This window comes from Coregonus clupeaformis, chromosome 13 (assembly GCF_020615455.1).
Source record: "Coregonus clupeaformis isolate EN_2021a chromosome 13, ASM2061545v1, whole genome shotgun sequence".
Taxonomy (NCBI): domain Eukaryota; kingdom Metazoa; phylum Chordata; class Actinopteri; order Salmoniformes; family Salmonidae; genus Coregonus; species Coregonus clupeaformis.
In genome coordinates this window covers 51,106,575-51,166,809 of record NC_059204.1, presented here as the reverse complement: position 1 = coordinate 51,166,809, position 60,235 = coordinate 51,106,575, and the positions used below count along the sequence as shown (strand labels likewise).

General features: G+C 45.2%; 1 protein-coding gene across 1 annotated transcript; it reads left to right on the top strand.

Moving 5' to 3' along the window:
• The first annotated feature begins 2,376 nt into the window (after window positions 1-2,376).
• adamts15a (ADAM metallopeptidase with thrombospondin type 1 motif, 15a) lies at window positions 2,377-47,222 on the top strand. The gene is made up of 8 exons (XM_041894524.2): window positions 2,377-3,548; window positions 12,861-12,993; window positions 13,437-13,604; window positions 40,129-40,415; window positions 40,793-40,970; window positions 41,277-41,452; window positions 43,681-43,856; window positions 44,070-47,222. The coding sequence occupies exons 1-8, from the start codon at window positions 2,601-2,603 to the stop codon at window positions 44,869-44,871; spliced, it is 2,868 nt and encodes a 955-aa protein (XP_041750458.1). The 5' UTR covers window positions 2,377-2,600; the 3' UTR covers window positions 44,872-47,222.
• Window positions 47,223-60,235: the final 13,013 nt, after the last annotated feature.

Here is a 60,235-nt window from a genome sequence, read left to right as displayed (position 1 = left end):
TTGGCTCAACTCACTCCATAGCTCTCTATTTCAGCGGCAAACTGCAGCCTACGTCTGAAAATATAATAACATCTCTTCCAGAACTGCATGCGCACTCTTAAGGCTCGAGTCTCATCTTCACGTTCAATCTGACAAGACTGGACCAAAGACAGTACAGTATTTAGAACCTCTGTGACTGGACTGTTTACCACCAAATATTTTATTCGAGCTCATAGGAAGCACTTACATAGATTACATAATAAAGCCGGAAATGTTACAGAGAGGAAAGACTTGAGCACATTTTTCTTTCTCTGGAGTTATGTTGTAGGCTGTGCTTGTGCTGCTTATTCATTCTCAGTGACTGACTGAGCTCGACACGTGCACATTATTTAGGATCAGTAGGCAGTTTATGGCTATAAATAAATAGACAGTTATTCATAATTAATCATTCATAGCCTGGTAGTAAAAATGTTAAAATGGTATATGCCTATTCGTTAAACAACAATAATAGTGTAATAATGGTGTTTTCGTTAGACACATTCAATTAAGTTAAAACACCCCTACATCTAACACACTTTGGTTGAAATGTGGAGTTAAATAAAAATGCCACAATTACAATGAAAAAAATGCAATCGCATCACATTGACTTTGGGCCATTTAATATGCTTCGATGTCTATTACATATTTCTCTGTTCCCACTTTGGCCAATTTACAATAGGCTACTTTATCTCGAAGTCTCTATGAAGGCGCCAGCTAAATTATCATAATGACCAATGATAAAACAAAAGTATTATTAAATTATACGTCTTTTAACCACGATGTGGCAGTGTTGTTTCACAATTCAAATGTAGGCAATTCTAGTGATGGAGCTGAAGCCCATGCATGTTACAAAAAAAAACATTTAAATGGAAAGAAATCAAACAAATGATGCACACAATTAAAACGTAATAGTTAATGGATAATAGCAGCTAATTGTATTCAATTGATTCGATTAGTCTTGTATTGTTAGACCATACCTATTTCAAATAGGGGACACATAGACATGCAGTCTTGTATTGTTAGGCCATACCTATTTCAAATAGGGGACACATAGACATGCAGTATGGAAGTTGTGTACATGATTCTGCCTATTAGCCACAAGATGTCGCACGTGTATCAGCCTCCAGAATATTGTATCTAAAACGAGGACTGGCTGGACACCGTCAGGCATCAATCTCAATTAAATTGAATGAGTTTTGCACAATCTTGATAGAGCACAAACGTTAAGTGAAAGTACCCACCACATCACATTGTTTCACTTTGTTAAGGTTATGTTGTATTATTATTTTCACTGTTCCATGGTAACAGTAGGCTATGGTGTTACATTGTAGGCTATAAACTCGTGTTGAACTTGAATGGACTTTTCCCCACTGATCTGATGATCAAATCAAATCAAATCAAATCAAATTGTATTGGTCACATGCGCCGATGATGAGTATGATGATTGTGATAGCATGATTACTTTATAATCAGATATAGCACCTACACACTGTCTCACAGCCTCAGTTATACTACAGTGCATAGGCATGCAGCCCACTAGTTTCAGTTAATTATAAACCCTAAGAAGAATGTGTCAATTAAGCACAAGATTACAATTACGCACACCATCCACGGACACTGATGTTTGTCTCTGAGCTCGTATGCCGATAAGATTATCATATTTGTATTATCAGTGGGTGTTGGAGCATAGCCTAGATAGATCTTACTAATTCACGAAGCCATGTTATAAAATTACATGTTGTAGAATATAGGCACTGGGCAGTAAACATATCCAAAATATATCACTCATTTGGTGCTGTGCTACTTTGCTTTGGATGTTGCGTTGGATACAGATGTGCTGTGGAGGCAGGCTGCTTGCCATGCGCTGCGTAGCACAGCACAGCACAGCCCCAGCTCGAGGGGAAAGTGGGTGGAAACCCGGTTTTTCTTGTGCGGCGCCGAATTGGTGATGGTAATACAGTACAGAGTTTCAAGTGGTCGCAGAGTAAACCTTGAACTGAGACGCATAACCAATGAGCTTTCCCGAGCGCCTCCCCCAAAACTCTGTTGTCACTAGTTACCACAGCCACAAAGTCAAAATTGGCTATATTGTAAAAATTAATTAAAATACAAATTAGCTTTATGGTCTTAATTCAAGGTTATGCTTAGGCATGAGGTTAGCAGTGTGGTTAAGGTTAGGGCTAAGTTTAGGGTTAGGTTTAAAATCAGATTTTAAGATAAATGTAGAGATAGGCGGGGTTAAACCATAATTATGACTTTGTGGCTGTGGTAACTAGTTACGACCCAAAAACGGATTGCAATTTCTCAATGTTTAGGCTACACATGACGCAAAAGCATAAAGTCCACAGAAGGCAGCAATCGGCTCAGCAGACAGGTAGAAGATGGGAACGGGTCAGATATTGAAGGATTTTGCACTGAGCGGACTTGTAGCGGCAATGTTTTAGAATAACCTTCCATGCGCGCCTTGGATTATTCTCTGTTGTATCGATCACTGATTACCACTGCGTACGGCTCGTGCAGGCTACTTCAGTTGTTAATTTCAATTCCTGATCATTGCATTAGGTTAGTCAATAAAATCAATCATGGTCATGTTCATAAGGACAATATTGCTCTATTGTTTTGTGATTCTACACTCCAGATCCGTTAATTGCATGGAGAGTGAACGTGAACTTTGCTACCCTATTAGACTTGATGACCAACAATATGAGAAGAATGTTTTTGACAACGGCAAGGATATTCTTACGAGGAGAATTGTTCTTAAAATAAGCGCCTTCCAGCAGGAGCTAGTGCTTGATTTACATCCAGATTCTAATTTCCTTGCCCCCACCATCTCTGCCTCCAGTCCAGCTGCAAGCGGGGACCTGAGCAGGTGTTTTTACTCTGGTTATGTCAACTCAGACCGGCTTTCATACGCAGCGCTGAGTCTGTGCAAGGGCTTGCAAGGCGCATTCGGTTTCAGAGGCTGGGAATATTTCATCAACCCTGTCCACAATGACACCACTTCAGGAAATACCAGGAGCGCCGAGAGCGTACATGTTATCCGGCGCCGTAGCAACGATAACCTCAATGGTAACTCGACCTCCAGGTGCGCGGTGGACACGGGTCTGAGTCCCGAGGTCGCCGCGTCTTTGGAGAAATACAAGCACTTATACAAAGGGCACAATGTGACTGAAACAATGTTGAAAGGTATCAAAGGTAGATCCAAGAGATTCGCCTCCATCCCCAGATACGTGGAGACGCTGGTCGTTGCCGATGAGTCCATGGCTAGTTTCCATGGAGATGACCTTAAACATTACCTCTTGACCCTCATGTCTGTGGCAGCTAGGCTCTACAAACACCCCAGTATTCTCAACTCCATCAACATTGTAGTTGTGAAGTTCATTGTGCTAACTGATGACGACAAAGGACCCAAGGTCTCCGGCAATGCAGCAATGACGCTGCGTAACTTCTGCACTTGGCAAAAAAAGATGAATAAGAATAACGACAAGCATCCAGAGTATTGGGATACAGCCATCCTGTTCACCAAGCAGGTAAAGTTTAGCTTTATTTATTCCGTCAACATGGGGGTGCTCTCTCTCTGACACCTTGCGATTAGCATGGGATGGAAGTTAGCTTATTGCAAAGGTATTGGGGCAGTAACCGAAAAGTTGCTAGTTTGAATCACCAATCCTCTTAACCTTAATTGCTCCAGGGTTTCCGTCAATAATGGTTGATTCCTGCCCATGACCCCACCTCACACTTGTACAGGTTACCCACTCGTACATGCAGTGAAACAGGATACATTTAAGCACCCCCTATTTGACCTTTAATGGTTTGCAAATATGCATGCATCTGTGCAATTAGAATGACTGTGTAATTTGCATGCAGAATGAGGATTATTTTGATGCATTGAACCATTGCAATAGTTTGAAAATGGGAATAGAATTGAATGCACCACATAAGCAGTCTAATCCAGTCTATAATGCTGAACAGCATCTTCAATTAGTCATCAGTGAGCTATAGGCAATTTGTTTGTCTATGGTGGCATAGGTGCCATATAATAAAATGTGTATCACAAGGAGGTATGGGAGCCTTGGCATAGATTAATGTAAACCCAGTGGCACACAAGACATAGCCGTAGACGTAAGCATAGCTAAGCCAACCCAACCCCAGGTTTCATAAAGTAGACACTGACTTGCTTTATGCTTGTTCACAAATCACAATGCTTATTTATAAAAGGATGGGTTCAGTGTGTTGTCCATGCCCTTAAACGTTAATTGATTTGCACTCAAACACACTTTCACCTCTGGTGAACTCTGAGACAATCCTCAGCTGTTGGGAGGGAGAAGTTGACAGAGAGGAAGAGGGAGAGAGGGGGAGAGGGAGAGAGAGGGGGAAAGCGAGAGAGAGAGAGAGAGAGAGGGAGAAGGAGTGGGAGATGGAGATTAAGAGGGAGAGAGAGGGAGGGAGAGAGAGAGGGAGATGGAGGGCCGCGCCCACAGCACAGTGTGGACAGACCAGACCACCCATTACTCACACAGCCAAACAACAAGACTCTACATGCCACGTGGCCAACCGGCTGGCCAGCCCTAACACTGAAGTAAGGACAGGGATGGACATGGTCCAAGTTTACCATTGCAACCAAAAATAATAACTCAGTCAGAGCAGAGTGGCAGTTATTTGAAATGGAAGTAAGTAATATTTTTGTTTCTGTTTTTCTGACATATTTTCTTTTTGATTTATTTCTACATTTCAGGCAAGGTCAGAGTTGAAGTCCCTCCTTACATTCCAACCATTATTAGAGAAGGTGTAGCTCTTTGACCCAAGAAGAGACATGTGAACACTCACTTCTCAGCCAAGTTTCAGACAGCCATGATATGACAGACAGGCAGGCAGACAGACAGACACTGAGACTTTATACAGTCCTTTGTTTTCCTTAGTAAAGCAGGTTGTCCATGGTTCACTGTCTTGAAGGCAGGCATGCATTTAGTGGGGAGAGAGATTCAGACACCTCCAATAGTAGCAGGGAATACAGTTACCATACAGTTACCTGCTGTAGTCTCAGAGCTTTCATGTAATAAATAGAATGGCAAAGCCAAACCTAATGTCAGTGCAGTGCTGTACTCAACCACCCTTACTTGGCAGATGTCATTTAAATAATGTCATATTCCGGATCATGTCATATAGCACATTATGTCATGGCCAATTTCTTCAAGACCAAGTCACTGTACTTTCTAGCGAACATACTGAACATAATAATCCAATAGGAAATTGACCAACAAACTAATTCAACTAGCTTAGTTATTTTACCTGTGCTCTGTGACAAGGGAGTGCCAGTCAGTCTATCAGTACCCCGAGGGATGCAACAATCGGAAGTGTCTTGTTTTATGTGGACCTTCCCCACCCTGCCTTGTCTCCAGCTGTAAATGCTCCGACCTGTCTCTCCCCACCTCCCCCATTCCCCTCTGAGGATGCCTGATCTGCTCCCCATTAAATATGCCCCTGGGGAAGAACACCATGAACATGTCAGAAATTCCCCTATCCTTCTCTCCCTCCCTCCAAGTCTCTGGGCTTGGCCGACTTGCTTGCCCCCGGTCTGAAACCACAGCAGCACTAAAGGAGGGAGAGCCTCGCAGCTGCAGCCAGCCGCAAGGGACAGGAGTCAGCACACCTCTCCTCTGCCTAGTGCACATTTCTCATCTGGGTTGTTGGCTCAGTTTTAGCTTTTTGATTTAGATCTGTTTGTGTGTATTTCAATTCATTCCTGTGTTTCTACCATGTGACCTCTACAGCAATTACTTTTTGACCTATTAACCTGTCACTCGTCAGTGTTGTTCACCTACACATATTGTGAAAATCATTATGAAAGTTGATTGAGAATTGATTGTCGGCTATTCAAAATACACTGGAGATTTTAAACAATTACACAATAACTACACAATTACACATCTTGTTTCTTTTTAATTTACCATAGTGGTTTCCAGTTGGCTAAACCTTACCTTTAATATAGCCCAACTTTATCGAGTCCCACAGATTTACACCTAATAAAAGAGGCTTAGTAGCACTGTCAGTGTGGAGTGGCACAGTTGGCCATCATAAGTCACACACTTCCCTCTCAAAACCCCAAAAGTGACAAAGAAGCCTTGTAAGTCATTTTAAGTGGCACCATATGAGCCTGTCATCCTAAAACCACTAAATATAAACAGTCTCACGTCAGGCTATAACCAAGTAATTACACATTAATAACATAACAGAGACTGACTGTTGTGTGTGTCAGCACGTTGGCTGTGGTAAAGAGTGGCAAAGAATGGCAATTTGGATCAGCATCACTATTAGAAAATGGAATGTGTCAGAATCATATCTCCAGGCGACGCTTTGGTTGGCTTAGTTGGCAGCTGTATAGGCTGAGTGTAGGCTAGAAAAGTAATGTCAATCACAATAGGCCTATTAGAAGTGGAGTAGATTGATCAAACTTAATTCAACAAGTTGGATGAATATGTTATCTCTAGAATTACACTCTGCAGTCATTGCCTTCACAGTAATGTTGGTAACCATACCGACCATTGGCAAAAGGATTTGTTATGACCAGTGAGAAACTATTCAGTTCTGTGAGGTAAAACCTTCCAAAGCATGGGCTTGGGCTCATAATTTAAAAAGATACTGTCATGGGAAGTGGGAGAAAGAAAGACTTGAAACAATCCGTTTCAGTTTAAATGTAGCTCCCTCAGGCATTCAGATTATTCCTCATGACAAATGAGTCTTAATGTTCCTGAACATTGGAGGGGACGTGAAAGACTAACAGATCTCACCTTCAGCTGTGAAGCTGTCATTATGAGACCCAATACTCCCAATGGGCCCCTTACAACTACCACACAGCAGACCCTTGTGTGAGCTAATTTCTTGACTTTCTTTTATTGGCAGTAATCTTAACTTCCTCCTCTCCTCTCACCCCACTCCCACTCTCTCCAGCTCTCCTTTCCATTTCCACTCATGTCTGTCTATAATAACAACACGTCTGATTCAACATGTTAAAGCTGAGTTGTGGTGGACACTGGTATGTAGTCTGTGACTCAGAGAGAGAGCGAGTGAGAGAGAGAGAGAGAAAGAGAGAGTGAGGGGATAGTGAGAGAGGGGAGAGAGAGAGAGGGAGAGAGAGGAGGGGGGAGAGAAGGGGGAGAGTGGGAGAACTAGAGAGAAAAGAGAGTGGGAGAAGGTAGAGCGAAAGAGAGAGTGGGAGAAGGTAGACAAATTGAGAGGGAGTTGGAGAGATAGAGAGAGGAAGAGAGAGAAATGGAAAGAGAAGGAGGGGTAATGCACACATGGAACAGTTTGGACGTTATAAAAGCTTAATGAAAGTCTGCTGTTTGTACCACCGGGTGCCAATTGGGTCAGTGTTGCTTGAGGAGAGGAGCCGTCTTTGGCACAGTGACGATGAATAGGTTTTGCCAGACCTGGGGTGGTGGTGATGCTGATGATGCAGTCAGCCGACCTTGGTCCATAGCAGGAGACAGTCATAGGACACTTTCCATGCTTGTGGCATAGGCATTTTCATTCTAAATACCCAGCGGGCATGACATTACAATGACGTAATTTAAATCAGTTTCTAACGCCATTTCAACCATTTTCCCCCTGCTGAGTAGGCACATTAGATATAGATGCCTGTGAAAGGGTCTTGAAATGGTTTGCAATCAACAGCACAATGGCTCGAGGAAGGCACAGATTGCGCCTGATGTGATGTTTACTTATGCTGAGTTTAATGTACTATACTTATGCGTATTATATAGGCCACTCAGCTCTCACAGGGAGCCTCAGTTCTCCCCATGGCTCCTTCCTTACTGCTCTGCAGCTTGCAGAGATCGCACAGTAACGTCCACAGAATGTGCAGTGTATGTGAAAACCCCTTTTCCAAAAGATTAGTAATGGATTCTGACCATAAACCTGCCAGATTCATATTTCCCCAGAGAGGGCTGGAGGGGAGAGTAACTCTACACTAAGTTTGCTATTAACTTCCATGATAGACAGATACACACCAGGGTAACAAGGGGGAAGGACACACCTAGCTAAGTATTTCCAGATCTTATAAAACCCTGCCCGGTGATACTGGTGGATGAGACCAAGGTTTCCAGTTGTCGGTGCAAGCTGCTGCAGTTGTTGTTGTGTAACTTGTTTAGTGCCTAGCCTAATTCTTTCTCGCTGTTGCTCTTTTAACATTGTGCAACAACATGTTGCTTTTGAATATGCCTCCAGGCCCCTACTAATCAGCCACCGGCTGATTGATTGAATCACTGCAACTTTGATTGGTTCCCGGCCCTACTCTGTTCTGTTGCAATGCTGTGCAACAACATGTTGCTTTTGAATGTCCCCCCAGGCCTTACTGAGCCGTCACTAGCAACATGACATGTTATGGAGGGGAGGGTATCCTACTCTGTTCTATGCCTGGTTCTGTGAAAAGAGGAAGTAACATGCAGAAACAAGGTCACCAAAAAGCTGTGGGTCTTTTAATTATGATTAGTCAGGATTGGAACAATATTATTGGTCATTGTCATTAAAGAGCTGGGTGAGTGAGTCCACACCGTGGAAAGATGGAGAGTCAGGATTGGCGGTTGTGTGTGTGTGTGTGTGTGTGTGTGTGTGTGTGTGTGTGTGTGTGTGTGTGTGTGTGTGTGTGTGTGTGTGTGTGCGTGCGTGCGTGCGTGCGTGCGTGTCTGTGTTAAACAGCTGGGTGAGTGAGTCCACACCATGGAAAGATATGGCGGATGTGAAAAGTAGGTCATTGGCAGATGAAAACACAGCAGCTCATTGCAGTTTAATATATTTTCTCATAGGCCCAGTGCAATCAAAAACGTGATTGTCCTGTGTTGCAATCACTAGCACATTAGAGGCTGCTGCCAGTAGACATAGACTAGAAATCACTGGCCACTTTAAGAAATGGAACACTAACCACTTTAATAATGTTTACATATCTTGCATTACTCATCTCATATGTATATACTGTATTCCATACTATTCTACTGTATCTTAGTCCATGCCGCTCTGTCATTGCTCGTCCATATACACGACCAGTCAAAAGTTTTAGAAAACCTACTCATTCAAGGGTTTTTCTTTATTTTTGATATTTTATATATTGTAGAATAATAGTGAAGACATCAAAACTATGAAATAACACATATAGAATCATGCAGTAACCAAAAAGTGTTAAACAAATCAAAATATATTTTATATTTGAGATTCTTCAAATAGCCACCCTTTGCCTTGATGACAGCTTTGCACACTCTTTGCATTCTCTCAACCAGCTTCACCTGGAATGCTTTTCCAACAGTCTTGAAGGAGTTCCCACATATGCTGAGCACTTGTTGGCTGCTTTTCCTTCACTCTGCGGTCCGACTCATCCCAAACCATCTCAATTTGGTTGAGGTCGGGGGATTGTGGAGGACAGGTCATCTGATGCAGTACTCCATCACTCTCCTTCTTGGTAAAATAGCCCTTACACAGCCTGGAGGTGTGTTGGGTCATTGTCCTGTTGAAAAACAAATGATAGTCCCACTAAGCCTAAACCAGATGGGATGGCGTATCGCTGCAGAATGCTGTGGTAGCCATGCTGGTTAAGTGTGCCTTGAATTCTAAATAAATCACAGACAGTGTCACCAGCAATGCACCCCCACACCATAACACCTCCTCCTCCATGCTTTATGGTGGGAAATACACATGTGGAGATCATCCGTTCACCCACACCGCGTGTCACGGCGGTTGGATCCAAAAATCTCCTATTTGGATTCCAGACCAAAGGACAAGTTTCCACCGGACTAATGTCCATTGCTCGTGTTTCTTGGCCCAAGCATGTCTCTTCTTCTTATTGGTGTCCTTTAGTAGTTGTTTCTTTGCAGCAATTCAACCATGAAGGCCTGATTTACACAGTCTCCTCTGAATAGTTGATGTTGAGATGTGTCTGTTACTTGAACTCTGTGAAGCATTTATTTGGGCTGCAATTTCTGAGGCTGGTAACTCTACTGAACGTATCCTCTGCAGCAGAGGTAACTCTGGGTCTTCCATTCCTGTGGCGGTCCTCATTAGAGCCAGTTTCATCATAGCGCTTGATGGTTTTTGCGACTGCACTTGAAGAAACGTTCAAAGTTCTTGAAATGTTCCATATTGACTGACCTTCATGTCTTAAAGTAATGATGGACTGTCGTTTCTCTCTGCTTATTTGAGCTGTTCTTGCCATAATATGGACTTGGTCTTTTACTAAATAGGGCAATCTTCTGTATACACCCCCTACCTTGTCACAACACAACTGATTGTCATTAAGAAGGAAAGAAATTCCACAAAATAAATTTTAAGAGGGCACACCTGTTAATTTAAATGCATCACCTCATGAAGCTGGTTGAGAGAATGCCAAGAGTGTGTAAAGCTGTCATCAAGGCAAAGGGTGGCTGTATGAAGAATCTAAAATATAAAATATTTTTTGATTTGTTTAATACTTTTTTGGTTACTACATGATTCCATATGTGTTATTTCATAGTTTTGATGTCTTCACTATTATTCTACAATGTTGAAAATAGTAAAAATAAAGAAAAACACCTGAATGAGTAGGTGTTCTAAAACATTTGACCGGTAGTGTATGTATATATTCTTAATTCCATTCCTTGCTTAGATTTGTGTGTATTGGGTATATGTTGTGAAATTCTTAGATATTACTTGTTAGATATTACTGCACTGTTGTAGCTAGAAGCACAAGCATTTCGCTACACCCGCAATAACATCTGCTAAACACGTGTATGTGACAAATACAATTTGATTTGATTTTATATATATTTCCACACAATGAGGTTGAAATAATACTATGAAATTGTGAGTATGATGATAATGCCCTTTTAGTGTAAGAGCTGTTTGAAAAGATGCCTGAAATTTCTGCCTGTATTGGTGGGATGGAGTTTTGACCTGCCTGATGATATCACCAGGTGGTAAATTAGTTAATAGACCAATAAGAAAGAGAGTTCTAAACCTCTCTGCCAATAACAGCTAGTTTTCAGTGTTCCCCTCCCCACTCAGACCACTCCCAGACAGTCGTAGAAAAATTATTGCTTGAAAAATTGCTCTTTGCTAAGAAGCAATTTTTGTTTCTTTTTGACTATTTTAATTGAAAAAAATCACAGGTACTTGTTAACCAGAAATTATTTGATATTGAGATAAAAACACACATGCGCACGCACGCACGCACGCACAAACACACACACACACACACACACACACACACACACACACACACACACACACACACACACACACACACACACACACACACACACACACACACTCACACATGCACACACACACAGGCAAGCACACACACAGGCGAGCACAGCATGCATACACACATCTGGATTAGACAGTCATCTTCTAACAATTGTGGTGTATACTGGAAATAATTTGTCACAGTACTTTAAGGCTTCAGTTTGGATATACTTGTAAATACCAGATCAAAGCTGAGAGGAGCTTTGGGATCGAGGGTTTTACTGTGTGTTTGTGGAAGATTCTACTCTAGTGTGCACAGCCTCGCATTAGAGCAATACAAAACATTCTTAATGTATTTCTGAGCACCTCCAACATGTATGATACCTACTAATGGTCTAGTTACTTTAGACAGAAACTAAAGTAGGGTGATTGGTTGGGCGTAATCTGCGACCATCTAGCAATCTAAAGGTTGTGTGTTCGAGTCACGTCGGGAACAACTGTATGATTTTAACGAACCCTTCCCCTAACCTTTATTCTAAACTTAACCCAATTCACCTAACCTACTACGTAAATTCACCTAACCTTTGTTGTTTTAGTTCCCCTAACCTTTCACGTAATTTATCCTAACCTTTGTTGTTAGTTCCCCTAACCGCCAGCGTAAATTCTCCCCGTAAATCTACTTTGTTGTTACACACAACAAGCAACCTGGTCTCAGAGAAAGACGTATAATACTACATGTCCTCCAAGATGTTTGATAACTTCCGTCATCCAATTCGTATTCTATTGTACGACCAGGTAAGATGTATGATACTATATGTCCTCTAATTTCTATGATATTGTACGACCGCTATTCCATTCATAATGTAACCTGACGTCACGTAACATACTGTATCATACTAAATTGAGTGTCACAGATTGACTTAAAGAATAATACAGATTGCCCTGAGACCATGTTGGTGTGCATGGATATTCTCAATAGTAATGATGGGTGTATGTATAAGGCGTTAGCTCAGCTCTAATGGTTGACCATGGCATTGCTGTTTGTAAGTACTGCTGGAAAGTCAATTTTAAGACCAATTTGGGCAGAAGGGCATTGCTCCATGGGTTGTTTGGGTACTGCCTGGTTGTCAGTGAGGCCTGTGATAATGAGCTCCAAATTGGTCCTCACTCACTAGCATCCATTGTGTTTAAAACAGTGTGGTGCAGAAATATAGGTCAATTGGAAACTTGCTACTTGGCAGAACAATTGGAGGCATTTACATAAACTCAAGTACAGGTAGATTGAATGTGTTGCGGGGGTTTCCAGAAAGCAATGCCTATTGGGAGAACGTGACACCTCATGGCAAGCCAAAGCAGATGTGTTAGAATGATTTGTCACAGCATAATGACACACAATATAATCACTATATATAGTACATACTACTGTGTTGTCCTCATCTTTCAAGGTCTTAAAAGCACGACAAGTAAGAGGGTCAAATTAGCTCGACAGCAAGGGAATATCCTAATAAAATCTCAGAACAGCAATAGAAATGTAATTTCCAGGTGTAATGGGAGAGATGAGTGAGGTGAGTTTGTAAGAGAGCTGAGTGTGTTTGTCTGACCAGTGTGTGTGTGTGTTATCTCCTATCCAGGACCTGTGTGGAGCCTCCACCTGTGACACCCTGGGGATGGCTGACGTGGGCACCATGTGTGACCCCAAGAGAAGCTGCTCTGTGATAGAAGACGACGGCCTGCCCTCCGCCTTCACCACTGCTCATGAGCTTGGTGAGTGCTCTGTCACATCCCCTCAGTCCATCCTCCAGGGCTGGAATTGGATGTTCAGTTTACTTCATGAATTGACTGAATTGACCCAATGGGGTGAACCCATTCACCCAAACCTGCTGTCCTCTCCAAACCCCACTCTCATGGTCATTGAGAACCCAAAGCTGCTGTTTTGTCAGTGTGCCAAGAATAGTTACTCAAAAGTGACCCAGATTTCCTCTTTATAGTTTGAACAGTATCAGCGCTGATATAATATTACACCTCCTTTCAGAATACCTGAGCAACTTAAAATAATTGTGTAAATGTCTAGTGTTTATTGACTGACAAAAACAACAAGCCATATGACTTATGCCGCCCAAGTAAATCTAGTAAGTAATATATTGACTAACAAAGATGAATGAGACAGTTGACGGTAATGTCTCCCTTCCTTCCTCTTCCTGCTATAGGCCACGTGTTCAACATGCCGCATGACAATGTGAAGGCGTGTGAGGAGACGTTTGGGAAGCTGAAGGACAACCACATGATGTCCCCAACCCTGATCCAGATCAACAGGACCAGCCCTTGGTCCCCCTGCAGCGCAGCCATCATCACTGACTTCCTGGACAGTGGACATGGTGAGTCAGCACAACCTCTGACCTCTGACACACACACATAGGCATGTACGCACAGCACATACCTGACCCCTGACTAAAGTGTGGTAGTGGTAAAGAGATATGTGGGTAACCCTTGAGTGCTGCTGGTAAATAAGTGGGCAAACCCTTATGCAAAACCCATTTATCTTGCGTAATAGGTGGGAAAACCCTACAAGGTTGGTAAACTGCCTGGACAGTGGACATGGTGAGTCATCCTGACTCTTACCCTCTGACCCCTAACCCCTGACCCTTGTTGTGTAGAACATGAGGAAGGAATGTAGGGAGAGTGTTTGATAAAGAGGTGTGAGTGAGTCTCAGCTGAACTCAGTCTCACTGTGGTGCTTCAGGCCCCCCCTTATAACACACTCACTGGTTGACAACATACAGTACAAACATCTTGTGTTGTGTTGGCAACAGGACTGCTGATGGCTGATCACATTGAGAGAGCACATGCCCATCCTAACGTGCTGCTGGACACATAATCACAGAGCCTGTTCTGTTCCTGTTCCTGTTGTGTCCCTGTCACAAACAGAGTCACACAGTCTAGCCTGTTATCTGTTGCCACTTGGTCAGTAACCAGGGGGCTATGAAGCCTGGGGTTGTTAAGGAGCAGGCTGACTTACTTCGCAATGCAGACATTTGTCTCTTGATTTTTCTCAATTCAGCTTGATAAGATCAAATAGATAAGATGGAAGTTATTGTCCCTGAAAGGGAAATGTGTTTTGAACATTTAAATTGCTTAACATTATGATTATGAGTCTTCAAATAGTCCAAGAATGTAATAACCTCTTAGCCATGAATATAACCTGATGGGGTAACAGCAGCTATAATATAGTTGTCCCTGTCGTAAAGACAAATCATGAATCAGATAACTCTAAACGGGACATGTGCACAGACCAGACAGGCTACCCTCATTGTAACATTGCATGCACTCACAAAACGTTACAATACAGACAGAGAGAGAGAACTCTCTCTACAGACATCCTACTCTCTTGAATATGGAACGTGTGCCAAGCAGGGCAAACCATAAGGTCTGGACCCAGATCAGTGACAAACTGTTATTTCAAGGCCTACTATCCTGAACATATGTCCCAAATTAGAGGGGCTGTCGTACCAAGAACCACCGCAGTGGTTTGGGCAGCTAGGTGTAGTCCCCAATGCTTCCCACGCAGGTTCAAATAGAATAGAAGAAAAACGCTCTGTTCGTTCCATTCTATTTTTATGCCCTTTTCAGGACATTTTCCCTCAGGACAGAGAAGAGTAGACAACGACAATGGCTGGTTCACAGTAGCACAAGCACGCACGCATGCACACAAGTTAGGAGTGCCTTGAGACGTTAGGAGTGTGTCTCTTTGTTAACAACAGCTGGTGCACGGTCTCTAATGTTAAGGAAGTTATGGCACTCAACAACCTGTATAGGTCCATATGCAAACAAGAAAATGTACACCCAGAGGCGGCGCTTCTCGTGGCCGGTGATTTTAATGCAAGGAAAGTGAAATCCATTTTACCTCATTTTATAGGTCCATATAGCATGTCACCTGTGCAACTAAAGGCCACAAAATTCTAGATCACCTTTACTCCACGCACAGAAACGTATACAACGCTCTCCGTCGCCCTACCTGATTCCTGCTTACAAGCAAAAAACTCAAACAGGAAGTACCAATGACGCGCTCAATACGGAAGTGGTCCGATGAAGCACTACGGGACTGTTTCGCTAGCACAGACTGGAATATATTCCAGTATTCATCCGATAACATTGAGGAGTTTACCACATTTAACAATTTTTTTTACATTTTTTGTCATTTAGCAGACGCTCTTATCCAGAGCGACTTACAGGAGCAATTAGGGTTAAGTGCCTTGCTCAAGGGCACATCGACAGATTTTTCACCTAGTCGGCTCAGGGATTAGAACCAACAACCTTTCGGTTACTGGCACTACGCTCTTAACCACTAAGCTACCTGCCGCCCCACATCAGTCACCGGCTTCATTAATAAATGCATCAACTACGTCTTCCCCACCGTACGTACATATCCCAACCAGAAGCCATGGATTACAGGCATGCCATGGATTTGTGTGTGAACGCATTGAGCTAAAGGCTAGAGTTGCCGCTTTCAAGGAGTGGGACATTATCCGGACACTTATAAGAAATCCCGCTAAGACCTTCGACGAGCCATCAAACAGGCAAAGCGTCAATACAGGACTAAGATCAAATCCTACTACGCCGGCTCTGATGCTCGTCGGATTTGGCAGGGCATGCAAATTATCATGGATTACAAAGGGAAACCCAGCCGTGAACTGCCCTGTGACACGAGCCTACCAGACGAGCTAAATGCCTTCTATGCTCGCTTCAAGGCAAGCAACACTGAACCATGCATGAGAGCACCAGCTGTTCCGGACGACTGTGTGATCTCGCTCTCTGTAGCCAATTTGAGTAAGACCTTTAAACAGGTTAACATTCACAAGGCCGCGTGGCCAGACAGATTACCAGGACACGTACAAGGAGCATGGGCTGACTGTCACGATCGTCTAGTAGCGAAGTAGACCAAGGCGCAGCGTGTGAAAGAAACATGACTTTATTATATTAAAGTATCTAAATACAAAACAAAAGACGACTCGTGAAGTCCACAGTAACAAAGACCGTAAAGGAACAAAAACCCACAACACCCAAAGGAAAACATACAGATTAAATATGGCTCCCAATCAGAGACAACCAGCCCACAGCTGACACTCGTTGCCCCTGATTGGGAGTCATTATCTCAAACATAGAAATGAAACCAACAGAAATAACAACATAGAAATACACCCAATGAATGAACACACCCTGGCTCAATATACAGAGTCCCGGAGCCAGAGCGTGACAGTACCCCCCCCTAAAGGCGCGGACTGCGACCGCGCCTCAATAAGGGCTAAACAAGGGAGGGCTGGGTGGGCATACCTCCTCGGCGGTGGTTCTGGCTCCGGCCTTGATCCCCACCTCCTCTCCAACCCCCCAAAGTACCCCTGGTCCTGTCTAGCCCCGCTGGTCGGAGCCGGACTGACGACACGCGCCCCTGGCTTGGTGCGAGTAGCAGGAACGGGCTGGACCAGGCTGACGACTCGCATCCCTGGTTTGGTGCGAGTAGCAGGAACGGGTTGGACCAGGCTGGCGACTCGCACCCCTGGTTTGGTGCGAGTGGCAGGAACAGGCCGGGTCGGGCTGGCGACGCACACCGTAGGCTTTGTGCGTGGAGCAGGGACAGGCCGGGCTGGGCTGGCGACGCACCCCGTAGGCTTGGTGCGTGGAGCAGGAACAGGCCGGGCTGGGCTGGCGACGCACACCGTAGGCTTTGTGTGTGGAGTAGGGACAGGCCGGGCTGGGCTGGCGACGCACACCGTAGGCTTTGTGCGTGGAGCAGGAACAGGCCGGGCTGGGCTGGCGACGCACACCGTAGGCTTTGTGCGTGGAGCAGGAACAGGCCGGGCTGGGCTGGCGACGCACACCGTAGGCTTTGTGCGTGGAGCAGGGACAGGCCGGGCAGGGCTGTCGACGCACACCGTAGACTTGGTGCGTGGAGCAGGAACAGGCCGGGCAGGGCTGTCGACGCACACCGTAGACTTGGTGCGTGGAGCAGGAACAGGCCGGGCAGGGCTGTCGACGCACACCGTAGACTTGGTGCGTGGAGCAGGAACAGGCCGGGCAGGGCTGTCGACGCACACCGTAGACTTGGTGCATGGGGCAGGAACAGGCCGGGCAGGGCTGTCGACGCACACCGTAGACTTGGTGCGTGGAGCAGGAACAGGCCGGGCAGGGCTGTCGACGCACACCATAGACTTGGTGCGTGGAGCAGGAACAGGCCGGGCAGGGCTGTCGACGCACACCGTAGACTTGGTGCGTGGAGCAGGAACAGACCGGGCAGGGCTGTCGACGCACACCGTAGGTTTGGTGCGTGGAGCAGGGACAGGCCGGGCAGGGCTGTCGACGCACACCGTAGACTTGGTGCGAGGAGCAGGAACGGGCCGGGCAGGGCTGTCGACGCACACCGTAGACTTGGTGCGTGGAGCAGGAACAGGCCGGGCAGGGCTGTCGACGCACACCGTAGACTTGGTGCGAGGAGCAGGAACGAGCCGGGCAGGGCTGTCGACGCACACCGTAGACTTGATGCGTGGAGCAGGGACAGGCCGGGCTGGGCTGGCGACGCACACCGTAGGTTTGGTGCGTGGAGCAGGGACAGGCCGGACCGTACTGGGAACACACACCACTGGCTTTAAACGGGGATCAGGAACGGGCCGGACCGGACTGGCAATCCACCTCAGTCCCTCTCGCCGTGCCTCTACGACTTCCTTCCCTCCTCTCGCCAATGGCTCCCGTAACCCGGTGGCCTTCTCTCCTCTTCTCCTATTCCGCCCTGTGGCAGCCTCCTGCTGCCCAGTCGCCCATGCCGTGTGCCCCCCCTAAAGGTGCCTCTCCTCCTTCCGACGATGGCACTGCTGACGCCGCTGCTCCTCTCTCGCCAGGGCCTTGATCCTACCCCAAGGTCCCTTGCCCCCGAGCATGTCCTCCCAGGACCACACTTTGCCCACCTGGGCCATCGCCAGCCTCTCTATCTCCTTTCCCGGCGCTTCCTCCCATGTCCAGTCTGCCTCCGTCTGGACACGCTGCTTGGTCGTTTTATGGTGGGTTTTTCTGTCACGATCGTCTAGTAGCGAAGTAGACCAAGGCGCAGCGTGTGAAAGAAACATGACTTTATTATATTAAGGTATCTAAATACAAAACAAAAGACGACTCGTGAAGTCCACAGTAACAAAGACCGTAAAGGAACAAAAACCCACAACACCCAAAGGAAAACATACAGATTAAATATGGCTCCCAATCAGAGACAACCAGCCCACAGCTGACACTCGTTGCCCCTGATTGGGAGTCATTATCTCAAACATAGAAATGAACCCAACAGAAATACCAACATAGAAATACACCTGTTACGAACCCCGTGGCTCTAAACATCTAGGGTGGATGGACATGAGACCCGTAACATAAATTCATGTAAATTATAAGTGTGGCATGGAATAGTGAGAACAAATAAGACACAACTACCATGAACTACCGTCAAACACAAAGTGTTTATTTATGAACACACGGTAAGGGTTTGGGAAAAAGGGCTGAGCAGGACCCAAGAAATGAAACAATAGTGTAAAACCCCTAAACTGATCTAGCCTGCCTGAAGAACCGCTAGGCTACTGCTACCATACAAAAATACAGTGGGTGGTCCGCTCAGGTCTAACTGGTGTTTATAGACAGATTTCTTCCTACGGGTAATGTACGCCCAAGGGCAACTAGCTTAAACCCCCCTTTTCCCAAAAAAACACACAAAACTACTAAACAGGGTACTCAGCAATTAAATAAGTACACAGGATACAACAGTATCCACACTCAGGTAAAGAAATATATTCTAATAATGTTACCAATAGGGTAACCAACAACTTAGTGCGTACACAACACACAGGACACCACCGTGTCCATACTCACATATGGCAAAAAGTCTCTCTCTCTCAACAAACACAAGTCTGGTTTTTATAAAATGGGATGTGTGATTGAACAAACGAATAACAGGTGGTGCAATTAACAGGAATGTTCACTGATTGGTCCAATCAGCAGACACCTCAACGACCACCAATCAGGAACATACAGGACACCTGTGATTAGGGCAGAAAGAGTAGGAACACACAAAAACACAGGATACCTGTATCCGTAACACTCCCACCCTTAAAAGAGCAAACCAAAATGGTTTGCGACACACGTACTATCACAACACCCAAATTCACAAATCATCCTATCGGGATAACAAAAAAAAACCTAGATCATTACACACGAGACAAAGCATCTGCCAACACATTATCTAACCCCTTTTTGTGGCGGATCTCCAAATTATAATTTTGCACGACAAGTGCCCAACGCATAAGGCGTTGGTTCTGGTTGTACATCCGGTGGAGAAAAACTAAGGGGTTATGGTCAGTATACACTACCACTGGTAATGCACTGGAACCAACATAAACTTCAAAGTACTGCAGAGCTAACAACAAAGCTAGAGCTTCTTGTTCAATGGTGGAATAGTTTGTCTGACATTTGTTAAATTTCCGTGAAAAATAACAGACAGGATGGTCCACTCCACTCTGGTCTTGCTGCAGTAGAACAGCACCAGCACCTCTGTCACTTGCATCTACCTCCAGTTTAAACGGCCGCTCAAAATCTGGCGCAGCAAGAACAGGAGTACTACACAAGAGTGCTTTAGCAGTGTTGAAAGCAGTACAACAATCTTCAGACCATACAAATTTTCTCGCCGGACTGAGCAAATCCGTTAATGGAGCAACTACCGCAGAGAAATTTTTACAGAAACTACGGTAGTAGCCAACCATCCCTAAAAAACGGCGTAGCTCTCTTCTGGTGGTAGGTGCGGGAAATGCGTTTATAGCTGAGACCTTGGCATCTACAGGGCGCACCTGACCATGGCCGACCTGTTTACCAAGATAAGTAACAGTAGCCTTCCCAAACTCGCACTTTGCTAAGTTCAGGGTTAGAGAAGCGGTTGCTAGACGTTCACACACTACCCTTAGAGTGTTAACATGATCAGACCACTCAGTTGAATAAATGACCAGATCATCAAGGTAAGCACTACAATTAGGAACTCCAGCCAATACTGTGTTAACCAGGCGTTGGAAAGTGGCTGGTGCGTTCCGCATCCCAAATGCCATGACAGCATATTGTAGGAAGTGATCTGGGGTCACAAATGCAGAGATGTCGGAGGCACGTGGGGTTAACGGCACCTGCCAGTAACCTTTTAGAAGATCTAATTTGGTTACATAGGTAGCAGCACCAACAGTATCAATACAGTCATCCAGTCTGGGTAACGGGAACGAGTCGGGCACTGTGACAGCATTGACTTTCCGATAGTCCGTACATAATCTGGATGTCCCATCAGGTTTAGGAACCAGAATGCACGGAGAACTCCAAGGACTTGAACTTGGCATAGCCAGGTTATTCTCCAGCAAATAACCGACCTCACCCCTCATTATCTTTCTCTTAGCGACGTTGACACGATAAGGATGTTGCTTGATAGGTGCAGCGTTTCCAACATTAATGTCATGTTCTAACACATTTGTACATGTAGGAACATCATTAAAAAGACATGGAAAGCTGTGTAATAGTTTCACAATATCATCTGACTGTCTGTCCGTTAAATGAATCAGGCTTGACGGGAGAGACAGCAGCATCTCTGAATTGGGCAATCTAGCACACTGCTGCTGAGTATTGCGCAACTCCAAACCATCTCCGTCCACATCATTAACATGACCTCCCACTACAGCCGTAGCAGCAACAGAGACAGCCGACTCGGCCAGTTTCTCTGGACTGTCTACCTGAGTAACGGGTCTGTTGTGGTATGTCTTCAACATGTTAACGTGGCACACACGAGATTAGCGTTTTCTATCAGGAGTCTGTATCACATAGTCAGTTTCAGTTAGTTTCTTTTCAATGACATAAGGACCAGCGAAACGTGCTGACAATGACGCTCCTGGCACAGGCAACAACACAAGAACTCGGTCACCTGGCTGCAGTGAACGAGAAACAGCCTGTGTGTCATAGTGTCGTTTCATCCGTTTCTGTGAGGAAGACAGCGCTTCCTTTGCTAGAGCACAGGCAGCATGTAGGCGCTCACGAAAGCGACTAACGTAGTCCAACACATTTTCTTTCACATGTTCGAATGGTTCACCTATGGCCGGTATGGGACAAAGAGGCGCGGGGGAAATAACCTGGTTCGGTTTCCCAACTACTTGACAGGTGTGGCAAGTCCGACAGAACTGAGCCACATCTTGTTTTAAACCAGGCCAAAAGAAATGTCGCAAAACACGATCATAAGTCTTGGTGACTCCCAGATGTCCGGACCACTGGTGATCATGAGCGAGGGATAAAACATTTTGTCGAAAGGCTGTAGGAATCACTATTTGGTAAACAGCATTCCAATCTCCGCCAGCGTCAACATGGGATGTCCATTTACGCATGAGGAGATTACCATCAATGAAGTATGCCATGTTTTTCTTCTTTAGCTCGTCTTTTGAGACCACACTAGAAAAACATTTAGCCAGGCTAATGTCAACCTGTTGGTTAGCGATCAGCTGCTCACGAGTAACTGGTAACTGTATTGCTTCAGCAACAAGTTCCACATCCTTCTTCCTTTCTCTGGGCTGTTGGTCAGACTGCACCAGCTTACCAGAGGTAGCACTCGAACTATCCTCTGGGTCACACTCTCTGAATAGAATCGTGTCTGACAAATCTACCACTTCACCCACTTGTCGTGCTTGAGCACGTGTGACAGCACAAGCGGGAACACATCTGGATAACCCTGTGCCAGCTCCTCGGAGAGAGACTGGTCACTTTTATCCAATACCTCCAATATGGGTATTACCTTTCCTCCGGCAATATCGTTGCCCATTATAAATGTCACACCTTTTACTGGCAACATAGGACGTACGCCCACTCTGAACAATCCACTGACTAACTCAGAGTGTACGTTCACAAAGTGCAATGGCACTGGGACGAAACCCATTTCAATTCCTTGTACTAACACACTGGAACCACAATATGTATTACTGGACAAGGGCAACACATCAGCTAGTATGAACGACTGCGCCGCACCAGTATCTCTGAGGATTCTAACTGGACGCTGAGACGCTTCATCATCTGATATAGAAACAAACCCCTCAAAAATGAACGGTTCATAACTGTGATCTGGGACAGGGACTTTCAAACCACATTCACTATGAGGCTTCTGTCTTGATTCCGGCCCTACAACCGTATCGAATCAGCCCAACACCCGTTGGCGGCCTGGCGTGCTGAGGCATCCCCGGTTTGCGTTTTAGCAGAAAGCAATCATTAACTATATGTCCCACCTTATGACAATAGAAACAGTGACGCACATCTTTTGGGCGTGCTGGATGTACTGCTGGTCGACTAGGACTAGAAGTTAGCAACTCCGCAGCCCTGCTCTCCGTACGAGCCGAAAACACGCTCTTATGCGTCAACACAAACTCGTCTGCCAATACAGACGCTTCCGACAGTGAGGATACTTTCTGTTCGTTCAGATAAACTACAATGCGTTCCGGTAAACAATTTTTAAACTCCTCTAACAAGATTAACTCCCGTAGAGAGTTAAAATCAGTTACCTTACTTGCACTGTGCCATTTGTCAAACAGATTTCCTTTGTCTCTAGCAAACTCCACATAAGTCTGAGTAGGAGACTTTTTATGAGACCTAAATCTCTGTCGATATGCCTCAGGAACAAGCTCATAGGCACGAAGAACAGTAGCTTTGACCACCTCATAATTCAAACTGTCTTCAAGAGGTAGCGCTGCCAGAACCTCTTGGGCTTTACCTGTTAGCTTACACTGAAGTAATAGGCACCATACCTCGTCGGGCCATTTCAATGCTACCGCTATACGCTCAAACACACTGAAATAGGAATCAACCTCTGACTCCCTAAACACAGGTACCAAGGTGATCTGTCTACTAATATCAAATGTAGCAGACGACACCGCTGGTGAGGCTGGCTCACTAGCAGGCATAGTATGAGCAGAGACTAACCTCGCTGTTTCTGCCTCTAGTTCCATTTTACGCATCTCCAGTTCCATCTTACGCGTCTCCAGTTCTTGATCAAGCCTACGCGTCTCCAGTTCCATCTTACGCGTCTCCTGTTCTGCCTCTAGCTTACGCGTCTCCTGTTCTGCCTCTAGCTTACGCGTCTCCTGTTCTATCTTACGCGTCTCCTGTTCTGCCTCTAGTTCCATTTTACGCATCTCCAGCTTGTCTTGCCTGATTTGTGCCCGCTCTTCCGCCTCTATTTGGAGCCGTGTCGAGCGGACATCCATCCTGGCATCACTGTCAGTCAGTGGGGAGAGTGGGTCATAACGGGGCAATGTGGCTGGAGCCTTAGCCTCGTCCTCAGACACTGATGGGCTTACAGGAACAGCAACCACATCCCCTACAGGAGCAGCAGACTCAGGCGGCGGTAACTCAAGCACTCGCTCGTTTAACAATATCGCTAACACTACTTCCCTAACTTCTGCTTTCACTAAACCCCTCGGTATGGGTACAGAAAAGTGGTCAGCCAAAGCCTGTAGATCCACTCTACGGCAATTATCAAAAACCTCCCACGTAGGGTTTTCCAAAAATGCCTCCAACTCAAAAGTAGCCATCCTACTAGCAACACGAGCCGTCGACTACTGAACACACACAAAAACAGGTAGTTACAGCTGCTAAGCTCAACACTGAACCAGACACTACTAATTTACATGAGTAGCATGGGATAGATAGGATCCCAGACGAGCCCCCCACTTTATGTTACGAACCCCGTGGCTCTAAACATCTAGGGTGGATGGACATGAGACCCGTAACATAAATTCATGTAAATTATAAGTGTGGCATGGAATAGTGAGAACAAATAAGACACAACTACCATGAACTACCGTCAAACACAAAGTGTTTATTTATGAACACACGGTAAGGGTTTGGGAAAAAGGGCTGAGCAGGACCCAAGAAATGAAACAATAGTGTAAAACCCCCTAAACTGATCTAGCCTGCCTAAAGAACCGCTAGGCTACTGCTACCATACAAAAAATACAGTGGGTGGTCCGCTCAGGTCTAACTGGTGTTTATAGACAGATTTCTTCCTACGGGCTGTTGGTCAGACTGCACCAGCTTACCAGAGGTAGCACCCGAACTATCCTCTGGGTCACACTCTCTGAATAGAATCGTGTTCGACAAATCTATCACTTCACCCACTTGTCGTGCTTGAGCACGTGTGACAGCACAAGCGGAGAACACATCTGGATAACCCTGTGCCAGCTCCTCGGAGAGAGACTGGTCACTTTTATCCAATACCTCCAATATGGGTATTACCTTTCCTCCGGCAATATCGTTGCCCATTATAAATGTCACACCTTTTACTGGCAACATAGGACGTACGCCAACTCTGAACAATCCACTGACTAACTCAGAGTGTACGTTCACAAAGTGCAATGGCACTGGGACGAAACCCATTTCAATTCCTTGTACTAACACACTGGAACCACAATATGTATTACTGGACAAGGGCAACACATCAGCGAGTATGAACGACTGCGCCGCACCAGTATCTCTGAGGATTCTAACTGGACGCTGAGACGCTTCGTCATCTGATATAGAAACAAACCCCTCAAAAATGAACGGTTCATAACTGTGATCTGGGACAGGGACTTTCAAACCACATTCACTATGAGGCTTCTGTCTTGATTCTGGCCTTACAACCGCATCGAATCAGCCCAACACCCGTTGGCGGCCTGGCGTGCTGAGTCATCCCCGGCTTGCGTTTAAGCAAAAAGCAATCACTAACCAAATGTCCCACCTTATGACAATAGAAACAGTGACGCACATCTTTTGGGCGCGCTGGATGTACTGCTGGTCGACTAGGACTAAAAGTTAGCAACTCCGCAGCCCTGCTCTCCGTACGAGCCGAAAACACGCTCTTATGCGTCAACACAAACTCGTCTGCCAATACAGACGCTTCCGACAGTGAGGATACTTTCTGTTCGTTCAGATAAACTACAATGCGTTCGGGTAAGCAATTTTTAAACTCTTCTAACAAGATTAACTCCCGTGAGAGAGTTAAAATCAGTTACCTTACTAGCACTGTGCCATTTGTCAAACAGATTTCCTTTGTCTCTAGCAAACTCCACATAAGTCTGAGTAGGAGACTTTTTATGAGACCTAAATCTCTGTCGATATGCCTCAGGAACAAGCTCATAGGCACGAAGAACAGTAGCTTTGACCACGTCATAATTCAAACTGTCTTCAAGAGGTAGCGCTGCCAGAACCTCTTGGGCTTTACCTGTTAGTTTACACTGAAGTAATAGGCACCATACCTCTTTGGGCCATTTCAATGCTACCGCTATCCGTTCAAAAACACTGAAATAGGAATCAACCTCTGACTCCCTGAACACAGGTACCAAGGTGATCTGTCTACTAATATCAAACGTAGCAGATGACACAGCTGGTGAGGATGGCTCACTAGCAGGCATAGTATTAGCAGAGACTAACCTCGCTGTTTCTGCCTCTAGTTCCATTTTACGCACCTCCAGTTCCATCTTACGCATCTCCATTTCCATTTTACGCGTCTCCAGTTCTGCCTCTAGCTTACGCATCTCCAGCTTGTCTTGCCTGATTTGTGCCCGCTCTTCCGCCTCCATTTGGAGCCGTGTCGAGCGGACATCGATCCTGGCATCACTGTCAGTCAGTGGGGAGAGTGGGTCATAACGGGGCAATGTGGCTGGAGCCTTAGCCTCGTCCTCAGACACTGATGGGCTTACAGGATCAGCAACCACATCCCCTACAGGAGCAGCAGGGTCAGGCGGCGGTAACTCAAGCACCCGCTCGTTTAACAATATCGCTAGCACTACTTCCCTAACTTCTGCTTTCACTAAACCCCTCGGTATGGGTACAGAAAAGTGGTCAGCCAAAACCTGTAGATCCACTCTACGGCAATTCTCAAAAACCCCCCACGTAGGGTTTTCCAAAAATGCCTCCAACTCAAAAGTAGCCATCCTACTAGCAACACGAGCCGTCGACTACTGAACACACAAAAAAAAACAGGTAGTTACAGCTGCCAAGCTCAACACTGAACCAGACACTGACTAATTTACATGAGTAGCATGGGATAGATCCCGGACGAACCCCCACTTTATGTTACGAACCCCGTGGCTCTAAACGTCTAGGGTGGATGGACATGAGACCCGTAACATAAATTATGCAAATTATAAGTGTGACCTGGAACAGTGAGAACCAAAAATGACACAACAACCATGAACTACCGTCAAACATAAATGGTTTATTACTAAACACACGGTAAAGGTTTGGGAAAAAGGGCTGAGCAGGACCCAAGAAATGAAACAATAGTGTAAAACCCCCTAAACTGATCTAGCCTGCCTAAAGAACCGCTAGGCTACTGCTACCATACAAAAAATACAGTGGGTGGTCCGCTCAGGTCTAACTGGTGTTTATAGACAGATTTCTTCCTACGGGCTGTTGGTCAGACTGCACCAGCTTACCAGAGGTAGCACCCGAACTATCCTCTGGGTCACACTCTCTGAATAGAATCGTGTTCGACAAATCTATCACTTCACCCACTTGTCGTGCTTGAGCACGTGTGACAGCACAAGCGGGGAACACATCTGGATAACCCTGTGCCAGCTCCTCGGAGAGAGACTGGTCACTTTTATCCAATACCTCCAATATGGGTATTACCTTTCCTCCGGCAATATCGTTGCCCATTATAAATGTCACACCTTTTACTGGCAACATAGGACGTACGCCAACTCTGAACAATCCACTGACTAACTCAGAGTGTACGTTCACAAAGTGCAATGGCACTGGGACGAAACCCATTTCAATTCCTTGTACTAACACACTGGAACCACAATATGTATTACTGGACAAGGGCAACACATCAGCGAGTATGAACGACTGCGCCGCACCAGTATCTCTGAGGATTCTAACTGGACGCTGAGACGCTTCGTCATCTGATATAGAAACAAACCCCTCAAAAATGAACGGTTCATAACTGTGATCTGGGACAGGGACTTTCAAACCACATTCACTATGAGGCTTCTGTCTTGATTCTGGCCTTACAACCGTACGAATCAGCCCAACACCCGTTGGCGGCCTGGCGTGCTGAGTCATCCCCGGCTTGCGTTTAAGCAAAAAGCAATCACTAACCAAATGTCCCACCTTATGACAATAGAAACAGTGACGCACATCTTTTGGGCGCGCTGGATGTACTGCTGGTCGACTAGGACTAAAAGTTAGCAACTCCGCAGCCCTGCTCTCCGTACGAGCCGAAAACACGCTCTTATGCGTCAACACAAACTTCGTCTGCCAATACAGACGCTTCCGACAGTGAGGATACTTTCTGTTCGTTCAGATAAACTACAATGCGTTCGGGTAAGCAATTTTTAAACTCTTCTAACAAGATTAACTCCCGTAGAGAGTTAAAATCAGTTACCTTACTAGCACTGTGCCATTTGTCAAACAGATTTCCTTTGTCTCTAGCAAACTCCACATAAGTCTGAGTAGGAGACTTTTTATGAGACCTAAATCTCTGTCGATATGCCTCAGGAACAAGCTCATAGGCACGAAGAACAGTAGCTTTGACCACGTCATAATTCAAACTGTCTTCAAGAGGTAGCGCTGCCAGAACCTCTTGGGCTTTACCTGTTAGTTTACACTGAAGTAATAGGCACCATACCTCTTTGGGCCATTTCAATGCTACCGCTATCCGTTCAAAAACACTGAAATAGGAATCAACCTCTGACTCCCTGAACACAGGTACCAAGGTGATCTGTCTACTAATATCAAACGTAGCAGATGACACAGCTGGTGAGGATGGCTCACTAGCAGGCATAGTATTAGCAGAGACTAACCTCGCTGTTTCTGCCTCTAGTTCCATTTTACGCACCTCCAGTTCCATCTTACGCATCTCCATTTCCATTTTACGCGTCTCCAGTTCTGCCTCTAGCTTACGCATCTCCAGCTTGTCTTGCCTGATTTGTGCCCGCTCTTCCGCCTCCATTTGGAGCCGTGTCGAGCGGACATCGATCCTGGCATCACTGTCAGTCAGTGGGGAGAGTGGGTCATAACGGGGCAATGTGGCTGGAGCCTTAGCCTCGTCCTCAGACACTGATGGGCTTACAGGATCAGCAACCACATCCCCTACAGGAGCAGCAGGGTCAGGCGGCGGTAACTCAAGCACCCGCTCGTTTAACAATATCGCTAGCACTACTTCCCTAACTTCTGCTTTCACTAAACCCCTCTGTATGGGTACAGAAAAGTGGTCAGCCAAAACCTGTAGATCCACTCTACGGCAATTCTCAAAAACCCCCCACGTAGGGTTTTCCAAAAATGCCTCCAACTCAAAAGTAGCCATCCTACTAGCAACACGAGCCGTCGACTACTGAACACACAAAAAAAAACAGGTAGTTACAGCTGCCAAGCTCAACACTGAACCAGACACTGACTAATTTACATGAGTAGCACTCCCCTTTTCCCAGAAACACACCACGCTACAAAACAGGGTAATCAGCAATAAAGTATGTACTCAGGATACAACAGTATCCACACTCAGGTAAAGAAATATATTCTAATAAAGTTACCTATAGGGTAACCAACAACTTAGTGAGTACACAACACACAGGACACCACCGTGTCCATACTCACATATGGAAAAAGCCTCTCTCTAACCAAGTTACCAATAGGGTAACCAACAACTTAGTGCGTACACAACACACAGGACACCACCGTGTCCATACTCACATATGGCAAAAAGTCTCTCTCTCTCTTGCAACAAACACAAGTTTGGTTTTTATAACATGGGATGTGTGATTGAACAAACGAGTAACAGGTGGTGAGTAAAGCGTTGATCAAATTCTTCTCAACTTTTGGATTACCTAAGGTGATACAAACTGATCAGGGTACGAATTTCCTTTCTAAACTTTTCAAACAAGTGTTAAAATCCTTGTCAGTTATACACCGTGTGTCAAGCGCATATCACCCAGAGTCTCAGGGTGCGCTTGAACGTTGGCATCAGACCCTGAAGTCTATGCTCCGTAAATATTGCTTGGAATCTGAGAAAGATTGGGATGAGGGAGTTCCTCTAGTGTTGTTTGCTGTCCGTGAGACAGTACAGGAATCCCTAGGGTTCAGCCCAGCTGAACTGGTGTTTGGACACACCATGAGAGGACCTATGAAAGTCCTTAAGGATCAGTTTTTGTCACAAGAGTTGTGTGTGAAAGAAAATGTGTTGGACTACGTTAGTCGCTTTCGTGAGCGCCTACATGCTGCCTGTGCTCTAGCAAAGGAAGCGCTGTCTTCCTCACAGAAACGGATGAAACGACACTATGACACACAGGCTGTTTCTCGTTCACTGCAGCCAGGTGACCGAGTTCTTGTGTTGTTGCCTGTGCCAGGAGCGTCATTGTCAGCACGTTTCTCTGGTCCTTATGTCATTGAAAAGAAACTAACTGAAACTGACTATGTGATACAGACTCCTGATAGAAAACGCCAATCTCGTGTGTGCCACGTTAACATGTTGAAGACATACCACAACAGACCCGTTACTCAGGTAGACAGTCCAGAGAAACTGGCCGAGTCGGCTGTCTCTGTTGCTGCTACGGCTGTAGTGGGAGGTCATGTTAATGATGTGGACGGAGATGGTTTGGAGTTGCGCAATACTCAGCAGCAGTGTGCTAGATTGCCCAATTCAGAGATGCTGCTGTCTCTCCCGTCATAGCTTCTTATATGCCTTTACAGCAACTGGTATTCCATGTTTCCAAGGTGTTACTCGTTTTGTTCAATCACACATTCCATTTTATAAAAACCAGACTTGTGTTTGTTGCAAGAGAGAGAGACTTTTTGCCATATGTGAGTATGGACACGGTGGTGTCCTGTGTGTTGTGTACGCACTAAGTTGTTGGTTACCCTATTGGTAACATTATTAGAATATATTTCTTTACCTGAGTGTGGATACTGTTGTATCCTGTGTACTTATTTAATTGCTGATTACCCTGTTTTGTAGCTTTGTGTGTTTCTGGGAAAAGGGGAGTTTAAGCTAGTTGCCCTTGGGCGTACATTACCCGTAGGAAGAAATCTGTCTAAAAACACTAGTTAGACCTGAGCGGACCACCCACTGTACTTTTGTATGACTAGCAGTAGCCTAGCGGTTCTTTAGGCAGGCTAGATCAGTTTAGGGGGTTTTACACTATTGTTTCATTTCTTGGGTCCTGCTCAGCCCTTTTTCCCAAACCATACCGTGTGTTCAGAAATAAACACTTTAGGTTTGACGGTAGTGCATGGTTGTTGTGTCATTTTTGTTCTCACTGTTCCCTGCCACACTTATAATTTACATGAATTTATGTTACGGGTCTCATGTCCATCCACCCTAGATGTTGAAGAAACATGACTTTATTGAAGAAACATGACTTTATTATATTAAGGTATCTAAATACAAAACAAAAGACGACTCGTGAAGTCCACAGTAACAAAGACCGTAAAGGAACAAAAACCCACAACACCCAAAGGAAAACATACAGATTAAATATGGCTCCCAATCAGAGACAACCAGCCCACAGCTGACACTCGTTGCCCCTGATTGGGAGTCATTATCTCAAACATAGAAATGAACCCAACAGAAATACCAACATAGAAATACACCCAATGAATGAACACACCCTGGCTCAATATACAGAGTCCCGGAGCCAGAGCGTGACACTGACTAGCTGGCAAGTGTCTTCACTGACATTTTCAACCTCTCCCTGACCCAGTCTGTAATACCTACATGTTTCAAGCAGACCACCATAGTCCCTGTGCCCAAGAACGCCAAAGTAACCTGTCTAAATGACTATCACCCCGTAGCACTCACATCTGTAGCCGTGAAATGCATGGATCACATCAACACGATCATCCGAGACACCCTGGACTCACTTCAATTTGCAAACCGCCCCAACAGATTCACAGATGATGCAATCTCTATTGCACTCCACGCTGCCTTCTCCCACCTGGACAAGATGAACACCTATGTGCGAATGCTATTCATCGACTACAGCTCAGCGTTCAACACCATAGTGCCCTCCAAGCTCATCACTAAGCTCAGGACCCTGGTACTGAACACTTCCCTCTGCAACTTGAACCTGGACTTCCTGACGGGCCTCCCGCAGGTGATGAGGGTAGGCAACAACACATCCGTCACTCTGATCCTCAACACGTGGGCCTCTCAGGGGTGCATGCTTAGTCCCCTCCTGTACTCCCTGTTCACCAATGACTGCGTGGCCAAGCACGACTTCAACACCATCATTATGTTTGCTGTTGATGACGACACAACGGTGGTAGCCCTGATCACCGAAGATGATGAGACAGCCTATAGGGAGGACGTCAGTGACCTGGCAGTGTGGTGTCAGGAGAACCTCTTCTCAACGTCAGCGAGACAATGGAGCTGATCGTGGACTACAGGAAATGGAAGGCCAAGCATGCCCCCATCCACATCGACGGGGCTGTAGTGGAGCGGATCGGGAGCTTCAAGTTCCTCGGTGTCCACATCACTAAGGAATTAACATGGTCCACACACACCAACACAGTCGTGAAGAAGGCAACACAACTCCTCTTCCCCCTCAGAAGGATGAAGATATTTGGCATGGGCCCTCAGATCCTCAAACTGTTCTACAGCTGCACCATTGAGAGCATCTTGACTGGCTGTATCACCACTTGTTATGGCAACTGCTTGGCATCCGACCCTTTTTTCTTCTCCCGGACAATTGGCCAGTGCTCATTTTATCGCCTTTTCTAAATAAAAAAAATCGCCCAAAAGATGGCTTTTACCGGCTAACAGAAATCCTGCACTGGACGAGTGACCGGGAAGATTTTCATTTATCGGACATTTGAGAAATGTACTGGTCATCCAACCCATTAGGGCGTCCACCCATGCAGCTATCGGCATCAATAACTGAGGGCTATTGGCCAAATTATTTACATGTCATTACAAAAGCACTCTTCCTTGTGTTTCGATTTTCGATGTGTTGCATATGCAAAATTTTATAGCATATGGTTTTATTGGTTTTTACTTTCCTAAAACAATAATTGTCAACCTCACGGTTCAGCTGTTGTAGATTTGAGCACTAAATGCATCAGGGAATTGCATGCAAATAGGCCTATAGGCTTAGGCATCCACTATATGATATTAATATTTAAAAATAAAATATAAAGGAATAGAAGCTTAGACCTAGCCCCAGAGAGAGAGAGAGAGAGAGAGAGATACATATACAGTGAGGGAAATAAGTATTTGATCCCCTGCTGATTTTGTACGTTTGCCCACTGACAAAGACATGATCATGTCCTCTGTAGCTCAACTGGTAGAGCACGGCGCTTGTAACGCCAAGGTAGTGGGTTCGATCCCCGGGACCACCCATACACAAAAATGTATGCACGCATGACTGTAAGTCGCTTTGGATAAAAGCGTCTGCTAAATGGCATATTATATTATATTATATCATTCTATAATTTTAATGGTATGTTTATTTGAACAGTGAGAGACAGAATAACAACAAAAAAATCCAGAAAAACGCATGTCAAAATGTTATAAATTGATTTGCATTTGAATGAGGGAAATATTTGACCCCTCTGCAAAACATGACTTAGTACTTGGTGGCAAAACCCTTGTTGGTAATCCAGAGGTCAGACGTTTCTTGTAGTTGGCCACCAGGTTTGCACACATCTCAGGAGGGATTTTGTCCCACTCCTTTTTGCAGATCTTCTCCAAGTCATTAAGGTTTTGAGACTGACGTTTGGCAACTCGAAACTTCAGCTCCCTCCACAGATTTTCTATGGGATTAAGGTCTGGAGACTGGCTGGGCCACTCCAGGACCTTAATGTGCTTCTTCTTGAGCCACTCCTTTGTTGCCTTGGCCGTGTGTTTTGGGTCATTGTCATGATGGAATACCCATCCACGACCCATTTTCAATGCCCTGGCTGAGGGAAGGAGGTTCTCATCCAAGATTTGACGGTACATGGCCCGGTCCATCGTCCCTTTGATGCGGTGAAGTTGTCCTGTCCCCTTAGCAGAAACCCCCCCACAGCATAATGTTTCCACCTCCATGTTTGACGGTGGAGATGGTGTTCTTGCGGTCATAGGCAGCATTCCTCCTCCTCCAAACACGGCGAGTTGAGTTGATGCCAAAGAGCTCAATTTTGGTCTCATCTGACCACAGCACTTTCACCCAATTCTCCTCTGAATCATTCAGATGTTCATTGGCAAACTTCAGACGGGCATGTATATGTGCTTTCTTGAGCAGCGGGACCTTGCGGGCGCTGCAGGATTTCAGTCCTTCACTGCGTAGTGTGTTACCAATAGTTTTCTTGGTGACTATGGTCCCAGCTGCCTTGAGATCATTGACAAGATCCTCCCTTGTAGTTCTGGGCTGATTCCGCACCGTTCTCATGATCATTGCAACTCCACAAGGTGAGATCTTGCATGGAGCCCCAGGCCGAGGGAGATTGACAGTTATTTTGTGTTTCTTCCATTTGCGAATAATCGCACCAACTGTTGTCACCTTCTCACCAAGTTGCTTGGCAATGGTCTTGTAGCCCATTCCAACCTTGTGTAGGTCTACAATCTTGTCTCTGACATCCTTGGAGAGCTCTTTAGTTTTGGCCATGGTGGAGAGTTTGGAATCTGATTGATTGATTGCTTCTGTGGACAGGTGTCTTTTATACCGGTAACAAGCTGAGATTAGGAGCACTCCCTTTAAGAGTGTATAAATACCTGTATAAAAGACACCTGGGAGGCAGATATCTTTCTGATTGAGAGGGGGTCAAATACTTATTTCCCTAATTAAAATGCAAATCAATTTATAACATTTTTGACATGCGTTTTTCTGGATTGTTTTGTTGTTATTCTGTCTCTCACTGTTCAAATAAACCTACCATTAAAATTATAGACTGATCATTTCTTTGTCAGTGGGCATACGTACAAAATCAGCAGGGGATCAAATACTTTTTTCCCTCACTGTATCTACTCATTCAAGGGTTTTTCTTTATTTTTACAATTTTTTTTACATTGTAGAATAATAGTGAAGACATCAAAACTATGAAATAACACATATGGAATCATGTAGTAACCAAAAAAGTGTTAAACAAATCAAAATATATTTTATATTTGAGATTCTTCAAAATAGCCACCCTTTGCCTTGAGGACAGCTTTGCACACTCTTGGCAGTCTCTCAACCAGCTTCATGAGGTAGTCACCTGGAATGCATTTCAATTAATATGTGTGCCTTCTTAAAAGTTAATTTGTGGAATTTCTTTCCTTCTTAATGCGTTTGAGCCAATCAGTTGTGTTTTGACAAGGTGACAGAAGATAGCCCTATTTGGTAAAAGACCAAGTGCAAGAACAGCTCAAATAAGCAAAGAGAAACAACAGTCCATCATTACTTTAAGACATGAAGGTCAGTCAATACGGAGCATTTCAAGAACTTTGAACGTTTCTTCAAATGCAGTCGTAAAAACCATCAAGCGCTACGATGAAACTGGCTCTCATGAGGACCGCCACAGGAATGGAAGACCCAGAGTTACCTCTGCTGCAGAGGATAAGTTAATTAGAGTTACCAGCCTCAGAAATTGCAGCCCAAATAAATGCTTCACAGAGCTCAAGTCACAGACACATCTCAACAACAACTGTTCATAGGGGACTTGTCAATCAGGCCTTCATGGTCGAATTGCTGCAAAGAAACCACTACTAAAGGACACCAATAAGAAGAAGAGACCTGCTTGGGCCAAGAAACACGAGCAATGGACATTAGACCAGTGGAAATGTGTCCTTTGGTCTGGAGTCCAAATTGGAGATTGTTGGTTCCAACCGCCTTGTCTTTGTGAGACGCGGTGTGGGTGAACGGATGATCTCCGCATGTGTAAATTCCACAGTAAAGCATGGAGGAGGAGGTGTTATGGTGTGTAAGGGCTTTTTTACCAAGAAGGAGAGTGATGGAATGCTGCATCAGATGACCTGGCCTCCACAATCCCCCGACCTCAACCCAATTGAGATGGTCTGGGATGAGTCGGACGGCAGAGTGAAGGAAAATCAGCCAACGAGTGCTCAGCATATGTGGGAACTCCTTCAAGACTGTTGGAAAAGTATTCCAGGTGAAGCTGGTTGAGAGAATGCCAAGAATGTGCAAAGCTGTCATAAAGTCAAATGGTGGCTATTTGAAGAATCTCAAATCTCAAATATATTTTGATTTGTTTAACACTACATGATTCCATATGTGTTATTTCATAGTTTTGATGTCTTCACTATTATTCTACAGTGTAGAAAATAGTAAAAATAAAGAAAAACCCTTGAATGAGTTGGTGTGTCCAAACCTTTGACTGGTACTGTACATGAATTTTTTTATCCTTGTCAGATAGGCTACTGCGTCTGCTATATAGATATACATACAGAAGGAGGCTAATTCGTTAATATTTTATCAAAATATTATTTTTTATAAAGATAAGCATTATATTGTTAGATTATAGGAGAATATTTGGTACGTCCAAATCTTTCTTCCTCACTTCAAGTTCTACTGTCATAGTCAGTTGGAGTGCCAGTGCACACTGCCTTCATATCATAGGCCTGCAGTAGCATTTAATAGGCTAATAGCCACACCACACCAAACCTTCACCAAAGTTTCTAAACTTAAGGTAAGGTAATATCATAAGTAAGTCAAGTTATTGCTGAAGGGAAAATACAAGCAGGATATTATATCAGAGCAAACACAACATTACAGTTGGAACTTCATTTGGCCAAAGAAAATGGCTCAACAGAATGAAACAAAACACTTGCGAACTGGTTTAAACCTTCACAAAAGTTTTGAACAGGCTATATTGCAGGAATTATCAAGAAAGTCTAGTTCCTACCGTACCCAACAAGTGACAGCAATGGGCTAATTATACACTGCTCAAAAAAATAAAGGGAACACTTAAACAACACAATGTAACTCCAAGTCAATCACACTTCTGTGAAATCAAACTGTCCACTTAGGAAGCAACACTGATTGACAATACATTTCACATGCTGTTGTGCAAATGGAATAGACAACAGGTGGAAATTATAGGCAATTAGCAAGACACCCCCAATAAAGAAGTGGTTCTGCAGGTGGTGACCACAGACCACTTCTCAGTTCCTATGCTTCCTGGCTGATGTTTTGGTCACTTTTGAATGCTGGCGGTGCTTTCACTCTAGTGGTAGCATGAGACGGAGTCTACAACCCACACAAGTGGCTCAGGTAGTGCAGCTCATCCAGGATGGCACATCAATGCGAGCTGTGGCAAGAAGGTTTGCTGTGTCTGTCAGCGTAGTGTCCAGAGCATGGAGACGCTACCAGGAGACAGGCCAGTACATCAGGAGACGTGGAGGAGGCCGTAGGAGGGAAACAACCCAGCAGCAGGACCGCTACCTCCATCTTTGTGCAAGGAGGAGCAGGAGGAGTACTGCCAGAGCCCTGCAAAATGACCTCCAGCAGGCCACAAATGTGCATGTGTCTGCTCAAACGGTCAGAAACTCCATGAGGGTGGTATGAGGGCCCGACGTCCACAGGTGGGGGTTGTGCTTACAGCCCAACACCGTGCAGGACGTTTGGCATTTGCCAGAGAACACCAAGATTGGCAAATTCGCCACTGGCGCCCTGTGCTCTTCACAGATGAAAGCAGGTTCACACTGAGCACATGTGACAGACGTGACAGTGTCTGGAGACGCCGTGGAGAACGTTCTGCTGCCTGCAACATCCTCCAGCATGACCGGTTTGGCGGTGGGTCAGTCATGGTGTGGGGTGGCATTTCTTTGGGGGGCCGCACAGCCCTCCATGTGCTCGCCAGAGGTAGCCTGACTGCCATTAGGTACCGAGATGAGATCCTCAGACCCCTTGTGAGACCATATGCTGGTGCGGTTGGCCTTGGGTTCCTCCTAATGCAAGACAATGCTAGACCTCATGTGGCTGGAGTGTGTCAGCAGTTCCTGCAAGAAGAAGGCATTGATGCTATGGACCGCCCGTTCCCCAGACCTGAATCCAATTGAGCACATCTGGGACATCATGTCTCGCTCCATCCACCAACGCCACGTTGCACCACAGACTGTCCAGGAGTTGGCGGATGCTTTAGTCCAGGTCTGGGAGGAGATCCCTCAGGAGACCATCCGCCACCTCATCAGGAGCATGCCCAGGCGTTGTAGGGAGGTCATACAGGCACGTGGAGGCCACACACACTACTGAGCCTCATTTTGACTTGTTTTAAGGACATTACATCAAAGTTAGATCAGCCTGTAGTGTGGATTTCCACTTTAATTTTGAGGGTGACTCCAAATCCAGACCTCCATGGGTTGATGCATTTGATTTCCATTGATCATTTTTGTGTGATTTTGTTGTCAGCACATTAAACAATGTAAAGAAAAAAGTATTTAATAAGATTATTTCATTCATTCAGATCTAGGATGTGTTGTTTAAGTGTTCCCTTTATTTTTTTGAGCAGTGTATTTATTTTACAACAGGCTTACTTTATAACCTATCTTAAACTAAATGCACACAATTTAAAAGATAGATCGAACTTCATTTAGCCAACGGCAATCTCTCAACAGAATGAAACAAAACACATTTTACATAGGCTATTTAAAGAACTGGTTTAGACTAATAAATAGGCCTACAATAATAATGATAAAACTAATTATTATAAATACATTTGTTTTAATAAATTAAGTTCCAAAATTGCATCCTATCTAAATAGCGAGTTGCACAGTAGCCTGCACATGGCCATTTGTGTGGTATTAAAAAAGAGTCTGCTAATGTCTTCTATCATGCAAATGACGTAGAATGCATGAAATGCATTTATAAAAGGCAATAAGAAATCTAGACCCTGCAGTAAAATAAATCCCCATGTGTGGAAATCATAAAAATGCATCTGCTCAACTGTATGCTACGCAAATGTGATTATAGATGCATGCAATGTGCTACAATTATTATTATTTTTAAATACACACACACAATTTAATTCCACTAAATTATGCGAATGAACCTATAAGCTGATAAGCATGACTGGTCAAATGTATTTACATCGACTGGCATTTCCCTCCATGAATAGGTTAAAAAGCATAATTTTGCAATGGGATTTTTTCTTCTCCCGGCCAAGGTGCCAATTTATTTATCTGCTTTTCAGATTTTTTTAGGCCAAAAGCGGGCTATTACCCGCTAAAGTAAACCCTGTTACATATCTACCTCAATTACCTCATTCCCCTGCACATCGACTCGGTACTGGTACCCCATGTATATAGCCAAGTTATTGATACTCATTATGTATTTATTCCTCGAGTTATATATATATATATGTCATGATTTAACTGGATTTGAACCCAAAATGCAGACAACTACACCGAGCCAGAGAAGGTTTAACAAGTTTATTTACAAAGTTCCATTTGTCCAGGTTTCCAATAATAGGGGAAGAGCAAGTCCAGGTTTACAGGGAGGGTAACAGATCCAGGTTCAGAGCAGGTGTGGTACCGTAATGTCCTAGTGTCCGTGTTGAGTCCAAAAGGGAGGTCCGGTAGTGGAAAGCAGGATGGTGGTTGCAGGAGTCAGGTTCCAATAATCTGTGGCACAGGAGAAAAGTAACTAGAACAGGCCAAAAACACAAAGGGCGAAAACAAGCAGGTTGAGTCAACAGCGAAACTAACATGGTCGTCTTGACTATGATCTGACGATGAGTGGCAAGTTTGACCGGGTCTTAAAGGCTGAGGTGATTATGGTGAATGAGCTGCAGCTGGAACCCTGACTCCCGCACACCAGACTTCACTCCTGCAATCAAGGACAGACAGAGGGGAGGGGAAGAGCAGAGAGAGAGCTACCTAGCAGCAGTAGGCCTAACAAATATATATATATATATATATATATATATATATATATTTACTCTCTGCATTGTTGGGAAGGTCCTGTAAGTAAGCATTTCACTGTTAGTATACCCCTTTTGTTTACGAAGCATGTGACAAATAAAATGAGATTTTAGTGTATTGAGAAGTTAGGAGTGTCTCGCTGAGTGCTAAATCACAGACGGTCCGACTCTTCCAAATCAGTAATTTTGTGACAGCAGCCTCAGTCTGGCCTTTTGATGTTGTGTAACACAGGCCTGTCAAACCCCAACTATTATTAGACTTTTCCTGGAAACAGCTAGGTCCTCTCTCTGTGCTTCTTCTTATCGTAACTCCACTCTGCAGGGCTTTCGTCACTCAGCTGTGCTGTCTTAGGTCAGTTAATTTGCATGTACCTGTTTGTGTGTGTGTGTGTGTCTGTGTGCATGTGTGTGCGTGCACGTGTGTGTGTGTGTGTGCATATCTGTGTGCTTGTGTGTGTGTGTGATCGTTACTCCACTCAGCAGGGCAGAGGCAGACACATATGGAACAGCACACTGAGGGGTTAAACTAGACTTGGCCGAGTCAAGTGATTGTGTGTGTATGTTTTAGGAGGCAGACGTACCCCCTCCTGTGTGTGTGTGTGTGTGTACGTGCGTGCGTGTGTTTGGTTGGGGTTGGTCTTTAACATCTCAGTGTAATGAACCATCAGCAGTTTCTGAAGGGCCGTCTTCAAAGGGGTCGACGTCACAGGGTCACAACTGGGTGGCTGGCTGAGAGGCTGTGCACTTGTTTAATCTGCACACACATGCACGCACACAGAGATACACACACACTCACGCCAACATTTTCAAATCCTCACGTGCAAAGGGTTTCAGAAAAAGAAAAAAAGAGAAAGGATGCTAAAAGACAGAGCAGTTAAACACTTGAATTCCAGGCACTTGAATACAGTAAACTCAACCTTACTGAGAGTTGGAGTGAAAAACCTCTGTTGGTGTAGCTGTGTAACTCATGGCCTGTATCTGTCTCTCTCTGTTCACTAGGTGAGTGTCTGCTGGATCAGCCCCTGAAGCCTCTGGCCCTGCCTGAAGTCCTCCCTGGATCATCCTACAGCCTGGACCGGCAGTGCGAGCTGGCCTTTGGAGATGGCTCCAAGCCTTGTCCCTTCATGCAGCCGCCCTGTGGTCGGCTCTGGTGTACAGGGAAGTCCCGGGGCCAGCTAGTGTGTCAGACACGTCACTTCCCCTGGGCTGATGGCACCGCCTGTGGGGATGGAAAGTTGTGTATGAGGGGCGTCTGCATGGATAAGATGGATATACACAAGACTAAGGTAAGGCTCTGAGATATGCACATGCACGCTCATGCAGTTGGCAGGCAGGCACACACACACACAAACACACACACACACACACACTCGTCAAACACTTGTGAAACACTCATCAACACACTTCATACACTTAAAGCTTTCAAGCAATTCTCACACCAGTGTGCGATATGTCATGTCAGTAGAGACGTGAATCCACTACCACTGTGGTGTGAATGACGCAAGCCACATGTTGTCAAACATACTTATTTAGGCCTTTTAGTCATGCTGGAGCAAAGGCCACTGACATAGACCATTTTGTCATATCTCTTATAAGAACCATGTAATAACACTTTAATAACACTGTTATAGCCGTATAATAACCTGTTATAACCTCACCTCAGGTGGACGGGCGGTGGGGGAGGTGGGGTTCGTTTGGCTCCTGCTCCCGTACGTGTGGCGGGGGTGTCCAACTGGCCAAGAGGGAGTGTAACAACCCAGTGCCCTCCAACGGGGGCAAATACTGCCAAGGGGTCCGGGTCAAGTACCGCTCCTGTAGCCTGAACCCCTGCCCTGACGCAGGTAAGAGTCGGCCCAATACCTATATTTAATTACCTAATCCTCTCCATTCCCTTTGGGACATATTGTAAGCTCAATGAGCTCACTCCACTTCTTCCGGACCGTGGCAACATGTTGTACCTTGCTCCAAGAGAGGTTGATCCCTGCCTGGTCATCCCTCAAAACCTACAACTACTTTACTCAATTACTTTTACTTTATTACATTTAGTTTTACAGGGACGGTGCACATTAATCAACATTACTGTAAATGTGCTAACCTGTATGGTTGGTCCTCACCTCTAACACCTGACCTCTCTCTCCCTGTCTTAGGTAAAAGCTACCGCGAGGAGCAGTGTGAGGCTTTTAACGGGTTCAGCCTCAACACCAACCGTCTTACCCCCTCTGTGGTCTGGGTCCCCAAGTACTCCGGCGTCTCCCCCAAGGACAAGTGCAAGCTCATTTGCAGGGCCAACGGCACCGGATACTTCTACGTCCTTGCACCCAAGGTTAGTTAGCAGCCACCGTCCTATTCTATTTTGTTTGATTCTGTTCTATGTCCTCAAACCTAAGGTTAGCAGCAGGCACATTTGAAATCATGAAGACGTGGTACATGTGAGCTAGACGCAGCAGTGTTAACCACTACACATTAGAGGTCTTCTCGGATCCCGAAATTGAGATCCGAATGGAATTGGATCCATTGAATTCCCATCCGACACCGACGGGACCAGGTCATTTTTGCTTGAGCACGCATAGAAGTACCTGGCCTGTGTGCAAATGTAGGCAATAGTTCCTCACTGTGTTTGAAAAATCTTTCCAACACTCTCCTTCTTAATATGTGTAAGTAACCACTGCGCCTTGGTGCGAAATAGCAACATATTGCGGATCTCATATCTCCAATGGAAACATCATAAAATATGCTACCTGAACACATCTCCCTTGGGAGGGCTCAGTTGAAACAATGTAGCAAGTTCGCTACAGTGAGAGATCAAGCCAGTCAGCGAAAGAGGCAGACAGGCAGAGGAGAGATTCATGCTTTTGACTGAACCAACTGCCATTTGTAGCAGACGATGTGACATATTTCTGGAGCCACAGACAGCCCCCCCCCCCAAACACACACACAGACACACACAGACACACACACACACACACACATACATGCAGATGAACTGACCTAAGATAGCAGCGTCTTAAAAGAAAGGAGGAGGAGATGGAGACAAGGCTTATCTTGTTCAGATAGAGTGGTGTGGAGTGAGACAGAGCAGGAGCCCCAGTCACGGCATGGAGTTGCGGGTTCCACAGTCCACAAACCTCCACTTCACGCTGCCGTCACACTAGCAGGCTGTCAGAGCAGGGGCAGATGTGCAGAGAGACATGATAAGAGCTCTTACTGGTCAACACTGGAACAGAGTTTCTGAGAACAAGTATGTTTATTTTTAAAATTGGGACTTCAATTGGCTCCCAGTTTTGACCGGGTCATGGGAAAAAAGGCAGTTGAGTACAGTTGAGGCGGTACTCACAGACACCATGTTGAGTTATCAGCTACATATTTCACCATGGCCCGACCCTGCCAACACAGACTGTTGAGCGTACTGACCTGGTCGACTGCTTCCACTCTAGACAGGCTGATCATGCGTTAGTAGGGTCATGTTCAGGGTGAGAGAACCAACTATAAGGCTGTATGTAAACTCTATATTTTGCTCAGTCTAAGCGCATCACAGCAGGTCAGAACAGAGGGGTATCCTACGACGCAAGCTATATCTACTCAGGGTTTTCTAAAGCTAACCAGCCTCAGTTAGCTTCACATTCCAGCTCAGGCTTCATCCGTACTACGACAGTGGATATTGCTCGTCCGCCTGTTGCTAACTCTAGCAGGCTTTTAACTGCACTTGCATGTCGCGCTTGGCTAGTCGAACAACGAACTCTTCATTGAGACAATGCTGAAACATCAATCCATGGGCGAGTCAGTGCCAAATTTTAATTTGTGCCGAAATCAAAATGAAAAAAAAGTTTTCTTGCAAATTCAGCAGCCTATGGTGTGAAATAGGCTTTTTTATTTTATGACTTATCTTTATTTTATTACTTATCGTTAATGCGGTCTTTGGTGTGCTTTGGTGTGCTTATCAATGCACAAGCATATTTTTTCCCCACTCCTATCGATATTTTTTATTTCTTTATTAAGTCATACAAAAGTGTTACATTGCGTGAAGTTTTACATTTATTTTGTCATTACTAAATGTGTAATGTGATATTTTAACATTACTGTTTTTTAACACACAAAAAAACATTTGAATAATAAAATATTTAATCAGTCGTCTTTGCAAGAGGGACGGAATCTGATTTCATTGGTCCTCAACTTGCGGCTCAGTCATTTCACTCAGGGTAAGTGGAGTTAGCCGAGAGTTAGCCTGCCCGGAGCAGGTTAGTTCTGAAGAATTCGTTGCCATAGAAATGTACCTGGCTAAAAGGTGAGCCACTTTCGTATGAACGGTTATCCCGAGTAGACCAAAGTTACCTCGCTAACTCCTCAAACCTGCTTCGTAGGATACCCCTCAGGTGTGATATTTTACATGTACAGTTTGTGTATGTCATGCACACTAATCTCAGAACCCAGAACTGAATTGGCTATTGATGTTGCATAACATCTGTCCCTTGAGATTAGTGATGTACGTTTATTCACAGATAATGTAACAATTTGTTGAGTAATAAAATATATATATATATCTCTGTATCCCAGGTGGTGGATGGGACCCCGTGTTCTCCAGACTCCTCAGCAGTGTGTGTCCAGGGGAAGTGTATCAAGGCTGGTTGTGACGGCAAGCTGGGCTCCAACAAGAAGTTTGACAAGTGTGGCATCTGTGGAGGTGACAACAAGAGCTGCAAGAAGGTGTCAGGACTCTTCACCAAACCCATGTGAGTTCTAGGACCATTTATGCGATTTCTCGTAGGTGTTTGGAGAACCATCTTGCATAGAAGTCGTCATTGTTTACAAATGACACAAATTCCTATAACAGGAATGGATTGGATGAATTCCATGTAAAAGGAATGGTTTTGTAAACATTGCTATAACTGTTTAATAACAGTGCTTTTACTGATTTATGAACGTATTCTATTTCCCCCTCCCAGACACGGTTACAACTTTGTGGTCATGCTGCCGGTGGGGGCATCCAACATTGACGTCCGGCAGCGTGGCTACAAGGGCCTGGTGAGTGATGACAACTACCTGGCGGTGAAGAACAGCCAGGGCCAGTACCTTCTTAACGGGAACTACGTGGTGTCTGCCGTGGAGAGAGACATCATCGTGAAGGGTAGCCTGCTGAGGTACAGCGGTACGGCCGGCCTGGCAGAGACCTTGCTGGCTGTGAAGCCGATCCGCGAGGCCCTCACCGTGGAGGTCCTGTCTGTCGGTCAAATGACCCCTCCCCGCATCCGCTACTCCTTCTACCTGGCCCGCGAGAGCAAGGACAAGAAGAAGGAGGACCGGGCGAGGTCACATAATAGTGTTCTAGCGGAGGAGGTGGGCGGGGGGCAGAAGGGAGGAGAAGGAGGGGACCTCCTGAAGAAGTCCTCATACAGTATCGAGGGGCCCATTCCGGGGAAGTGGTCCGCGGCCATGTGGGACGAGTGTTCGGTGACGTGTGGGAGCGGGGTGCAGGGGAGGCTGGTGCAGTGCCTGGGGCAGGACGGAGAGCCAGGGCTGGACTGTGACTCGACGATGAGGCCCTCGGCCACCAGGGTGTGTGGGGACCCCTGTCCGGTGTGGGAGATCGGGGTGTGGTCGCCCTGCTCCAGGAGCTGCGGGAAAGGCTTCAAGAGGCGGCCGCTGCGCTGTACCACCCAGACGGGGCTGCAGCTGCCCCGGGACCACTGCAGCGCGGGGAAACGCAAGCCACAGGAGCTGGACTTCTGTCACCTAAAGCCCTGTTAACACACCATGAACCCTCCTATTGTTCCCTCCTAGTCTACAGTACTATTCCTCCTCAATGGAATGGTGTGTTTTTCAAAAATGCATTCGACAAAGAAAAGACAAAACCAATAAGAAGAAACAATCCCATAATGATCCAGAACTTTGTTTGTGGTGTATCTGGCATCTGCCTGCAACATGGGACAAATGTGAAGAACATGAAGGACACAATGTTGTTGGAAACACAGAGAGACTGAGAGGGAGATGTGCTGTAGTCTTTAGGTCATTGGTTAGTTACAGCAACATACCGGTAACACTTTTGAAGAGCCAATATTACAGAAAGAGTTGTTGTTGTTTGTATTTTTTGTTACAATCCCAATGTATTCTAGATTGTATACTAGAATGTTCATATGCCAGCAATCCATCCAGTTGACCTGAGGTATCTGGAACCAATGCACCATCTTGCCCCTCTCTGGTGTTGTAAAGTTCAGGTTCTGTGGGACATAGCAGAACTCTAAGTCGCTGGCGAGCCAACTGTCCACACAGCTTTCTCACCTGCTTATCCTGGAGCCAGACTTTTTGGGAAAACATAAAGAAAACAGACAGTATGGAAAGATCATAATGCCCTTGTACTGCATGAGAAGACTTTATACTGCAAAAATACTTATTGTATCCCCTTTACGTCCAGAGGTAGAATAACAATCAGGGAAAATGGTTGTACTATACAGATTATTGTACAGAGTATTATTGCACCGAATATTACCAGTAGATACAGTAGCATGGTAATCATTCCACACCTGGTTCTAGAATTAACATGTTCTTATTACGAATTCATTTGGTAAGCATAGAATGTGTTGATGGGATATCTGTTCCGTGATCCATGAAAATAATTGTTTTCCTATTGTGTTCTGCTCCTCCACGACATGAAATATGCCTACACATTTTTTTAGCAATGACAAAAAGGGGTAGTGCAATGGGATATTATATCTGTTTCCCCTGTGCTCCTCTTGCAAACAATACAGAAGAGCAGAAATAAACCTGTACTTGGATGCAGCATAAGACATTAACTTTCTACAGACTTCAGACAGACAGCAGAACTTCAGTAGCGGAAACTGTTACAGAAATAGACGCTAAAATCGTCCTATTGGCTGCTTTAGAAAAAGCCCCATACGGTAGTGTAGTCAGTCCCTAGAAGCGTACTGGGACAGGAAAAAGGAAAATCGCTAACCACGCCTCTGTAGTCGTCTGCACTCTGTCACCACCACACCACTATGTTAGCGAGAGAGAGCTCTCAGCGATGTCATCATCCTCTAAGTTAGGCTGCGCCCAGCCCCACACTAAGTTAGGCTGCGCCCCAGCCTCTGACTTCACCGGCCGTTACCACGTTGTTCAGCTCAGCTCAGCTCAGCAGAGAACGATGTTGACTCAGCCTGTTGCCTGATTGATTCCCCCTCCCTCTACACGGATTGAAGTGGATTTAACAAGTGACATCAATCATAGCTTTCACCTAGATTCACCTGGCCAGTCTTTGTCATGAAAAGAGCAGGTGTTCATAATGTTTTGTACACTCAGTGTACACCGTCCAACAAAATGCTAACTCCCTTTCATTCTCCCTTTCCCCACCGTCCCCTCCACACATGCACATGGACAGACAGTGTGTTCCAATATCTGCAGGAGCAGACCACTTACAATGAATTAAGCAGTGGGTGTCAGGCATGCATTCTTCTAAGTAGTGTGCTAATATAGATGCAGTATTTGGACTAGTACTAGGACATAGCAAGTGTGTTAGCATCTTTATCATTGGGTTTGATTGTGTGTTCGTCGTTGCCACTATCATTCCAGTTGTTGAGCCAGTGGTGCAGCTGCTGAATTCCTGTCAACGTGTTTGGCACAGTTGCCATAGCCGAGTTATTCTCATTGAAATGAAATGATCTAAGTGGCTCCTGATCTTTCTGAGACTGTTACAGAATGTGTGTTCTGTTGGAGCTCTCTGTTCCATCCTGTCCACAGCCAGAGCCCTGAGGCAAGAGGCAAGCTGTTCTTTGTACACAGTTAATGAAACCCTCTTTTAATCCATTATATGCTTCTTGTTTTGGTTCTTTAGAGGGACCACATTGTCCATCTAAAAGATGGTTCCTGTATTACTTGGAATATTTTATTTGTCATTTATCATTTGCACTTTGTACAGCAAAAGAGTGCAATGTCATGCCCTTGCATGGGCTGTCTTGTATACTATGTATACATCCATTCGGCTGTGCGCAAAATAAGTATTGTAAATACTTTGTCATGTTTTTTTGTTTTTTGTCTACGCTGGCATTTTTTAATTGTCTTTGACGTCAAGATATTTATTCCAAATAAAAACATTTACAAACAAATCTCATTGATACATCTGTTCACTCCCCCTCTTCCCCTCTTGAAAACCTCTTTGGTTCTGAAAGTCATCCTCAGGCTTGTGCCAATGATAAATGAAAAAGCATCCCACTGGGCACAAACTGGTTGAATCAATGTAATTTGTCAACGTTTTGTGACATGGAATCTATGTGAAAAAGTCATCAACGATTACAGCCAGACTAACTGTTGTTTTGGGTGTAAAATTTCAACTACAGGATTATGTCATCATGGTAACCAAATTTCAACATACACAAATCCATCTCAACCAAAAAGCTAAGTTAAAGAATGGGACTAAATCAAATCAAACTTTATTTAAAGTGCATTTAAAGTTTGATTTGATTTAGTCATATTCTTTAACTTTTTGGTTGAGATGAATCCAACATATCAATTATTAATTTGTAGACAAACTGGAATTACAGCCAGACTAAGTGAGTGGCACAGATGGAACTATCCAATCAGAAGATAATTCTTCCTCAAATGTTAATATTTGGTTGTAACAAACAAACACAATTCATTATTACTTTTATCATACAATAAATAGCTGAAAGTTAAGGCTATCTTCCAAACTAATGTAACATTCAACCTTAAAATGAGTAACACATCCGTAGCCACATTTTGAGGCTAGTGTCTAACTATACATTTCTTATGAATCATGTAAAGCGTGCATGTTCAAGAGAGCATGCATAGGTCGTCACAGGTCTGTGGAGATCGTCACAATTGCTGTAATAATCTGTGCAGAATCTCGAACGGCATTGATCACTTGCACCATGTACTTTTTATGTAATCTCAACTCCAATCCAGGTCATTTGGTTCTGACCAAGCACAGTGATAACATATGAATCTGTTGTATAAATAAACAAAATATCTGACATTGTATTCCCATTTGAACTTTGCTGTGCTTTTAAATCGTTTAAAGCACAGTGATACACATTTGGGTGACAACTAAATCAAAAATCAGACATTATTTTTCCATTGGAATTTGGTTGTGCTTTTAGATGGTTGAAAGCATAGCGATAACATATTAGAAATTCAACTAACTTTTGGCTGTCTTTTTGAGTGGTTGAATCTCATTGATCAACGTCTCAACTAAATATTACCCAATTATCCACATTGAAATGACGTGGCGTGCCCAGTGGAATATGTATACAACATACAAAGGTTTCTTTCTATCTCTCTTGTAGTTGTGTCTGTTAATCATATGTTTATAGCATATCATTTTCCAGGCTTTGTTTAAGAAATGTGGGGCACGTCAAAAGTATGGATCATCATCTAAAAAAAGAGGGAAAACAGAGAGGGAGAGAAAGAGAAAGGGAGTGTGGAAGGAACCAAATTGCAAGCAGGACAATTTTACATCTGTAGCCTTCCAAAGCAAAGCCATGTATGGCAGTTTGACTTCATTATTACTCTGGTATATATAGGCAGGCTCTCGGCTCTCACTGAGAGAAAGAGAGAGAGAGAGAGAGAGAGAGAGAGAGAAACAGAGAAAGGGGTCAGAGGCTAGCTAGTACAGCCAGTCAGCCAGGAAGGAGGTATTGTTCCAGGCTGCAGAGAGGACTATTACATCAAGCTAAAGGTATTGTTATGTCAGTGAGAAGAAAGTTTGATTCAACTGACCTACATAAAAGCAGATCGAAATAAAAAAAGAGAAAAAAAAAGCAAAGAAAACAGAAAAACCTGACAGAGTTGTTTTGTTCTTGGCTTCTTAGCCTCAGTCCAGGATTATGGAGTTTGGTTGAAGGCTGCTCTGGAACAGCCAAATCACTATCATCTTTATCTAGAGAAATAGAGAAATTCTGAGGAGTGCAGCATGCACTTCACAGAAGAGAGAAAAAAACTTCTAGCAGTTTGAGGAAGTGCTTGTTCCAGGGAGACATATCTTGGGAGATACAGATGCTTTAGTAACAACATCTTCTCAATAAATCTGGAGCATTCTTGTGGGGGCCCAACTCCATCAGAACTCTTTATCAAGGGTACTTTTGGAATGTGCTTAGGAATCAAATGGCTACCCAGACTATTTGCCCCCACCCCTCTTTTACGCTGCTGCTACTCTCTGTTAATTATCTATGCATAGTCACTTTAATAACTCTACCTACATGTACATATTACCCCAATTACCTCGACTATCCGGTGCCCCCGCACATTGACTCTGTACCGGTACCCCCTGTATAAAGCCTCGCTATTCTCATTTTTACTGCTGCTCTTTAATTATTTGTTACTTTTATTTTGTAATATTTTATATTGTCTTTTTTTGTGATTTTTTGGGGGTATTCTTTCTTAAAACTGCATTGTTGGTTAAGGGCTTGTAAGTAAGCATTTCACTGTAAGGTAAATGTGACAAATAAAATGTGATTTGATTTGATCACGGAACCATGAGATATATAGGGTATTCTTTCTAGCCAATGGTTTTCTGTAAAGTTATCTGTCTGACTTTACACCAAATGACCCCACCTCCAGTGAACTAATAGCCAACTTTATAGACCACCAGGGCATCGGACTGCTGCTGTGTGAGTGATTCATTCCAATGAGGGTAGCAGGATAACGGTCTGGGTATAAATGAAAAATCAATGTGCGGGAGCACGGGGGGCATCAATGCAAATATTCTGGGTAGCCATTTGATTAGATGTTCAGGAGTCTTATGGCTTGGGGGTAGAAGCGGTTAAGAAACCTTTTGGAGCTAGACTTGGCGCTCCGGTACCGCTTGCCATGCGGTAACAGAGAGAAAAGTCTTTGACTAGGGTGGCTGGAGTCTTTGTCCATTTTTAGGGCCTTCCTCTGACACCGCTTGGTATAGAGGTTTTGGATGGCAGGAAGCTTGGCCCCAGTGATGTACTGGGCCGTACGCACTACCCTCTGTAGTGCCTTGCGGTCGGAGGCCGAGCAATTGCCATACCAGGCGGTGATGCAACCAGTCAAGATGCTCTCGATGGTGATCTTTTTGATGATCTGAGGATCCATGCCAAATATTTTCAGCCACCTGAGGGGCAATAGGCATTGTCGTGCCCTTTTCACAACTGTCTTGGTGTGTTTGGACCATGATAGTTCGTTGGTGATGTGAACACCAAGGAACTTGAAGCTCTCAACCTGCTACACTACAGTCCCGTCGGCCCTCCTTTTCCTGTAGTCCACGATCATCTCCTTTGTCTTGATCACGTTGAGGGAGAGGTTGTTATCCTGCCACCACACTGCCAGGTGTCTGACCTCCTCCCTATAGGCTGTCTCATCATTGTCGGTGATCAGGCCTACCACTGTTGTGTCGTCGGCAAACTTAATGATGGCGTTAGAGTCGTGCTTGGCCATGCAGTCATGGGCGAACAGGGAGTACAGGAGGGGACTGAGCATGCACCCCTGAGGGACCCCGTGTTGAGGATCAGCGTGGCAGATGTGTTGTTACCTATCCTTACCACCTGGGGGCGGCCCGTCAGGAAGTCCATGATCCAGTTGCAGAGGGAGGTGTTTAGTCCCAGGGTCATTAGCTTGGTGATGAGCTTTGAGGGCACTATGGTGTTGAACGCTGAGCTGAAGTCAATGAATAGCATTCTCACATAGGTGTTCCTTTTGTCCAGGTGGGTATGCAAATTGGAGTGGGTCTAGGGTTTCTGGGATAATGGTGTTGATGTGAGCCATGACCAGCCTTTCAAAGCACTTCATGGCTACAGATGTGAGTGCTACGGGTCGGTAGTCATTTAGGCAGGTTACCTTTGTGTTGTTGGGCACAGGGACTATAGTGGTCTGCTTGAAACATGTTGGTATTACAGACTCAGTCAGGAACAGGTTGAAAATGTCAGTGAAGACACTTCCCAGTTGGTCAGCGCATGCTCGGAGTACACGTCCCTGCGGCCTTGTGAATGTTGACCTGTTTAAAGGTCTTACTCACATCGGCTACGGAGAGCGTGATCACACAGTCATCTGCTCTCATGCATGCTTCAGTGTCGCTTGCTTCGAAGCATGCATAGAAGTAATTTAGCTCGTCTGGTAGGCTCGTGTCACTGGGCAGCTCGCGGCTGTGCTTCCCTTTGTAGTTCGTAATAATTTGCAAGCCCTGCCACATCCGACGAGCGTCGGAGCCAGTGTAGTAGGATTCAATCTTAGTCCTGTATTGACACTTTGCCTGTTTGATGGTTCATCAGAAGGCATAGCAGGATTTCTTATAAGCGTCTGGGGTAGAGTCACGCTCCTTGAAAGCAGCAGCTCTACCCTTTAGGTCAGTGCGGATTTTCCCTGTAATCCAGGGCTTCTGGTTGGGGTATGCCATCGGAAGAATCTTGGAACATATTCTGGTCTGTGCTAGCAAAACAGTCCTGTAGCTTAGCATCTGCGTCATCCGACCACTTCTGTATTGAGCGAATCACTGGTACTTCCTGCTATAGTTTTAGCTTGTAAGCTGGAATCAGAAGGATAGAGTTATGGTCAGATTTGCCAAATGGAGGGTGAGGGAGAGCTTTGTACGTGTCTCTGTTTGTGGAGTAAAGGTGGTCTAGAGTTTTTTTTCTTCTGGTAGAAATTAAGTCAAATGGATTTAAGTTTCCCTGCATTAAAGTCCCCGGCCACTAGGTGCGCCGTCTCTGGATGAGTATTTTCTTGTTTTCTTATGGCCTTATACAGCTCGTTGAGTGTGGTCTTAGTGCCAGCATCGGTTTGTGGTGGTAAATAAACAGCTACGAAAAATATAGATGAAAACTCTCTTGGTAAATAGTGTGGTATACAGCTTATCATGAGATGCTCTACCTCAGGCGAGCAAAACCTCGAGACTTCCTAAAAATTAGATTTCGTGCACCAGCTGTTATTGAGAAATAGACACAGACCGACACCCCTTGTCTTACCAGAGGCAGCTGTTCTATCTTGCCGATGCATGGAAAACCCAGCCAGCTGTATGTTATCCATGTTGTCGTTCAGCCATGACTCATGAAACACAAGATATTACAGTTTTCAATGTCCCGTTGGTAGGATAGTCTTGATTGGAGCTCATCCAGTTATCCGATTACACGTTGGCTAATAGGACGGATGGTAGAGGCGGGTTACCCACTCGCCGGCTGATTCTTACAAGGCACCCCGACCTTCGTCCCCTATGTCTCCGTCTCTTCTTCATGCAAATTACGTGGATTTTGGCCTTGTCCGGTATCTGAAGTAAATATTTTGCGTCCGACTCGTTAAAGAAAATATCTTCGTCCAGTATGAGGTGGATAATCGCTGTTCTGATATCCAGAAGCTCTTTTTGGTCAGAAGAGAAGGTGGCAGAAATATTATGTACAAAATAAGTTACAAATAATGCGAAAAAACACACACAATAGCACAGTTGTTTAGGCGCCCATAAAATGGCAGCCATCTCCTCCGGCACCATTCTTATCATGAACTCATCCACCTTCTGCTTCAGAGTAGGAGTGCTATTCTAAGATCAGGTCCCTGCGTCCATAAAATCGCATTCATTATGATCTCAAATCAGAACTGATCCTAGATCAGCACTCCTACTCTGAGACGCTTTTTGAATACGGGCCCTGGGATCTAGACCTGGGATCTATTGGGCCCAAATGCTCCCACAGAGCCTGCTGCCAGAGGACGACAGGATATAATGGGAAGAGAGGGAGAGGGAGAAGTCTTTGGAGGAGGAGGAAAATCCGACCTCATCACCGTATTTCCTGTTTAAACCAACTGACCCATAAATCCAAGCTTTTTTCTTTCTTTCTTTCCTCTTTCTTTTCTTTCCCCCATCATTTTTGGGGAGAGACAAAAAAGCGGAGCTTCATTTAGCTTCTTCAACGACCGCAGAAAAAAATAGTCAACAGTTCTAGAACTCTGGAACTAATTAGAATGAGAAGAGGCAGCAGATGACTCTGAGTTCTCTCTTCTCTCTCTCTTGGATCCGTCTGATCAGCAACAGATTACTGTTTTTGTGGTTGAACACAGAATCACTGAATCAGACAAACTGCTCTCTCTGGAGACAGTTTAAAGGATACTCGTTGTGGAAGAAGTGCTTTGTACCAGTATCATATGGTACTGAGTGAGGGTAGGCCTATATGGTGAATGTTAAATTAAAGGGTTTATCAGAAGAGCCCTTAGGGCAGCACATCAGCACATCTCAGCTCAGAGGAGGTCTGCTGGGTGCTAAGTCAGTAAATAGAACATGATAAATCTGGGAACAATGTTGCTGACCTGGAGAAAAGGTCTACTGTAGCCTGGTCCCAGATCCAGACTCCTATGGTTGTTCAGCATGATAATGGCTATAGGAGTTGGCAAGACAGCACAAACAGATCTGGGACTAGGCTATATACTACTCATAACAATACATTCTCCAGTGCATAACATTTTTAAAGTGATTCAGCCCAATGGGGTTCTGTGTGTCTGTGGTCTAAGGTTCAGTGAGTGTTCAACTTAATGTCACCTGTTAATAAACTCTGTGTTACAGAATGGTTGGAGCTCCTTCAACTGTCAGTCAACACAGATCAAGAGTCCCCTGTACACCATCTCAGGCCACACTTGTAGGATGAAATACTTCAATACCAATTTTTTACATTTTAGTCATTTAGCAGACGCTCTTATCCAGAGCTAGCCACAGTTAGTGAGTGCATACATTTTTTCATACTGGCCCCCCATGGGAAATGAACCCACAACCCTGGCATTGCAAGCGCCATGCTCTACCAACTGAGCTACACGGTGCCACCAATAATGCTGTATAACATTTTTTGTTTTATCTGAGTAAATATGTTACTGAAGGATAACATATTGGTGTCTCCTAAACAATACATGGTGTCAGAAGTGGGATATCCAATAAAATACTCTCTTGCTGACTTTGTAGCTCCACCAAGAGGTATTCCCTTGGGTCATTTAGTACATTCGATTGATTTTCATCCCAAGGGATTTCTTTTGCTTTCTTTATTTCATAACCTTATTTCATAACCTAAGACATTATTTGAACAACTTTCTTGCCCCCTAGATCCATAGCCTGGGGGGTAAATGAGTCCATTGAGACAATTTCACACACAAACATTGAAATGTGAGTCATGGAAAACTAAAACCATGAAGTTGAACAATACGGTTGATACAGCAGTTCCATAACAACATCCAGGCTCAAATATTACCCTATGTCCTACATAGTGCACTACTTTTGACCTGTCATAGTGTTTCCTGTAATCCTGACCCTGTTGCGGAATAGAGGGGAGGAGAGAGGAGAGAGGAGGAGGAAAGAAGGGGAGGAGAAGGAGGAGGGGGAGGAGGAGGGGAGGAGAAGGAGAGGGGAGGAGGAGAGGGGATGAGGAAGAAGAGAGAGGAGAAGGAGAGGAGAGGAGGAGAGGTGTGGAATGGAGGCCCTAGGAGTGAGATTGAGGATCTCAATCTCTATCTCTATTCATCTTGCTTAACTGTATAGGTCAAAGGGAGGGAGTTGGAGCTAGGGAGGGAGGGACGGAGAGAGAGGGATGGGGAGGGAGGGGGAGCAGAAGGGAGGGAGGGAGAGAATGGAGGGAAGAAGAGAGGGATTGCTTCGGAGGCCTTTGCTTCCCATCAAGACAAACAAACTTTACTGAAACAGTTATGACACCTGGCACATCACAGATATTACTTTGAATCATCTACATCACATACAGTACCAGTTTTGTCTTTATGGAATGCTTTATTCAGAAGGAAAAAAGGACAGGATAGATTCAACATTTTCTCTTTTTTTTTATTCATACAGTCATGTCAAAAGAAAAACGATTTCAACTATGATTATAAACTTGTACTGTAGACAATAATGGCACACTTATAACAGAGACACAAACAATATAATGTCATGTCTATGTTATTCATGAATTATTGATAAATGTATTGTGATTGAGATATTGATGGGAGTAAGTGTAAAACATAGACAGGACTTAGAAAGGCAGTGTTTCCCCTACAATTAGATAGACTGGGTGGGCCCCTCTGTCTACCTCTGTTGCCTCTTGCCTCAACACATTTGACCTCAGTTGGTTTTGATTGAACATTTTGGTATGGGAGGCCCAGGGAGAGAATGGTTTATTTCAATAAGGCAATGTTACATGGTATTAATAGCAGGGAAGGCTGAATTACAAGGCCCTTTGTACCCTACCTAAGAAAAATATATATGGGAAACACTAAGATAGCCCCTGGCCCTGCTCTATATGCCTGGTGCCTAGCCAGCACAGGGCTTGGCGTTGGGGGATGGGCTGACAGTGCTCCACTACAGCCCATACCTCCCACAGATCCCTGACACTGTGGTAGTCTGGCTGTAACTGTTGGCATACTCCTTGGAGAGTTCTGCTTTGAACGGGACATCGATCTTATATATGATGATCTTATATGTGATTTATAATGGCTTCCCTGCCGTTTCTATCATGCAGGAGTGGTTGGGTGGGACTTTGACTTCTACGGTGAGAGACTGGGTGATGTTTTCAGTCACTGAGTTGCCGTTGGTGTAGGTTTTCCCAGATGTGTAATCGATCCCACACTGTAAAAATAGAAAGTCTCAAAACACCATGATTGTGTAATGAAACAATGAAAAGTAGTGCACCTAAGCTGAGATCTGGTGTTTTGAGGGTGTTTGAATGTAAACCCAATGTAAGTGTTTTAATACACAGAATGTGTACTCTTCAGTACTCTGAAACACCCAAAGTAGTTCTTCAACAGGAATATTGGGGTTTTTAAGAGAGTGTTGTGAAAACACTTTTGGGGGTTTCAGTGCATGTAAAAGGCAGCAATAAAACACAAAAATATTTTTTTGTGGAATTCCACCTTTATTTTTTCAACGCTTTATTTAGACAGATCAGAAGCATTATTTTGGCGGGGAAAAAACGAAAAAATATATATACTTCGTCACCCCTCTCCCCACCGAAGACCGGTGTTAAATTCCACACTCCAACCCTTCAATCTGTTTGAAAATGTAAATATATTTCATGAGGATAACCAAAGAGAGAGAAATTTGAGTAAACTCATTGGAAGTCTGGTTTTAATCACCTTACATTTCCTATCTTGCCATGTGACTCTGTTTGCAGAGGATTGTGGGTAATTCAACATTTTAAGACTATGATTATTTCACAAAATGTTGTATTAGTATTAAGCTTGTTGTGCCGTAAGGTGGAATGGATCATGATGAATGGATATCAAAACCGTCAAGCAAATTGATGTTCAATGACACAGCACCCATTCCCACATTCATAATTGTCAATGAGGAGGCAAGTGCAGAATCCTCAATTCCTGCTGTTTGACCTCCAATAACAAATGGTGGTTTTAACACTGCTTGACAATGCCTGCCAAACTGGTATAAATGGCAAATGATCACATACATAAAACAATGTTAAACACTAAGACACTTCAGAAAAAGGGATCTACTTCTGCTTCTGTGACACCATTGGAACTGCCTATTCACTCCCATCAACTCACCTCCGCTGCCCGCTCCGTCTCCTGGATTATTCTGCTCACACATTTGAGTCTGTAAATAAATACTCACCTTCGTTCTACTCATCTTGTCCTGGTCTGCTTCTGGGTTCTGCTTTAGAGAATCGTGACAGAACGATCCGGCCAAGAATGAACCCAGCGGACCTGGACTCCGTTCGCCATGCCATTACCCATCAGGAGAAGATGTTGGGACAACACAGCATGGCGCTACAGGAGATAGCGTTTTTGGTTCTGAACTTTTCTGCTAGTCTGACGAGTATCCAGGCTCAGCTCAGTTTGCCGGCGGATCATCCACCACCTGCTTCACCCCTCTCACCTGCCGCTTCTGGAGCTGTTTCCTTCCGTGAGCCCAAGGTTCCGATGCCAGATAAGTACGAAGGGGATTTGGGAAGATGCCGTTCATTTCTTATGCAGTGTGGACTAGTGTTTGATCTGCAGCCCCACTCTTACGCCACAGACAAGGCTAGGATAGCTTTTGTTATTGAACTGCTGCTGCGTGGAAGAGCTCTGGAGTGGGCTTCAGCCGTATGGGAACGACAGGACACCTGCATGGCGTCATACCAGGAGTTCACGGCAGAGATGAGGAAGCGTTTTGACCATCCAGTCCGAGGTAAGGACGCAGCTAAGCGTTTGTTCTCTCTTCGCCAAGGAGCTCGCAATGTGGCAGACTTTGTTATCGAGTTCAGGACCTTGGCTAGGGAGAGTGGGTGGAATGAGGAGTCACTACAAGCGGTTTTTTATCAGGGGTTGTCGGAGCAACTCAAGGATGAGCTGATCTCCTATCCGGAGCCTAGTGACCTGGACAGTTTGGTAGCATTATCTATTTGGGTGGATAACATAGTTCGAGAGAGAAGGAGGGAGAAGCAATGGGGCCCGTCCAATCAATCAGCTACTCGGTTACCATTCGGGTCAGGAAGTGGACCAGAACAGGTCGATCATTGTTCACCACACGGGATTAGTGGAGAGGTTCTGCCTCCAGATCCTGAAACCATGCAAGTGGGGCGGCATGGGTTAATGAAGGAGGAGCGCCAACGTAGACGTGAGACCAACAGCTGCCTCTACTGTGGTAGCTCGGGACATTACATCTCCGCTTGTCCCCAGCGCCCGTTAAACTGCCCGGCTCGCTAAGTTTGGGAGGACTTTTAGCGAGCCAGTTTCAACCTCTCAATAGCCCTGTCAGACCCCGTTTTCCTGCAACCCTCATGAACAAGAATCAGTTTAGCGATTAACGCTTTTATCGATTCAGGTTCCGATGGCAGCTTTTATGATGCTGACGTGGTGGAACAGCTGGAGCTTTCCAAGGAGCGATTACCAGAAGCCATTGAAGCTACCACTCTGAACGGCAGTAGTCTGGCACGTATCACTATGAGGACTGCACCGGTTAAGATGCTGTTGTCAGGGAATCATTCAGAGGTTATCTCCTTCTTCATTCTGCCTTCTCCCCATGTTCCTCTGGTTCTTGGATACCCCTGGCTGAGAGAACACAATCCCACATTCCATTGGGTGACTGGCAAGGTAACTAGTTGGAGCATTGAATGTCATGCTAACTGCCTTAAGAATGCCTGTTCCCATTCTGTTCCCAGTCAGGTCATTGACTCTACCCCCCCAGATTTGTCCCTGGTTCCTGAAACATATCACAATTTGGGGGAAGTGTTCAGTAAGCAGAAGGCTCTGTCACTTCCTCCCCACCGACCATATGATTGTGCCATTAACCTGTTCCCTGGAGCTGCCTATCCCAAGGGACGGTTATACAGTATCTCTCGACCTGAACGTGAAGCTTTGGAGACCTACATCAAGGAATCTCTAGCTGCTGGTCTCATTCGTCCCTCGTCATCACCCCTGGGGGCAGGATTCTTTTTTGTGAGTAAGAAGGATGGCTCTCTTCCACCTTGTATTGATTATCGGGGTTTGAATGATATTACGGTCAAGAACAAGTATCCCCTGCCCTTGATGAGCTCTGCTTTCGACTCCTTACAGGGTGCTACTGTGTTCACTAAGCTGGATCTACGCAATGCGTATCATCTGGTCCGGATCAGAGAGGGGGACGAGTGGTTGACTGGTTTCAATACACCGATGGGTCATTTCGAGTATCAGGTGATGCCGTTTGGACTGACCAATGCTCCAGCAGTGTTCCAGAGTATGGTGAATGACGTCCTGAGAGATATGATCGGTCTTTTTGTGTTTGTGTACCTGGATGACATTCTTATCTTCTCTAAGGAGCTTTCCAGCCATGTCCAGCATGTCAAGCAGGTTCTGCAGCGATTGTTGGAGAACCGCCTGTTTGTGAAGGCAGAGAAGTGTGAATTTCAGGCCCACACTACATCCTTCCTCGGGTACATCATCTCCAGGGGAGAGATTAGGATGGACCAAGAGAAGGTTAGGGCGGTTCTGGATTGGGCCCAGCCCGGTACGAGATTGCTGCTCCAGAGGTTTCTGGGGTTTGCGAATTTCTATCGTAGATTTATCCGGGATTACAGCCGTGTGGCCGCTCCATTAACTGCCCTGACTTCTAGTACCAGAACCTTCCGTTGGAGTCCTGAGGCAGACCGAGCATTTCTGGATTTGAAGAGTCGATTCACCAATGCCCCGATTCTCTCTCAACCTGACACTGCCCGTCAGTTTGTCGTTGAAGTGGACGCGTCTGATGTGGGGGTTGGCGCCATCCTGTCCCAGCGAAGCTCCACTGACGGTAAACTCCATCCCTGCGCCTTCTACTCTCGTCGTCTTTCGTCTGCGGAGAGGAACTACGATGTGGGTAACCGGGAGCTTCTCGCGGTGAAACTTGCCTTGGAGGAGTGGCGCCACTGGTTGGAGGGGGCCGAGCAACCGTTTATTGACTGGACTGACCACAAGAATCTTGCTTACGTGCAATCGGCTAGACGTCTCAACTCCCTTCAGGCCAGGTGGGCTTGGTTTTTTGGACGCTTTAATTTTTCCCTGACGTTCCAACCTGGGTCTAAGAACGGCAAGGCGGACGCCTTGTCCCGGATGTTCTCCAAGACGGAGGAGAGTGGGGCCAAGACTGAGACGATTCTTCCCCGGAACTTCGTCGTGGGAGCAGTTACGTGGAGGATTGAGGAGGAGGTTATGGCGGCCCTTCGGACGCAGCCCGGTCCCGGTAACGGTCCACCCGGTCGGTTGTTTGTGCCAGAGTCGGTTGTTTGTACCCTACCTATTCCCCGGCGACCATGGTCGCATTTGGCCTTGGACTTTGTCACTGGGTTGCCCTCTTCTGAGGGGAACACGGTCACTCTGACTATTGTGGACAGATTCAGCAAGTTCGCCCACTTTGTGCCCATCTCCAAGCTTCCCTCTGCCTCTGAGACGTCCGAGATCCTGGTTAGGGAGGTTTTCAGGGTCCACGGGTTGCCCAGTGACATAGTTTCCGACTGTGGTCCTCAGTTTACCTCTGCTGTCTGGAAATCCTTCTGTTTGGCCATTGGAGCTACAGTCAGTCTCACATCTGGATTTCACCCCCAATCTAATGGTCAGGCGGAGAGAGCCAACCAGAAGATGGAATCCACGCTGCGCTGCCTTGTCTCCTCCAACCCCACCTCTTGGGTCTCTCAGTTGCCATGGGTCGAGTATGCCCACAATACTCTCCCTACGTCTG

Coding starts and splice junctions, on each gene's coding strand:
- adamts15a (XM_041894524.2), top strand. CDS start 2,601: ATGGTCATGTTCATAAGGACAATATTGCTCTATTGTTTTGTGATTCTA. Junction 12,994..13,436: donor CACCACTGCTCATGAGCTTG/GTGAGTGCTCTG, acceptor TTCCTGCTATAG/GCCACGTGTTCAACATGCCG. Junction 40,416..40,792: donor TGGATATACACAAGACTAAG/GTAAGGCTCTGA, acceptor ACCTCACCTCAG/GTGGACGGGCGGTGGGGGAG.